General features: G+C 43.3%; 1 protein-coding gene across 1 annotated transcript; it reads left to right on the forward strand.

The window, feature by feature from the left end:
• Window positions 1–32,230: 32,230 nt before the first annotated feature.
• Window positions 32,231–59,237, forward strand: UGT8 (UDP glycosyltransferase 8). The gene is made up of 5 exons (XM_066632738.1): window positions 32,231–33,088; window positions 49,131–49,273; window positions 55,216–55,292; window positions 58,474–58,693; window positions 58,874–59,237. Exons 1-5 carry the CDS (start codon window positions 32,267–32,269, stop codon window positions 59,235–59,237), a joined length of 1,626 nt encoding a protein of 541 aa, XP_066488835.1. The 5' UTR covers window positions 32,231–32,266.
• The last annotated feature ends 12,852 nt before the right edge of the window (window positions 59,238–72,089 follow it).

Below are 72,089 nucleotides of genomic sequence, written 5' to 3' on the forward strand. Positions count from 1 at the left end.
GTGTGAAAGTGGAGTACTTCTGAAATAGGGCAGGACAAGGCAGAGCTGTTGTCTGGACCTTGTGAGAAGGTGGCTTAATACTGCTGGCAAGAGTTGAAAGTATTCCTGTGGGGAATTGTACGCCAGTGTCATTGAAAGGGACACATATACGGAAAGGGCATAGAAATATGATTGGTGGTAGATAACTTTGTTTGCTTGTGCAGATTAAGAAGAACAGAATGCAAAACTTACCTGAAATGTTTTAGGGATTGTAAACTCAGTGTTTTACTGGATACTCTTGGTTTGCGGAAAGAGGTGTTTCTTAATCTGATAGTCAATTTGGGGACCTTAGACACAATGCTGGTAAAAGTACATATATTGAGGCACCGACTGGGGCAATATTAATTTGGTAGAGGTGCCACTTAGTTTCATTCTATGACAGGGAATAGCAAGGCCTCATGCCTTAGCAAGAATAAAACCCCAGGTACAGTTTGACTTTGCTGATTCTCTTCTGCTGTACCACTGCAGTAAGTGCTTCCTTACCATCTGTTTTCTTTCAATGCTGCTGTTTCTTCAATTTTGTCCTTCTCAAGATTGCAGTACCACAATCCTGGCTAGTCATGTAAGCCATTTGGTATTTATGTATTGGAGCTGGGAGGTTGAAGTATACAAATGACAAAAAAAATCTTTTATAAGGTATACGTCTTTTTTCTTTTCATCATTTTAATAAAACCAATGTCATGTAAAGAGATGTTGGCAAAGTAATGATAATTTGTGACTGTGACATTGAACATGAAGTATTCAGACTTGGTTAACTATAATTAGGTTGCTAAAATAAGCATTGGTGTCAAAATTCTAATTGCAATATGAGCATTTAGTAGTTTTAGTCTTAAAACTTTATTTTTAAATTTTTTTTGCTGCTAAATTCTGCTTTTATCTAGCACCAAATTAAATTCAGTGAAAATATTGCATGAATAAAGCGAATTAGGTAAACTTTTTTACAGACTTGTAATTATTGTTAGAAATTATTGGATTATAATTTGAAAGGGTATTTGAATAGATATTATAGTTCCATTCTAATGAGCAGCCCAATACTACTGTCCCTTGCAGCGCTGAGTACTTTGACACTGAAATGGCTACTTTAACCTCCTTATCCTAATTAAAGCCCTGGCCACCACAGTGGGACTGCTCAAGGCACCAGGATGCAGGTTGTGTCTGTTGTCTTGTGTGCTCCCTGGGGCATTTGGTGGGCCACTGTGAGATACAGGACGGGCTTTTGGCCTGATCCAGAGGGGCTCTTCTCTTGTTCTTAAATCTGTACCAGCTTGACAGCCTCATGCGGGGCATAGAAACTGGTGGAGGAGGCCTCTGCTGATCCAACCACCCTCCCATGGCTGGTCCATTCTGCCCTCTCCCCACCCCAGAATGCCTCCCCCAGCCCTGAAAAGCTGCATCACTGCCTGGTGGTGCTACTTACTATTGGCATTTCTTAACTAGCATCCTCCTGGTGCTAAGGTCCAGCACCAACATTCCCTCTTCACGGGGTGCTGCAAACATGCTTTACAGCACATTTGTAACACCTACCACTGACAGAAAGATTTTAGGGTTCTTTTTACTGAATGCACTGCTAAAGCAGACAAAGGTCTTTAGGAGTAACCCAAAATAAACTCATCAATGTTGTTGTCCAACTTTTGTTTGTAATAATAATCATTCACTGGGACTTACTTTCTTCTTTTTGTTAACAGGGGTTTTTCCAACATTTTTAGGAAAATGTTTAGTTTTCCTTTTAGTTGAAAAGCAGTATATAAATACTGTTAATAATAATAATAATAATAATAATAATAGGAAATATTTACTTAGATTTTCTTGTTCTTGCATTGGCAAGTCACCTTCTCAATCAAGACGTATAACGAAATTATATATCTATTCGTGTATAGATATATATATATATAAAATTTCGTATATATATATATATATATATATATATATATATATATATATATATATACACACACATACGTACATATATCTATCCATCTATATCTATATCTTTATATATCTAGATATAGATATATCTATGTATCTTTATAGATATATATATGTACACATACACACATGCACATATCAACATATACAATTACAAAGGAAAAGGAAAATGAAAAGGAAAAGTTTTGATACAACAAAAAATGTATCAGCAACTATGGGCACAATCCTGCCCTTCACTTGGGCCAGTGCAAGTCCCCTGCACCAACCCAGGAGGGTTGCAAACGTGCCGTAAGGCATGTTTGTACCTCCTCTGGAGTAAGCCGTGTCAGCGCACAGAGGTGCGCTGACACATGGAGACTGAATCCAGCCTCCATGGTGGCTTCCTTGCCAAGGCCTGTGTCGACCCGGCTGGGCCAACGCAAGCCTCTGGGATGGGCAGGGAGGAAGTGGGAGGGAGGCGTTCATGGGCAGGGAGAGGGAAGGTGGTGGGTGGCCCTGGGGGCGGGTGGGTGAAGAACAAGAGGCGGGCTGGGATCCAGCAGTTATCCAGCATTCCTGGGGAGCTCAGAGCGATTTCAAGTCGTTCGGGTCACTTTGGATTTGTACCACCTCAGGTGGTGGTACAAGTCCAAGAAGACCCATGGGAGAAGGTGCCTTACCTGGAGGAAACATTTCCCCTTACCTCTGGCTGAGCCACCTTGGGCCCCAATCCTGCACTGGATACAGCACAAGCCTCTTGGCTTGCCTGTTCCTGTGCAGGGTAGGATTGCGCCCTTCATCTGTTAATCAACTCTGTTCTTTTTTTCTCTACAAAGCCTTTCTAGCATGTAAGGTTCAGTTACATCTGGCTGTTCAATCTTTTTATTAACTCTGTACAACCCCTCTCCTGCTGTATTGTTAATATTTTTAGTTGGTGTAGCTTCCCTTTTAGTAATAACAGCTTGTACTATTTCCACTCTTAATATCTGATGTGAACACAGCCTTAGGGTGCAATCTTTTCCAGCACTGACATAAGGGCAATGCAGCTCTGAGGTAAGGGAACAAACATTCCCTTACTTTGAGGAGGCCTCCGTGAGTGACACCCAACTGCAAGATGCAGCACACGTCCCACTGGCACCACTATGCCAGTGCTGGAAAGCACTGACATAAGGGGTTAGGATTGCACCCTTAATAGATAAGTATGACACTCCGTCTACAGTTAGTAATCCGTTTTCATAATCCACCTCCTTTATTCCATGCATGTATTCATACCTTCTTAGCAACACTGGAAGACAACATCCCATTTTGACAATATAAATCCTTTACTTACTACACTTTAAATGCTTACGAGAGGGAGGGAAAATCTAAGGAAAGTAGCTACTTCTGGTTTGTCTGGGGTCACTTAGTTGGCAACCTTCAGTCTCGAAAGACTATGGTATCGCGCTCTGAATGGTGGTTCTGGAACAGCGTCTAGTGTGGCTGAAAAGGCCGATTTAGGAGTGACAATCCCTTCCACACTGGGAGCAAGTGCAGTCTGTCCCTGGTCTGTCTCCCTGGCTATGGGCCTTCCTTCTTTGCCTCAGACTATTGGCCAAGTGTCTCTTCAAACTGGGAAAGGCCATGCTGCACAACCTGCCTCCAAGCAGGCTGCTCAGAGGCCAGGATTTCCCACCTGTTGAGGTCCAATCCTAAGGCCTTCAGATCCCTCTTGCAGATGTCCTTGTATCGTAGCTGTGGTCTACCTGTAGGGCGCTTTCCCTGCACGAGTTCTCCATAGAGGAGATCCTTTGGGATCCGGCCATCATCCATTCTCACGACATGACCGAGCCAACGCAGGCGTCTCTGTTTCAGCAGTGCATACGTGCTGGGGATTCCAGCTTGTTCCAGGACTGTGTTGTTGAAGCCAGGTGTCATTATCCGAATGTTCCAGGTGCATAACTTTAGTGCAGGAGTTTTCTGTTTTCTGTTGCATGGTGCAGAGTTGTCGATCCGCTTGTCGGTTTTCACCCTAAACCCCACGCATCCCATGTGGTTAACGGACCGTGGCAACACCTTACTGGCTGGGGACTGCCCAGCTTAAGGCGGACGGTAGCTGCCCAATGAGATGCAATGATCTCTCCCACTGTCGGAAGCAGCCCGTGGCGTCACGCTCTACGCCAACCGAGCAAAGACTTCTAACGGATAAACTGCTGCTTCCCGTGTTGTGCCGACGCCATATGGTGAAGCTGGAGTGTCCTCTCCAGTGCACGAAGCCTGGGTAAAGAAGGTATGGAGGATAGGCTGTTACCCATGCAACAAATCTCCCCTCTCCACGTTGCTGGAATGGTCCAATGGAAAGACAGAAGCCAATACAGTTGGTTCCAGTGGCGTCGCAGGAGTTGCCAGAGCGTGAGTGTGTACAGCCGTGAGTACAGCCGTGAACTGCCTAAGGGACTCCGGCTCCAGATTTTGCCTTGAGGTTGACTCCTGAAGCCTTTTCCACAACTGGATATAGCCACAAGGCAGTGGAGGTCTGGGATCAGAGTTTTCCTTCTCTTAGATGAACTGCCTTCCCAGACTGTTGAGTCCCATCTACCCGGTGGCTGTTTGGTCACCTCTTAGGACAAGTACAGCCAAACTGAGGGCCTGTTCTTATCCCCAGCCCCCCCCCCCCCGGGTGGGGGATAGGGGTCACTAAACTACAATATAATTTTAATGTACAGGTTGAGTCCCATTATTCCTGAGGGTTCTGTTCCCAGAACTCATGTGAATGAATGGCGAAAATCACACTATAGCAAATCAATTTCAAAAACAAAGGCCCTTTGCTCAGGTGATTTAAAAGCAGCCTTGCTGACCTTTGTGATGTTATGATAGAGTCATTAAGAGGACAAGCCAACAATCAGTCTCTCTCCAGACCTTAGAAAGGATTATCTTTCTTGCAGGTGTTCAGGGGGAAGGGAAGGGTTCACTTGGAGAGAGAATGATTGATGGATTGTCAGCTGGCTGCCCTCTAACTATTGTAAAGGAGTATTTTCCTTTAATTTAAAGGCCTTTCTCATCACCTTGAGATAAAAATCTCTACAACAGTAAGAAAAGCATTTTAAAGGGGTGCATTTTTCCCCTTCTCCAGGGATCAGCACAATCCTTCTCATTTGCAGTGGCCATTCCTGTTGAGTCAAATCCCCGTATAAAAAAAATCAGTGTATAACAAGGTTGTACCTGTATATATTTTTTAAATCTCTACCTATGACACGCTCTGATCTTTATTATTTGGTCAAACGTTTGCCAAGAACATCCAGTTGTTATGTTCTTAGGTTGACAACTTTCCCAATTTACTTTGCATAGCTTCTGGTATATTCCACTCTGGCTATTGTAGCAAAATGTTCAAAAAAATTTTCCCCCCTTTTCAGTCTATTTAACACCATTCCAACTTACTGGATTGAATACCCAGTGTTTCATCAATTCAAACATTTAAAATGAGTAAAGTTACTCTTAAGAACCAAACCTTTTATTCAACTTGCTTTAACTCTTCTCAAGTACACTATCCATTCCTTTTCATTCCAAGTCAATCCATTCCAAGTCAAACCATTTGGTTTCTGGCTCTAAATGATGAGGAAATGCTGCAGCATTCTCTTTATCATATTAAGGCAGTGTTATTCAAACTGTGCAGCACAACTCTTTAGGGCAGCACCAGGAACTGAAAGAGGAGGCCTGGGATGTCCTCTCCCAGGGATACAGTCACACCCCTGGGCAGAATAGGAGCCTTCTGCTTTTTTTTTTTTAAAAGCAGAAGGGAGTTGCTCAGCTATGAGTGGCTTGCAGTCCTTAACCCTCGCTGATCCTTGTCTGGTTGGTTCCTAGTTCCCAGTCTGGGATCGATTCTCATCAAAGTGAAATCTCTCTTTTCAACCCCCTCCCTCTTCCACTCCCCCCTTCTGATCGCCAAACCTTCCTGCTTTCCTCCCCCTCCCCAAATAAAATGATTCCTATGTCACCAGGGGTCTTAAAGTTGTTTCCATGCAGTTGGCAAAGGGGGAGGGGAGAGACAAGCACACACTTTACTTGGCCAGGAGCAGAAAAAGGGTACTGTTTTTAAAGTGATTTATTAATCTTGTTGTTTGACTGAAGAGGAGAGTGATAAATCTCTTTTTAAAGTGATAAATCCTGCTGTTTGAAGGGAATACTTATCAGCCATTGATGAAGTGATTGCCAGTCCAATCCCATCCACACTTTCCTGGGAGTAAGCCCCATTGACTCTAATGGGGCTTACTTCTGAGTAGACATGCATAGGCTTGAGCGGTGCATCTCCTAGTATAGGAGATAAATCAGCTTCCTAACCAAACCCATATCAGCTCTGATATATTTTCATGGTCTATTTTTGTTTTCCCCACCAGCTGCTGGAAAAATTTAATTTCATTAAATTAATAAAGGGTTCGATCCTATCCAAGGAGAATGGGAGAAATGACTAGTTGGATTGGGGTCCACAGGGGTGTGTGTGTGTGTGTGTGTGTGTGTGTGTGTGTGTGTGTGTGTGTGTGTGTGTGTAGTGTTGGTCAGACTGGTTGTTCACAAAGTTCATTTGATAAAACAATTCTATTGGTATGCTTACAAAGTTAAAAAAATGAGTCTTCCTGGACCAGACAGAATCTACCTACTCCAGCATGCTGTCTCCAACAGTGATCAGCAGCTGATCATTTATAAAGCATGTATATTTCAGTGTATTAATAATGTATTTTTAAGATCTGCATTTAATTAATGATATGATTAATATAATTAATATTAATATAGTTAATATATATTTAATATTTAATATTATAATAAATATAACATTATATTTAATATATTTAATATAGTTAATATTTTTGGCCACTTCCTGTTTAATGATGTCACTTCCAGCCCTCGGGAACATGATGGGGAGTCATGGCCAACAGCCACGGGGGTCAATGGAGCCACTGGCTGGAAAAGTTTGAGTACCACTGCATTAAGGGCTCAATCCTAACTATGAGTTAGGCTGCTGCAAGTCCCTTGTGCCAGCCTAGGAGGGTCGCAAATGTGCCATAAAGCACGTTTGCGTCTCCTTGGGAGCAAGCCACGCCAGCGCATGGAGGTGCCCTGGGTGGCTTGTGTGGCAAGCCTTGTGTTGGCTGAGCTCAGCCGACGCAAGGCTCTGGGGTGGGCGGGGAGGAGGCAGGAAGGAGTCATTCTGGGGCAGAGGGAGGGTGGTCCTGGGGGCGGGCTGTTAGGGAGCTGGACGAGGGGCTGGGATCCAGCTGTTATGCTGGATCCCAATCCCCATTCCTGAGCAGCGCGGAGCAGCTTCAAGTCGCTCCGCTCTCCTTGGACTTATGCCACCACCTGAGATGGCACAAATTCAAATCCTTCAAGTCACTTGAATGAAATTCAAGTCATCTTCAGCCAGAGACTGTCTTTGCCACATATGTGCTTTCACACTTCATACGTTTGTCCATGGAAATACCTCAAACACCTCTAGGTTAACAGTCAACTCAGCATTCATTCATATACTCATATACTTATAGTATACTATATATTCATATGCTTTTTACATTAAATATATTTTGATTTCACAGCTTAAATATGTCATTTTAAAACACATCACTTCTTACCTCAGATTTCCTTCCGTTATCATCCCTGGGATCATCCCTCCTTCAAGTATTACAAATAAGAGGTCTCAAACAAACTGGAAGCACATTTAGATTACAAAATCTTACTTGTCCTCTTTTCAGATGTCAAGGGAACATCAACGCTTTCTAGGTACTGACTTTTGTTTGATTTTATCAACCATGGACAAACTTTTTTCACATGCCCAAGTTGTCCACATGACCAAGACTTTTATGCCTGGCTGCAGGGCCTTTATCATTTCTCCTCATTTGATCCATCCCTCTTGAGAATATTGGATGTGACATCCCTGTAACCAGAATGATCAGGCATGCTCTAAGGGTGTCATTGGAGGGAATGCCCCATTCTGGGCGTGGGGTGTCAGGAGTGTTGCAGAATGCTGACACTCCAGTAGTCTGTCTTTGTTGGAACAATCTGTTCAAAATAGAATGTACATAAATTATGCATAAATAAAACGTACACAAATTATATTTCTTGCATTCGTGGTGATACTGCTCACAAGTATTTATTTATATATTTATTTATTGCTATGTATGTGCTGATTGAGGATAACTCATATAACCAAATCCTCTTGGGCTACCCCACTGGTACAATGTGTGATCTGCTGGTTGCTGTAAAACTGCTGTAAGGAGCAGTTGTAAGGAGCTGTAAAGCAGCCTAAAGCAACTGTAAGGAGCACTCCAGAAGCACTCCAGGGTGTAGTAGGACTGTGTCACTTATCCTCAGCCTTCAGCTGTCAGCCCTCATTATTGTCCAGTGGCAAGGTTTTTATGCCTGCCTGCTGGGCCTATATCATTTCTTTTCCCCATTTGTCCCACCCCTCTTGAGAATCTCAGTGATGTCTTTATCATCAGGATGATCAGGCATGCTCCAAGGGTGTCATTGGAGGAACTGTCCCATCCTGGGTGTGGTGGTGTCAGGAGTATAGACAGTGAGTGTGCCAGAATCATGGCAGGAGGCCACATTAGGGAAATGGACAGAAGCCATGCTGGACGCCATACAGAGTGCTGCAAAATGCTGATGAGCTCTAAAAGCATGACTTTGTTGGAACAGTCTGTTCCTCAACATAAATTATACTTCTTGCATTCATGGTCATGTTATTTATAATTTTCTTTAGAGCTATGTATGTGCTGATAGAAAATAACTCATATAGCCAATCCTATTGGGCTGTCCCATAGGCTGTCCTATTGGGCTGGCTCTGGCTACTATAAAGCAGCTGTGACGAGCACTCTGGCAGCACCACACAGAGCCTTCCCACTTGTGCTGGCAGCCTATGAAGACCTGTGGGAGTAAGTAAGTCTGCTCAGGGCATGGAATGGGGTTGGGGAGGGAGTGGATGGAATAGTGGGGTGATGGGGGTGGGTAGGAGGGTGGATCAGGCCCGGGAGGGGATTGGATTCGGTGGTGGTATATACAAAATTCTGACCACTTTCCCTGGCCTTATTCACCTTCATGAATCAGCTTGGAGTTGTGCCAGTTATTGAGCTGCTGCAGGTCCAAGTTGACCCATAGTGGCTGCTGGGCCTTACACTGGTGCAAGGGAACAAATATCCCCTTACCCCAAGGAGTCCTTCTCAGCAGCCAAAACTCCCATGTGGGATACACTGGAGGCTGCATGGGGAGTTAGGATTGGGCCTTATATGTGTCTGATGAAATGGGCCCATGAAAACTTGTCACAACAAATGCATTAACCTTTGCATTAGGTGCTCGAAGGCTCTTTACAAGTAATAAACACTTGAGAACTGAAATCTGAAATGGCACCTCTGAGGAAAGGGAAGTAATACTTGTATGGGTAAGAAATAAGAGAGGTGGAAAATGAAGGTTTGATCTAGATAATAGAAATGAGAGAAACAAAGAAAGGTGTAGGAATGGAAGTAGGTTTAATGTGAGGAGTCCCTGTCTTCACATCCATACAAAATGGTTGTGGGGAGATGTCAGGAAGGATGTAGGGAAACTGGAAAGAACCAAATAAATCACAAAGGTATGGGAGGCACTCTCAGGCACCTCATCTTTCTACCATGTGTTGCTTTGTTCATGTCAAGAATGATAATTCAGGCAGTATTGTTCATTCACTCACTCACTGGGTTCCCTGCTTTTCTCCCTTAAGGGCACCCAAAGCAGCTTACAGAGCCACACAATTATTTATTTTTATTTTATTTTTCACATTTTTATACTGCCCTTCCTCCAAATAGCTCAGGGCGCTGTACACAGCTGCTCCCCTCCTTCCTTTTGTCCTCACAACAACCCTGTGAGGTAGGTAAGGCTGAGAGAAGTGACTGGCCCAAGACCTTCATGGCTGAGGGGGGATTTGAACCTGGATCTTCCAGGTTTAAATCTACCTCCCAAACCACTACAGCACCCTGGCTCTCATACAATTATAAAAAAAAGTTCTAAAATAACAGTTTATAAAATGTTCCCCCTCGTTTTCTTTCCTGAACTGCAGCACATTCAGAAGTACAGGCACAGCTTTATTACTTAAAAATGTGCAAAATGTGCAAAAAATGTGTCATTGACATGTTTCTTATTTTAGAAAAGTATACTTAACTCAAAATTCTTTAAAATATTTCACCTTAGTAGGATCTTCAAAACTTGCTTGAAATTTTGTTGTAGGCAAAATGCAGTAGCATCGTTTGATAATGCAGTGAGATGTCACTAATTTCATATTATTTTAAATTTCCTTTGAAATTCCTCTAAAGAGCCCTCGAGGAAAAAAAAATCTTGAATTTCATTTTAAATAAAATTTTGTGTAGAGGTTGAAAAACTGTCTCTGAATAATTTTGCCTCATTTCCTCAGAAAATGTATGTACTGTATGGATAGTGTGGTGAATTTTGCTTTAGTTCGTTCTGCCATTTTTATGTATGTATGTAAACCACTTTGAATGAGTTGATTGAAAAATATACAGAGGGAATATTTATGTTTAACCCATTACTGTTTTGATTGTGGGTTAGTGGGATTTATAGATTGTTTCTGCTGCTGTTCCTTTGGTATGTTTTAGTGCTGCCCTTGATTGAAAAATATATAAACATTTTAAATAATAATTTAAATTTATCTGCTGAACTTGTAATGAAATATCCTTCCTAATGGTTTGATCATCTACATCAGTGGTTCCCAAACCTGTTAGCACTGGGACCCGGTTTTTAAAATGACACTCTATTGCAGGGGTGCCCAAACCCCGGCCCTGGGGCCACTTGCGGCCCTCAAGGCCTCTCAATGCGGCCCTTAGGGAGCCCCCAGTCTCCAATGAGCCTCTGGCCCTCCAGAGATTTGTTCAAGCCCACACTGGCCCAACACAACTTCTCTCAGCGTGAGGGCGACTGTTTGACCTCTTGTGTGAGCTGTGGGATGAGAGCTCCCTCCACTGCTTGCTGTTTCATGTCTGTGATGCAGCAGAGGCAGCAAAGGAAAGGCCAACCTTGCTTTGTGCAAGGCCTTTTATAGGCATTGAGCTATTGCAAGACCTTCATTCGTTCATTTAAGTTCATCTTTAATATATTCATTTATGTAAACTTATGTAAATTTTCTCCAGTGTCAGAGAGCTGATGTGGCCCTCCTGCCAAAAACTTTGGACACCTCTGCTCTATTGGAACCCACCTAGATTTATGAGACCTGTTTTTATCCTTTTTGTTATGAAGGGGAACCATCTTCTGGAGCATTTGTTGGACTCCACATTAATAGGATTGGGACAATTTTGCATTCCTCTTATCCTGGCCTTTGATATGAACGGAAGCCAATACGCCTACTCATGAGTAAATATGCACACGTGGCTCCGTTTTGCTTTCAATAAGTCTCAATACATTTTCCTTGTGAACTAGGGGGGACTTCCTTCTCAAGTGTTTTTGGGGGCCTGCATTCATTGGATTGGGACCGTTCTGTGGTGTTGCATTCCCCTCAGTCTGCCCTTCAAAGTGAACGGAGGCACAATCACCTACTCATGAGAAAACACGCATGTGCTGCTCTGTTTCAGTTTCTATAGGGCACAATACATTTTTTTTGTCAGCTTTGTGACCCACCAAAAATCAGATCCCACAGTTTGGAAACCACTGATCTACATAATCAAGGGTAGTATGCACTGAAATTGGGAGATATAGGAAATTTCAGTCACTTTCCTGTGCAATATTAAAATTCAGAGGCAAACAACTCATAGCACAATTCTAACCCTGTCCGGTATAGTCAGGCCACATGGCCTGAGCTGTATCCTATGCAGGGTAGGAGGCTGGTGGAGGTCAGCTTGGCGTTATATTTCCTTGTTTAATACTGCAACCATCCCTGTGAGGTTTCTTGGATCTGTGCCAACTATTTAGCTGGTGCAAATCCGAGAAGCCTGGTGTATGGCTGTGAGGAACTTATACTGGGCTTGCTGAAGGGGGCTTAGGATACAGGGTGTGCTACTACCACGGATCCCACCACCTCCTGGTCGTCCACCGTTACATCCTCTCCTGCCCCAAAACACCACCTCCCAACCTCCAAACCGCCCTCCTACCACCCTCTCCCACCCTTGTGCCATCTGACGCTGGTGCAGACCTCCGCGTCAGCCCAGCCAGCTCTCAAGTCAGCAGAAACGTGCCTTAGAGCATACTAGTGACACTTGGGGCTGGCACAGGACTGCTGTGCCATGTAAGTGGATGCTTATGTCATGCCATATAAGTGCATGCCTATGCTAATGGCTTACAGAAAATGAAAGACAATCATTTCCTTTCAAGATAATGTCCTTCCAACTCTTCCAAGTTAATTATAATAATTATAATTTTTTTATGTTAAAAGCCATCTTGTTAAGCTGATGAAGGTGGAACAGTGTGCCTTGCTGTGTGCAAAGGTGTGGAAGTATCAAGTGACATAGAACCTGTCCATGCATAACAGCTGAGTTATCAGAAGGATGATGAGTATTTCTTTAGCTACCTAAACCGTCTGCAGGAAAGACTCTCAGCACCAGTAAAAGAATGAAAACTTTATTTTAGGGCGCAGTCCTAACCCCTTATGTCAGTGCTTTCCAGCACTGACTTAAGGGCAATGCAGCTTGGAGGTAAGGGAACAAACATTCCCTTACTTTGAGGAGGCCTCCGTGAGTGACACCCAACTGCAGGATGCAGCACACGTCCCATTGGCACCGCTGGAAAGCACTGACATAAGGGGTTAGGATTGCGCCCTTCGTTTCCTTTTCCCAAAGCCAATGGAGTAAAATGAATTGCTATAAGAGGTTAGCACACAACTATGGTATTGTACCTTTGACAGATTTTATCTATAATGCACCCTACAAATTAATGTGTTTGTTACATACATATTGTGTGGAATTTTGTAAACTTAAATCTGTTCATCTTGTCATGGAAGACATTAGGCAGTGAAATTTAGTTCCACAGACAATCTTGATTGCTAGTTTTAAAATTTCCTCTAAGGCATTATCACCCAATTATGCAGTTTCTCTTTGCATGGTTTATGCTATATATTTATAGAGTGCTTTTATAGATGGAATCTATATAATTCATTTTTACTTGTTCTAGCTCTCCATGCACTTTAAAGTAATTAATTTACAGCATTTCTGCTCCCTCCCCCATTCTGCAACAGACCTTATAGCCCAACCTAACCTGTCTTGGAGCAGGCAGACTCTTGCTCCAAGTAATGCTGCAGCAGACCATATAGGGCTATTCAGATCTGTGCCACCTAAACAGATGGCACAGATCCAAGCAGCCTGGCATTAGGCGAGGCTGCCTGGGAGGGGGGTTAGGAACTGACCTAAGTGCTGGATCCTGGCACCACCTCCCTCCCAGGCCCAGTCCATCCACAGGTCCACCCACCACCTCCCCTGCACTGGAATACCCCCATTCCACCCTCCCCAAATCCCCGTGCCAGCCTGGCTGGCACGAACTTACCTGTTGCCTGCTCAGTGGAGGCTGGATTTGGCCTCTAGAGGCTGGCACACATCTGTGCGCCAGCCTTTGGACTCCCAAAGTGGTACAGAAGTGTCTTACGACATCCTCAGGCTGACTCAAGTGACTTGTGCTAGTCCAAGAGCACCTTTGGATTGCATTCTTAAAGTTGCTGCACCCAGGTAAAAAGTGCCAGAGAAAAAGTACAAACAATAATGTGAAGCCAAGTAACTTCAACCAGCCCTATGTGTGTGTGATTTTGGGAGGAGGCAGAAATTGTATGCCACGTTAGGCAGCAGGGGGTCTTGAACTGAGCTTGCTGGGGGGTAAGCTATGGGTGCTGACTTCTAGTCAATCATTGTTGCTCCCCAAGGGCCTTTTAGATGCAGTGGGTTCTTGGTTAGCTAGTTAGTTCCTTTGTGGGATGAAGATGTTAGGGGGTACATGATACTCATGCAGGCATTTCCTACTTCCATCCTTCCTGGCCAGTTATGCTTATTTCTAGGGATTGTCCGCATGCAGTGATTGATTACTATGTGAGGTATGGAAGCCTGTAAAAAATCTATAGGCATACTATAACTCTAGGTTTTAGCTGTATGTCCTGTTTGCTACTATGTGACCAGACTTTCTATAGGCTGCTGTGACTTGCATGGCAGCCAGTGATACAGTGAGGTGAATTGGCCAGAGTCTTTAGCATGTGTCTCAGTAGGTCTGGCCCCTAAAGTTGGTCTTGACATTCTCAGTCTCAAAGGCTGACCTTGTGCAAACATGTATGATTTTACAAAGATACACAAATGAAACTTGTTCAACTTCTTTATGATGCATTCCATTTCTTGTAGGTATGTAGCAGACGGTATATAGGATCTATTTTGTGAAGAGATATTTTTAGCCATTTTATTGCTCTAGTACAGGGGTGCCCAAACCCTGGCCCTGGGGCCACTTGTGGCCCTTGAGGCCTCTCAATGCGGCCCTCAGGGAGCCCCCAGTCTTCAATGAGCCTCTGGCCCTCCAGAGATTTGTTGGAGCCCACACTGGCCCGACGCAACTGCTCTCAAACATTACAAACATGCTGTAAGGCAACATTTGCAGTTACTAGTGAGCCTGGTGGGCTAGCACGAAGGCCCGGGCCAGCTCAGCTGCACTGCATTCAGACCCTGGTCCAGCTGGCACAGGTAAGTTCATGCCAGGTGGCATGGGGTCATGGGAACGGTAGCGGGAGGGTCTTTTAGAGCTGGGGAGGGGATGTTTTTTGGGCAAGGGAGGGCAGAACAGGAGTGGATCGGGATCGGGAGGGAGGGAGCGAGTCTGACTGAGCAGGCCTCTGCCATATCCTCACCCCCCTCCTGGCCCACCCAGCATTACACCGGACTTCCTGGGTTTGCATCAGCTACATAGTTGGCACAGATCCAAGAAGCCCCATGAGCTGGCTGGGGCTAGACAAGGGATAAGGGGGAAATTATCTCCTTACCCTGAGGAGAATTCCATCTGGCTCCTAATTGGATATAGCACAGGCCATGCGGAAACTCAGACTATGCAACATGCAGAATGAGGTGGTAAAATTCTAAATTGTTCTACTGCAGATTGTTGATGGGGAGCAAGTCATATCTTTGAATCCTCCTAACTCACAAAGTATCTTGCCTATAATAGACCAGCAAATCAGAGAACTGTTCTAAACTTTTCTTCCAGTGTGTCTTTTGACTACAGTGTACAGTACATGCAGTGAAAAGGTTTCTTTTTGGTATGGGAAAGGATTCTAAAATAGGGGGAGGATTCTAAAATATGACCCTACACCTGCATTCTGAAATGGAACTGTTCAGAATTCTACCACTTCAGTTTACCACCTCTCTATGTATATGGTGTCAGATGGGCCTTAAGTCACTTGTGATAGAATGAAGTCAGAAACAAAACAAAGAAATTCTTTATTCTTGCTGTAATGCTTTTAGATCCCTGGCTGCCATAGTCTGGTGTGATTCTGGGGTAGCTGGGCATAAAAGGAGAAATCCCCTTTGAAAAATTTCTCTTCCTGTGGAACTGCTTCTGGTTACTGTTATCCTACACATGCCCAATCTCGTCTGATCTTGGAAGCGAAGCAGGGTCAGGCCTGGTTAGTACTTGGATGGGAGACCGCCTGGGAATAGGCTTATACCATATTCTTTTGAGACTGAAGGTTGCCAGCCAACCATTTACAGGTCCAACTTTGTTATACATGGATTTTTTATACATGAATTTGACTCAACACGAATGGCCCCTGCAAATGAGAAGGAATGTGTTGATCCCTGGAGAAGGGGAAAAATGCACCCCTTTAAAATCAGTTTTTAAAACTGCTTTTCTTACTGTTGTAGAGAGACAGTCATGTAAGCAATTACAGGTATAACCTAATAATTCATGGATTTTTTACCTGTGGAAAAATCCATGGATTTTTCTATCTCCACACAATGAGGGCCTTTGGCCCTAAAGGGCCCTTTAAATTAAAGAAAAACAGTCCTTTAACAATAGCCTTGTTAATGCGAGAAAAGGCAGCTGCTGACAAACCATAAATCATTCTCTTTCCAGACACTTAGAACCTTCCCTTGCCCCTCAGCATGTGAAAGGAAGATAATCACTTTGCTCTGGGTGAAGGGTTGCTGGCTTGGAGTGAAACCTTTCTAAGTGCCTGGAGAGAGACTGAATGATGGATTGTCTGCCTAATGCAGTGGTTTTCAAACTCTTGGGAAAAGTTTGAGCCACTCTAGGTTCTTACAGCAGCGGGGGTGGGGAGGAAGCGGGGGCAGGGGGAAGGCAGCGGCGTGATCCTGAGGATCACACTGCTCAGGGGGGCTGCAGGGGTTTGGCTGCTCTTACCTGAGCCTCCTTCGGCCTCCCGGGGGTGTGGGGCGCCCTGTGCGACCTTCTGCAGGGCTCCCCGTAGCTTTCAAAGTAAAAGTGGAGTGATCGCGCCCCGCCTCTGCTAAAGCGGAAATGGAATGTGATCACTCCACTTTCACTTCTGAAGCGGCTTTCTTGTTTTCATTTGGATTGAAACAAATCTTTAAATAGAAGCAAGAATTTTCAAACAGTGTGCTGTGGCACATTGGTGTGCCCTGAATGGTCTACAGGTGTGCCACAGGAGTTTGGGGGAAGGTCATTTATAAGTAGGACTGAGGAAGGATGTGAGCTTCCTATAGGCAGTATGGCATGCCTTGTCAATTGTTAAAAAACTGATAGTGTGCCTTGACAATTTTTGCGCCTTGTTGGTGTGCCATGAGTTGAAAAAGGTGAAAATAACTGCATGTATTAATCTGACCATGAGTGATATGTATTATAATAAATAGTTAAAATTAACAGATGCCTTTGATTGCTGCCCTAAAAGATAATTGCAAAATGAACTGTTTCATTTGCTTCTCCAGTAGCTTGGTGTGCATGACCTCCTGTCCTCTAGAGGGTGATAAGACACAAATGCCTTATTTAGGGCTTTTCTATGTTTTATATGACAACCAGTTTTCTCTAGCTGAAGATCTGTAATATGTTAGGCCTTAGTTAGGCCTTGATCCCCCTGAGGTCTGGTGTGGGCTACTTACTAAGACATTACTCTGTCCCTCTACAATCCTCAGCACGTGTAGTTATTTGCAGCCTCTAGCATTTCAAGTTGCATATTGGCTAGCTGGGTAGATGTTCAATGGTCCCTTTGACTCCCTTTCCCCTTTCAGGTACTCTCTGAGTGTGATTTTTTTTGTGGCTAGAAATCTGTTCACCTAATGAGGCTGCATCGTCACATGCTGCAGGGCTTAGCAGGTAAAAGTCAGTTTTACTCTTATATGCTTGTGGTCCTCCCTTCTTAGATTATGCTTCTGCTCTTGACAAACAGTGAGTGGTTGTGAACTGAAGTCTGGGATCAATTTATCTCAGAAGTGGCTGAAACGCTTGGAAAGCAGCCATACATTTTTTAATATATAAATGTTATGTTTATATTTTAGGCAAACTGGGTATTACTAAAAAATAAATGTGTGGTCATATAAGCATTGACTTTTATGGAAGGGAAGGGGTTGGTTTGATCAAAAACTTGCCAATTATGCAGATCTTCTGAAATCATTTATAAAAGCCACATTAGTGATGGGGCTCTTTGACTTTAGAAAAATTCCATTTATAGATAGGGTTACCAGACACAAAGTGCGACAGAGTGCCTATACCTTAACCATTGTATAGAGGAGGGAATTTTGGCAGGTGCAGCTCAACATAGAAGGGTTTAAAAAGTTGCACCTGCCAAAATTTCTTCTACTATACAATGGTTAAAGATTCTTTGGTATATCTCATTTTGGTAGCCCAACCTTTGCACAGTTACAAAAAGAAAAAAAAAACACAGCCATTTAATGTGCTCCTGCTATGGTTTCTTTAGTTGCAGAAGTGCAGGACTTCTGCTTAGATTTAAAGGGACTAGACAAATGAAAGAGCTCCTTATAAATTGCAGAAGAAAAGCTATTTTAGGGTGAAAAAAATGAACTACTATGGCATTTTAAGGATTAATTGGTACATTGTGGCGTGAGTTTTAGTAATTGATTGCTTACTACATGGGGTGTAGATAGAAATATGTAATCTTTGTATGGTGTGGTTTACTCTTGAAAAACCAGGGAAATCAGGTTTGTAAGAGCACAAAGCATACAAGGTTTCCAACCCGAAATATGTTGCTTATTAGTAGAAGTGTTTGAAAATGGTGTTATTTATTTTACCCAGCACTGGGTTCAGTAAGACTTAAACTGTAATCCTATTTTATTAACTAGAAATAAACACCTCTCCTATTAACTATTTGATGGACAAAAGCTGCCATCCTATACATACAAATGGGGCCTATTTCTGAGTGTTTAAAACATGTGCTTTTCATTGATTAGAAGAACCCTTAAAGTGTTTTTCTCCCCAAGAGAAAAGGTTTTCAGAAAACCTTTTTTAACAGTTTTACCCCCCCCCTCCAGTTAATACAGCCATATAATCTGGTTTTATGGCTTCCTTACTTGGTACTTGTGAATTGCTGACTTAAGGAGCTTGTCCCACCATTTGGAAATCCTAATTTGTAATATTCTTAATATTTTACCTGCTTTAAGTTAGACATTCTTTGTTTGATTTGTTTCCTTCTGTATTTTTACTGTAAAACTTTTCAGTAACAAAACAGAAAATTCAATCACAATCTTATCCTTATTACTGTTCTCCAGGATTGTGCTTTGTAGTGAGATCAGGTCATGGTATAGGCTGGTATGATTCTTTCAAGTAAATTGTGTGGCATCAGAATAAAATTTAATAGTCTTAGGGCGCAATCCTAACCAACTTTCCAGCACTGACATAGCTGTGCCAGTGGGGCATGTGTTGCATCTTGCAGTTGGTGGGGAGTCAATGGAGGCTTCCTCAAGATAAGGCAGTGTTTGTTCCCTTACCTTGCATTGCTTTTACCTTGGTGCTGGAAAGTTGGTTAGAATGTGTTTAAAATACAACTTGACATGTGACTGTTGCGTGTATTCTGTAGACCAGTGTTTCTCACACTGGTCTGGAATTGCAACTGGAATTGCAACAACATGGGAGTGGGCAGACAGGGACTTTGGTGTCAACTTTCTGTCCTTGGTAGAGGTGATCTGAATCTGGAACATGGTAAAGCAGTGGTTCTCACACATTTAGTACTGGGACCCACTTTTTAGAATGAGAATCTATCAGGACCCACCAGAAGTGGTGTCATGACTGGAAATGACGCCATCAAGCAGGAACATTTTTAACAATCTTAGGCTGAAATCCTACCACGCTTACCCAGGAATAAGTCCCATTGACTATCATTGTTAAAATCATATATATAGTAGCCAGTTAAAAGTACAGTCTGTAACATTTCCCCAAATGTAGTCACATACCATGGGAGCATCAAGTCTAATATATTAAAAATAAAATTTTGAAATGAATGGGGACCCACCTGAAATTGGCTCGCAACCCACCTAGTGGGTCCTTACTCACAGTTTGAGAAACACTACTGTAGACTGTTGGGCACTGAGGTTTAATCTTTGCAGATATGTAAAGAATAGGAATGAATTGACACTGCAGAGACTGAACATTACTTTTTTATTCAAATCATTTTGCATTAGCTAGCCAAAATTCCTTTTGAAGTTATGACACTTTATTCTTGAGTAGGGTATGCAGAATGAAATGTTGCATAAAATGTGTGACATTGATATCTTTGAGTTCTCTTTCTGTTTAAGACCTGTCACATTATCATGCTTTTCTTCCTCTATAATTTTATAATGCTATGGTTGAATGTGACTTTTTTTTATTGATTTCTGAATTCTTATGAGTCATCCTGTATTAGTGCAGTGGTTGACTGGGGACTTTCCTATATATTCACTGCATTTCTTCATTGATGATTTTATCTATTAACTTACTACATAGCATATGACATAGCTTAACAGGCTTTCCAATAGTTAAGGTGCAGCATTGCTTAAGACATTGTTTTTTTCTGTCATAAAAGGGTGACCTTCAGTGTCCTCAGTAGCATAGATTCATTTACTGATTTACGGTTGACTCTGACTGCCCTTGGATAAAACAGATTGGCTTGCAATACCCTTGTTATTCCAGTCTTATACAGTACTTATTTTGCACAAATAGTGTGCAGCAAAATTAACTGAGTGATGACCATTTATACAATGTACAGAAATTGTACCTGTGTGCCAATGTTGTATCACAATGTTACACTGGTTTATAGACTACTGTGAATATCATGTAGGCTGCAGTCCTAGACACACTTACCTGAGAGTAAGTCCTGTTGAACATATTGGGACATACTTCCAAATAAACATGTGTAGGATTGTGTTGTTACTAGTATAACTTCTGTATCATCAAAGTATCATCAAAGTGAGAAAGACTTCACATAACAAACATTTCTAAAGTAGAACCTCTACTGTGTGGTTGAGGCTGCTGATGTTGCAGGTGCATTCATACTTTTATTTCATAAGATAATATTTTTAAATCAGTTGAACTTCCAGTGGTAGCATATAGCAGTGATAGCAATATAATTCTTTATATTGAATCTACTATTAGTTGTGAAAGTACATGGGCAGTCCAATGTTATTCCTTGCCAGTGCTTAGCATGTAGTGCTGCTGATGTAATGCACGCTTCTTGCTATGATGGGAGGGGCAACCAGACAGCCTTGGAGAGGTAAATAAAAACATTTTATACTTACCTCTCTGTAGACCACCTAGTTGTCAGTGGGTCTCCTCAGACCCACACCAGCAATTTTGCTGCTGTAAGTTTGAGGAGAGTCAGGGGGTGGACCCAGGCTGAGAAAGCGGGATATGAACTGGTGTGCGCTGCTGCTGAGATCCACCCCCTCACACTCCCAAGCTGCCCCCGGTTCCTTCCTCAAACAACCCTTGACCTGCCTCTGTCACCACCTTATTCTTGCTGGCCCAGAGCTATTGCACCTGCATGAAAGCGCAATTGAAAGATGTTCTGCCCCTGTGCAAAGTTCCAATGCAACTGTCCGTAACTCAGAGATCTGTAACTCTGTAAGCCAGTGAAATTCCAAAGATATGACTGTGGGCAAAAGTACAATTTGTGGGTGTCCACTGGGCAATTACAATACAGATAGGTGCTGTGATAAAAATGTTCTTAATTTTTAGTCACATTAATCATAGTTAAGTTATAAAATTAGGAGCCCAATCCTATTCTTCTGCTTAATGTAGTGGTGCCAAAATGGTTATCACTGCATCCTTTGGGGATGGTCTTCTGGGTAAGGGAATAATAGTTCACCTCTGCGGTGTGTGTGTGTGTGTGGGGGGGAACTGCTTAGACTGATGCTAGCAAAATAACTGGTGCAGGTCTACGTGGACCGGTGCCATGCAGTCGGGTGCAGGAAGGGGGTTAGAATTTTGTGGCTGCTGCCCAACCTGCTCCGTTCCCAGACCCTAACTGCTCCAGGGCCAAGTCCTATCCAATTTTCCAGTGCCGTTGCAGCTATGCCAATGGGGCGTGCACTGAATCTTGTGGTGGGGAGGCAGTCACAGAGGCCTCCTCAAGGTATGGGAACATTTGTTCCCTTACCTCAGTGCTGCATTGTGGCTACACTGGAGCTGGAAAGTTAGATAGGATTGGGCCCCTGTTGCGGTATGCTTGACACCGTTAGCCATTTTATGGCACTGGAAAGCCTTTCCATTACTCTGCCCACTGGCTCTGTCCACTGGTCCAATCTTAGTCAGGATTGGGCCATAAGTCACCATCTTTCTAGTAGTTCGTGTACTTTTAATCTGTATTTCTAACTCTGTGACCTGGAATAAATGACTCTTAAATTCGACCTTATTAAAAGGAGTAGTTCAGAATCCTTCAGCTCCAAATGGTTTGCTAAAACATTGTGTCTTACCTATTTTGAGGGCAAACATGGCAACAGCAAGAGCTTCATGCAGGGCAACTTGAAATTCCTTCCTGAGATCACAAAGGCCCTTGAGCATCACAAGTGACAAATTTGTATTAGCCCCTTTCCCTTTCTTTGACCTGCTTGCATAACTGAAGCCTATTGGCTGGAACTATTCAGAAAGGACTATCCTGATTTCAAACTACCACATTCTAACTGAAATTCCAACACAAACAGGGGGATTAATCTGTTGACTGAAGGAACTTGATAATTTAGCAGACCACCAAGTCAAAAAAGTGTCTTCCTGAAGAAATATCAAGCTTAGGAGCTTTACTTGGCAAGGGGAAAGGAAAGTAAAAACAGTAGAAGAGAAAGTTCCTGCTCTGTGTTGGGGTGTAGTACCTGCAATGCTGTATATCTTATTGTCTCCAATAGGTCATTTGCTTCTGGGATGATTCTGTAGCACAGCCTTCACTGCTTGATCATGAATCTAAGGTGACTAATTTAATTACTTGCTAATTAGGATGTGAATATAGGTTTCCGGAGGTGAAAGTCATAGTAATTAAGTAGGTAAAGTCCTGAGATTACTGCCCTGCTTTGCTATTTCTTATGGTGTAACAAGTAACTCAAAACCTCTTGGTAACTTGATGAGAGAGGTTGAGGCTGTAAAGGTTGCTGGGTTGCTGCCACCGAAATGCTACTGGCTGCTTTGAAGAGCCTCTCTTTATGACTTTTTGAAGAGACTTAAAAACTGCTCAGGAAATGAATTAAACAAAGAAATGAGAATACGTAAAATAATACCAATACATTTAACAGTGTTTTCCCTATTTCTGTATTTACCACATTCAATTTTAGCTTCTGAGGGCCCAATCCTATTCAGCTTTCCAGTGCCGATGCAGCTGTGCCAATGGAATGTATGCTGCATTTGGGGGTGGGGGGCAGAAGAGTCACTGAGACCTTCTCAAAGTAAGGGAATGTTTGTTCCATTGCCTCTGGGCTGCATTGCGACTTCATCGGTGCTGGAAAGTTGGGTAGGATTGGACCCTAGGAGAGATGAACGTCTTCACTAGTTGCGATAATATACATCCAAGTTGCAATGCTATACATTGGGAGTAAACTTCATAGAACACAGTGAGACTTACTTCTGAGTAAACATATAGGATTGCGCTCCTTCTGTGGAGATAAGAACATAAGAACAGCCCCAATGGATCAGGCCATAGGCCCATCTAGTCCAGCTTCCTGTATCTCACAGCAGCCCACCAAATGTCCCAGGGAGCCCACCAGATAACAAGAGACCACATCTTGGTGCCCTCCCTTGCATCTGGCATTCTGACACAACCCATTTCTAAAATCAGGAGGTTGCAGATACACATCATGGCTTGTAACCCGTAATGGATTTTTCCTCCAGAAACTTGTCCAATCCCCTTTTAAAGGCGTCCAGGCCAGACGCCATCACCATATCCTGTGGCAAGGAGTTCCACAGACCAACCACACGCTGAGTAAAGAAGCATTTTCATTTGTCTGTTCTAACTCTCCCAACACTCAATTTTAGTGGATGTCCCCTGGTTCTGGTGTTATGTGAGAGTGTAAAGAGCATCTCTCTATCCACTCTGTCCATTCCCTGCATAATTTTGTATGTCTCAATCATGTCCCAGCCTCAGGTGCCTCTTTTCTAGGCTGAAGAGGCCCAAACGCTGTAGCCTTTCCTCATAAGGAAGGTGCCCCAGCCCAGTAATCATCTTAGTCGCTCTCTTTTGCACCTTTTCCATTTCCACTATGTCTTTTTTTGATATGTGGCGACCAGAACTGGACACAATACTCCAGGTGTAGCCTTACCATTGACAGCATTATAATATTAGCTGTTTTGTTCTCAATAAGAGATGAGTATTTAGTGATTAGTAGAATGGTTCAGAGCCTTCTGAGCTCAGGAAGAGATTTTCTAATACTTTACTTCATCCAAATTGTTCCAAACAAAATATATTCTGAGCAGATGTATAGTAAGTAAGGTTAAATATGTTTTAATTTACTGACTTCTGCTGGTGTGAGAATTGATCTTGTGTAGGTAAAAAAATAACAGATTATAAAGTTGCGTTTATGTACATTGGATGTTACTTGTTCAGTTAAGGGCTAAACTAGAGTGGACAGTGGATGTTCTGGGTGTTTAAATGTGGAACTAACCCAATCTAACCCAAAAAGGAGAGGGGAATCCAGTTTTAAAACCAAAAGAGGTGTAGGGGTCTGAACAGCAGAATCTGCTCTCTGCTTATAGTTTATCTTCCAGCAGCTCCTCTTCCCAAGTGCTTTTCTCCTTAATTTAACTTAAGTTCTGAAAGAATTGGCAGTGAGATAAAAGTGCTGGGAGGAGGATGGAGAGCCTCTGGAGAGAGGAGCCATGAGGGAGGCAGCATTTGCACTCCTCACCTGCATTCCCCTGTTGCTTTTAGAGTACATAGTTCTATCGTACAGCTTTGAATGACTAAGCATGTTTGGTATTTCAGCATGTAGTTGGTCTGTGGAACTCCTTGCCACAGGTTGTGGTGATCGGGCCTAGATGCCTTTAAAAGGGGATTGGACAATTTTTTGGAAGAAAAATCCATTATTGGTTACAAGCCATGATGTATAACTGCCTGATTTTAGAAATGGGCTAAATCAGATTGCCAGATGCAAGGGAGGGCACCAGGATGCAGGTCTCTTGTTGTCTTTTGTGCTCCCTGGGGCATTTGGTGGCCACTGTGAGATATAAGAAACTGGACTAGATGGGGCTATGGCAGTGGTATTCAGACTGGGGCGTTGCGACGCCCCAGCCTGAGGGCCCTGGCCTCTGCCCCCTTAAGGGATGGGGGCAGGGGGAAGGCAGTGTCACGATCCCCAGCTAACGGGGCTGCAGGGACTGGGATGTACTCACCAGTCCCTGCAGCAGCGTCCTGGGGGTGCGGGGAGCCCTGCAGTGCTCTCCAGCATGCATAAAGTGAAAGTGGAGTGATTGCGCTCCACTTGCACAAAATCGGAAGTGGAGCGCGCTCGCTCCGCTTTCTCTTTATTCATGCTGGGGAGCCCTGCAGACTTTCGCACAGGCCTTCTGTACCCCCAGTTTGCTGCTGCAGGGACTGGTGAGTACATCCCACTCCCTGCAGCCCCCCTGAGCGATGCGATCCTGGGAATTGTGTCGCTGCCTCCCCCCACCCCCGCAAGGACTTGCAGCGGTTTTCAAACTCCCTGAGAGTTTGAAAACTGCTGGCCTATGGCCTGATCCAGCGAGGGTGTTCTTATGTTCTCAATAAGTTTCATAGATTGTACTGTTAAAGATATGTGCTCTTATGTTAATGTGATGGAGGAGTTGCTTAGAATTATGACTGCAATATAGCTCACAAATGTAGTGTGCTGAACTGACTGAGGGCCCAATCCTGTCCAACTTTCTAGCACTTGTGCAACCACAATGCAGCCCTGAGGTAAGGGATCAAATGTTCCCATACCTTGAGGAGGTCTCTGAGACTGTTTCTTCACCACAGGATGCAGTGCATGCCGCATTGGCATAGCTGCATCTGCACTGGAAAATTGGATAGGATTGGGCCCCCAGTCTAGTGCTACCACAAGTGGCTTAGAACCATTGTGATGCTGCTGTGGCTGGTCATAGTCCATACTGACCCTGGCCAAGAACTATTTGCCTGCAGTGTCCCAGGGCCCAATCCTATCCAACTTTCCAGCTGTGGTGTATCCAAAATGCAGTCCCGTGGCAAGGGAACACATATTCCCCTACCTTGAGAAGGCCCGAGTGACTGGATTTATCTCTCATACTTTACAGAGTGCTGGAATCTTGCCTTCGAGTTTTTTTTCCCCTTCACTGTAAATCTTGCTGTAATTCAATTCAATATTCTCATAGGACTTGCTTACGTTAATAGTTGACCTGAAGTTATTTTAACAACACATGATCTGCAGTGTTTATACTAAAAATACCTGTGAAATATGTGTCCTTGGTTATTGTGTTTGCATGAACCTTGTTGTACTAGTTTGATCAGTCAGAGTTCATAGCATAACTTAAAGTACAAACACTTATGAATGTGAACTATCAAATTAACCCAGAGCCCAATCACTGTGGTTGTATACTGACTGAGGGCCCAATCCTATCCAATTTTCCAGTCACAATGCAGCCCCAGGGTAAGGGAACAAATGTTCCCATGCCTTAAGGAGGCCTCCTACCCCACCACAAGATGCAGTGCATGCACCATTGGCACTGCTGCACCGGCCCTTGAAAATTGGATAGGATTGGGCCTTGAGGCTGCAATCTGATACACACTTTCATAGCAGTAAGCCCCATTTCGAATAATGGGAGTTGCCATTGAGTGTTAGTAGAAACCACCGGAAGTGGTTTCTGTTTTCTATTTTTAGTTGATCGCAGGCTTGGGGAGCCCTGCGGAGGCTTCCGCTGGGTTCCTTGCATCCCCCCCCCCCGAGGCTGGCACTACCTAAGGTAAGTGAAGGAAAAACCCACTTCTGTCCAGGCAGCAGCATGATCCTGGAGATTGCATTACTGCTGCAGCCCCTCCCATGGAGGACTTTGGGAACCATTGATCTAGACCAGGGGTGTCCAAAAGTTTTGGCAGGAGGGCCACATCATCTCTCTGATACTGTGTTGGGGGCCGGGAAAAAAATTAATTAATTTGCATTTAAAATTTGAATAAATTTACATAAATGAATTTATTAGAGATTTATTTATACAGGTATTTATACAGAGATGGAACTTATACGAATGAATGAAGGTCTTGCAATAGCTCATGGCCTACAAAAGGCCTTGCACAAAGCAAGGCTAGCCTTTCCTTCACTGCCACTGCTGCATCACAGAAGTGAAACAGCAAGTAGTGGAGGTGAGAGGTCAATCTGTCATCCTCAAGCTGAGAGCAGTTGCATTGAGCCAGCATGAGCTCCAGCAAGTCTTCGGAGGGCCACAGGCTCATTGGAGACTGGGAGTTCCCCGAGGGCCGGATTGGACACCCCCAAGGGCCACAAGTGGCCCCCGGGCCGGGATTTGGGCACCCCTGATCTAGACATTTTGTATACTTTTATTTAATATGTACACTTTAATATGTTTTCACAGGTTGTTAAGGTTTACCAGACTTCCCTGCAAGGTTCAAAGATAGTAGTCTTAGCCTTTTAGTTGATGATAGTGATGGATTCAATATTATGCCACTTTTTAAAGCGATTAGACTTTTTCCTTGGTGAAAAATATAAAATATAAAAATATATATATATTTTTAATTTTCTAAATCAGGCTCCATAGAAAACACTGCAGAAAAATGGTGCATATATCACACAATTTAAAAATTTGTGCATTTTTCATGAGAACAAACTTTGTTAATTGTTGCTACAAAAGATAATTATTAAAAATTGCACAAATAAAATCCATCTCTCCCTTCCTCCTTTCCTTCATTTAGATGTCCCCCCTTTCCCCTCTCTCTATAGCAACTATATAGATTAACAAATATTTTTTCCAATTACGCAGAAGCAAATATAGCCGACATTTGAACGATCTTTTTAATGTTTGTAAGCAAACATTCTGATTTCTGCTTACTTCACCAGTTTGCTCGCACAGCCAGTAACGTACCAAGAAATATATCCCACACCCTTTATATTCCATACACTTTCAATAATGGTGCAATAAAACGTGTAGTGTCAAATTTAGCAAGCGAAAAACCTAGAAACCTATGCTAGACCAGGGATGTTAAACATAAGGCCCACAGGCTGGGTACAGCCTGCAGAAGCTCTTTTCCAGTCCCTAGCGTAATTGGGCTCTCCCACTGCTACCTTTTCAGCAGTGCCACTTTGCTGAAGCTCTGGGGGGGGGGGAGAGAGAGAGAGAGAGAGAGTGATGGAAGGAGGCCTCAAAAGGCAAGGTACACTAAGGGGGAAGGGGCAGGCCACGAGGAGTGAGAGAGGGAGTCACCGCCAAGGCACTGGGATTCCTTTCAGCAGCATGGGTTTAGCTGAGATGCAGAGCACCTCTCAGCTGCTGAGCTGCAAAGTGACACCTCAGCAAAAGTGGCACTGCTGAAAGGATGGCTGGTGTGATACCTGGGTGCTCTCTAATTAATAATTGGGTTCCCTTATATCTTGAAAATTTGATTAAGATCTGCATATTTCCTCTTTGTCATTTGCAGCTAATGAGTTCCTTCATGAGAACAAAGTGCTTATTTATGGCCACCATCTGCTTAATGTTGTCAGTTCCTGCTTAATGATGTCACTCAGCAGATGCCATGGATGCTATTCAGCCTGCTGTATGGAACGGGTTTGACACATCTGTGCTAGACCATCTTCAGATTTTCATTTGCTGGACAACAGGATAGCTGTTTAGCTTAGGGCAGCAGTCTCCAAATCACAGGCCACTGTGTTTAACCTCCAAAGTTAACCTTCTGGGCATGGCGAACCTGTACTATTCCACGCCGCAGCCCCTGTTCATCACCCCCACCCCAATCTTCACACAGATTCGTGCCAGGCAGCTGCCTGTCACCCCAGAAGGCTCTGTGTCTGGCTTTATGGGTGGAAGTGCCTGCTTGGTGTGAGTCTGTGTGAAGATCAGGGGCAACAAATGGACTGTGGCGTGAAATGGTAAGGCTTCACCACCGCTGCGCCCAGAAGGTTAATTTTGGAGCAACAGATCTGGCCCATGGGCCAGGCTTTGGCACCTCCTGATTTAGGGAATCTTTGCAAGGTTAGTAACTGCAAGTCCAGTTAGAAAGACTGATCAAATATTTCCTGGAAAAACCAGTACCAGATGCTGGGCAGTTATTGAAAGAAATATTCTAGCATTACTTTGCAATGGAATAATCAGGCTTCCACTGTGAAAAGACATGTAGAATGTTTATCTATATCAGGGATCTCCAAACCCTAGTCCTGGGGGCCAGATGCAGCCCACGGCGAGCCTCTATCTGGCCCAGGGGTGCCCAAACCCTGGCCCGGGGGCCACTTGCGGGACTCACAATCCGGCCCGCAGGGAGCCCCCAGTCTCCAGTGAGCAACTACGCTCATTGTGAAGATGACTGTTTTACCTCTTGCATGAGCTGTGGGACAAGTGTTCCCTCCACTGCTTGCTGTTTCAGGTCTGTGATGCAGCAATGGCAGTGAAGGAAAGGCTAGCCTTGCTTTGTGCAAGGACTTTCATAGGCCTTGAGCTATTGCAAGACCTTCATTCATTCATACAAGTTCCATCTCTAATATATTCATTTATGTAAATTTATTCACATTTGAAATGTAAATTAATTCGGCCCCTGACACAGTGTCAGAAAGATGATGTGGCCCTCCTGCCAAAAAGTTTGGACACCCCTGATCTGGCCTATGGCCAGCCTTGGGGCCCCTGAGAGCCTCTGGCCCACGCGACCAAACATGACTGAAGCTGTGTTCAGGTCGTGTCCAGAGGGTGTTCTGGGGGCACCCTTTGAGTATGGTTCCAACAGATCAAGGCGCTGCGGGAACACCTGAACATCCCCACGTACTTGGGGGGTCTCTTGCAGCCTCCCAGGGGTCCTGGAGGCTTGTAGCCGCCTCCACGACCCTCCGCACTACTACAACGAGCTCTGTTCTGTTCTTAGATCTCGGTTCTGTTCACTGCGGTACAGTCGGGGACCCATTCCTGGGATACTCCCTTAAAGGGGAATGGCCCAGGTTTTGTTCCCAGTAGTGGGTCACGACTCATACCGTGGGAACACTGCTCTAAACCTTGGAAGTTCTTTATAACCATCATGACTAATAGTCCTTCATGAATTTTTATAATTCCCCTTTAAAGCCATCTAAGCTCTTGGACATCACCACATCTTGTGGCATGAATTCCATAAATTATGCATTATTTGAAGAAATGCTCTTGTTTTTCTGAATCTACTGCCAATTAAACTTTACTGAATTTATTTTGGTTGCTCTTTTCTGCACTTTTTCCAGGTCTAGGATGTTCTTTTTGGAATGGAGCAACCAGGACTAGGTACAGGTTGAGCCTCATTATTCCCCTGGGTTCAGTTCCAAGCACTCACATGGATGGCAAAAAACGCACTATAGCAAATCAATTTAAAAAACAAAGTTTCTTTGCTCCCCTGATATAAAAACAGCCTTGCTGACCTTTGTGATGTTAAGATAGAGCCATTAAGACAATCCAACAATCAATCTCTCTCAGGGTGCTTAGAAATGCTTCACTCTGACCCCTCCCTTCACCAATGCAAAGTATCTTGCTTTCACCTGCTCAGGGAGAAGGGAGGGGTCGCCTGGAGAGAGAAGAACTGATGGATTGTCAGCCAGCTGCCCCCCCCTCTCAGTAAGGAGGCTATTGTTAAAGGACTGTTCAGTTTTTTAAACTGATTTTAAAGGGATGCGTTTTTCCCCTTCTCCAGGGATCAGCACGTTCCTTCTCATTTGCAGGGGCCATTCTTGTTGAGTCAAATCCATGCATAGAAAATTCGTGTATAAATAGGCTGGACCTGTATAGTATTCCAAATGCAGCCTTAGCATATAATTATGCCAAAATGGCATAAACCGCGGTTTTATTTTCTGGTCCTTCCTTAACAATCCCTAGCATGGAGTTATCTTATTTGCAGCTGCCTTTCACTGAGTTATCCACCAGGCTCCAAGACTCCAAGACTCCAAGAAAGTTAATTCTTTCCCATTCAGATCTCATGTGTTAAGATTTTTTTTTGGCCTATGCATGCATCACTTTACTTATATTTAACTTCAGTGCCCTCAATCTCAAATGATTTGATTAGACTAATTATATAAATAGGTGTAGACAAAATGACATATTTTGTAGTGACCGGGTGTGTATATATCGTAAATGTAGTATTTGCCTTTTGAAATAATTTAATTTTGATGTGTTGTTGATTTTGACTATTGCAAAATCCAGAAAGGTGGCAGTGAAGAGTGGAATGAATCAATTACATGCAACCAAAACTCCAGAATAGAGTAAGGCATCCAGAATAGATTCTACAAGCTACTCTAGGCATGTGGCAAGTGGCCTAGCAGAGCTCATGAGCCTAAAGTGTAGTGAGACAGTAGTGATGTGGCCACCTGCTCAGAACACTACAGGCCTTGAGGCAGACAAGAGGAGTCCTCATGGTGCCCACTGCTTTTGGCATGTGGTGGTTTTGATGGCATGAGAGGACAAACTGAAGCCTGGTGCAGTCCAGTGGTGTCCCCAGGAGGCTTTTGGCATCATCTCAGCTGCTCTGAGGCCTCACACCTGCCAAGGAAGCTGCAGCAGTGCTGCCCTGTCAGCATTCACATGTAAAGTGTATGTGACATGACAGAGGTACATCCTACATTATGTTACATCCACCACTTACACATTTGCTGAATGGGCTTGGGACTTGTCAGAAAGCAGAAGGTGCTGAGTATTTTTTGGAAATGCTTCCATCCAAGCTGGCCTTATTCTGTCAGAGGAGAACCCATCCCTTGTCCAGGATACATTGTAAAAGTGACAAAATTGGTATTGCCAGCTGACCACCTCAACTCTTCCGCAGAGTAGCCTGTCCTACTTGTCTGCCTTTAACAATAGTTACAAATAGCTTTGGAAAATGGCAGGCAGCTTTTTCATACCTCAGAGATTAACAGTATCATCCACTAATGTATGCAATTGAATTGTGTTTAAAGGCACACCTGAAAAGTTGGCAACCTTAGGCAAAATGGCTTGTATTTTGAAACATAATTTTATTTTATCAGGGCACACTACTGCTAGTTAAAGGTAATTTTAAGTCATAAGGGGGACTGAAGCACATTTACCTTATGTTTGATTGCTTCTTAATGAGGGACAAACCTTTCTGTGCATTAAAAAAAAAATAGTAGTAGCAGGGATGAGTTGACTACGGTCTTTTCCTAGCCTGCTTCTTTTGTTCAGTGTGGTGAGGGTGTGTCAAGCATATAACCTTGCATCTGCAGCAGAGTGCTTAGTCCAGGAAGGCTTGTTTCTGCTCATTGTGTAAACTGGACTTTAGTCACTGATTGCAGAGAAATAAAGAATATCGTACCTTGGAGAAGGGTACAAAGTACCTTTGTACCTGGTTTTTTTAATCATATATTAAGCTTCCTCTGAAGTTTATTAGTACTGTAGTAAGTCATTTGCGCTGTCCTGAGGTCAACAAGTGAGCAGGAGAAGGGGTTAGAAATGCAGTTCACTGGCTATGTAACAGACCAAACCTAACCAACTTTCCAGCACCGATGAGGCCACAATGCCACCCCAAGGTAAGGAAACAAATTTTCCCTCACCATGATAAGGCCTCTGTGACTGCCCCTCCCTCCACTTCAAGATGCAGCACATGCTCTGTTGGCATGGCTGCATTGGCTCTGGAAAGTTAGTTTGGATTGGGCTGTAAGGTTTTTGTAGCTTCTTATTTATGCATTGCCTTTACAGCCATTTTGGACATGAAGTTGGAGTTGAGTATACTGGGCATATCACATTGTTAAGTACTTTTTAAATGTTCTGAGTGATTTTGAGGATGTGCTGAAGCAATTTTTTGTTTGTCGTTTCAGCTATGAAGTCTTACGTTCCAGTTTTCATTCTTCTGTGGAGTGCTGTCGGAATTTCAAGGGCTGCCAAAATTGTTATTGTGCCGCCACTTATGTTTGAAAGCCATCTGTATATTTTCAAGACCCTGGCCTCAGCCCTGCACGAACACGGGCATCAGACAGTTTTCCTTCTGTCTGAGGGAAGAGAAGTGCCTCCATCCAATCACTATAAATTGCAGCGTTACCCAGGAATATTTAATACAACCACCTCAGATGAATTTCTTCAGTCCAAAATGAGGAATATCTTTTCTGGGAGGCTTACAGCCCTGGAACTGTTTGACATTGTGGATCACTATTCCAAGAACTGTGACATGATTGTAGGCAATAAGAAGCTCCTACTTGCCCTAAAACAGGAAAAATTTGACCTCCTGCTAGTAGATCCTAATGAGATGTGTGGATTCGTTATTGCTCATCTTTTAGGGATTAAATATGCTGTTTTTTCCACTGGCCTTTGGTACCCAGCAGAAGTAGGTGCTCCCGCACCTTTATCATATGTTCCAGAATTTAATTCGCTTCTCACAGACCATATGAACTTGTTTGAGAGGTTTAAGAACACTGTTGTTTATCTGGTCTCAAGACTGGGAGTCAGCTTTCTAGTTCTGCCAAAATATGAAAGGATAATGCAGAAACACAATGTACAGCCGACAAGGTCCATGCTTGAATTGGTTCATGAAAGCAGCCTGTGGATGCTGTGTACAGATGTAGCACTAGAGTTTCCAAGACCGACATTACCGCATGTTGTTTATGTGGGAGGAATCCTCACCAAGCCAGCCAGTCCTCTGCCAGAAGTAAGGTTTGCTGAGTTTTACTTTTATGTAATATTTTATTTGGAATTTATCCTAAAGTGATTAATTTTCTTGTGATGAAACTAACACTGAATTATTCTCAACATGATGGCACTGGTGTATTTCATGTTATGGTTTTTTATCTTCTGCCACTTACAGCAGGGGTCTCCAAACGTTTTGGCCAGAGGGCCGTATCAAATATCTGGTGTGGTGTGAAGGCCAGAAAAAAAATTAAATATAAAATTGAAATAAATAAATTAGAGATGGAACTTAGATGAGTGAATAAATGAATGCATGGGCTCATTCTTTCAACCTCTCTGGCCCTCAGAACATCCTCCAGACACAATCAGAGCACAGTTCTGGTCATGTTCAGTTGCGTGGGCCAACTGGGATGCTTTCAGGGGACAAGAGGTTGGCTGCAAGCCAGAAAGAGGCTTGCTGTGGGCCACATCTGGCCCCCGGGCCAGGGTTTGGAGACCCCTGACTTAAAGGATTAGATTCATATTTACGTATTTAAAAAGTGATTTTGAGCTTAGCACAGGAGCTTATAACTAGACAGAACTATTAATTCAGGGATGAACCATGGTTGTCTGTATTAAATTTAATATTCTAATCCTGAAAACAAAATAAGAAACAATAGTAAGTCTAGCTCTAGCAATATCGTATCTTCTGTAAAGAGCAAAGCATCAGTAGAAAGATACAAACTAAAGTCCTTTCCCCTTAATTGTCTTTTAGATCTAAGTGAGCATAAAAGACAAGTCTTTTGACAAGACATTCAAAGACAAGTCTGTAGGATCCCCAGAAGAGAGAGCCAATAATTCACATATTTGCAAAAAACATTTTTGAGGGGTCACCTCCACTCTGTTCCTTGTACATGCTCTTTTCACCTTCCCCCACCATCCGTGATTCTCTTTATCATCTTCCCACCAATGCTATGTGAATGATAGCTGTTGTTCTACCCACTCATTCTTCATGTGTTAAGTAGTAGAGATGAGCCATGCTCACTAGTGGAGCGCATGATTTATGTGCAGAAGAGCTCAGGTTCAATCTCTGGCATCTCCATGCATTACTGGGCAAAATCTCAAAACCTCAAGAGCCGCTGCCAATCAGTGTTCTAGACCATGGGTCTCCAAACTATGGCCCAGAGGCTAGATCTGACCCGCGGAGACCCCATGGTCCAAAGAGACCCTCTGGCCAGCGGACACTTCAACCCAAGCTCTGAAGAGCCACTGCAGGAGCTTCCGGCCTCCTTCGCAACCGGCAGGACTCTGCTGAACTCGTGTGAGAGCTTCCAAGCTTCCTCATGAGCTCTGCAGATCGCATATGAGCTTCTGCAGAAGTCCTTGCAGGTCGGGTGAAGGCCTTGAAACTCGTGCACAATCTGCAGGAATCTGGAGGTTGCACGTGAGCTTAGCAGTGCCTTACAGGTTGGGTGAAAGCCCTGAGGTTCGCATGTGAGCTCTGGAGAGCCTGTGGACCACTGGACTTAAAAGATATCTGCCCAGCCCCGCACAAGAAGAAGGAGCATGAGCTCTGCAGAAGTCCTTGCAGGTCGGGTGAAGGCCTTGAAACTCGTGCACAATCTGCAGGAATCTGGAGGTTGCACGTGAGCTTAGCAGTGCCTTACAGGTTGGGTGAAAGCCCTGAGGTTCGCATGTGAGCTCTGGAGAGCCTGTGTGACCACTGGACTTAAAAGATATCTGCCCAGCCCCGCACAAGAAGAAGGAGCATGTTGAAAGGCTGCTGATGGGAAGCATGCACTGCTGGTGAAGAAACCAATGTCCCTTTGCTGGGTAATATAAAAACAGCCTTGCTGACCTTTATGTTGTAAAACAGAGTCATTAAGAAGACAATCCATCAATCAGTCTCTCTCCAGACACTTAGAAAGGGTTAGAAAGGCTTCACTCAGACCCCTCCCATCACCAATGCAAAGTGATGGTCTTTCTTTCAAGTGGAGAAGGGAGGGGTTGCTGGCTCAGAGGCAAGCTTAGAGAGAGACTGATTGATGGATTGTCAGCCAGCCACTATCTCTCTCTTTTTAAACTGTGATTTTAAAGGGATGCATTTTTCCCCTCCTCCTGAGATCAGCACATTCCTTCAAATTTACAAAAAAATCCGTGTATAACCAGGTTGAACCTGTATTAGCAGTTGTGTCTCAAGACTGACTCTGGGTCAAGGACCAAGTCCTTCTCAAGAAAGATCCTTGGGCTGGTCTGGACTAGCCACAGCAGTTCTACTGTGGCAACATGGACTGAGAAGAATAATTTTTGGAAATGTCACGGTATACCATAGTGCTTGCAGGGGTGAGGGGAAGGCAGGGGAAAATCCATCTGTCTAGTCTCTTCCCTTACAATGCATACATCTCTGAACACACAGAGCTGGCTTATACCAACTCAGATCACAGTGGAGCTTACTTCCAAATAAAGATGCATAGAATTTTTCTGTAATTCTGTTAATTACCCAATTATTCTGTTGTCACTGGAACTCTACACCAGACATACACCAGTATACAACTTAGGGTGGGCAATCTCAATTGCGGCTGATTTTCTGAAGGTTGGAGTTCATATGTGTGCTGCCATTTCCTCTGAATCAGGCATCTTCTTTCTTTATGTGTACTAGTGACAACATTGGGAAGACAAGTAGTTGTCACAATATAGCCTTGGACTTTTCTGGTAGGCAAAATGTACTGCTGTGCTATGAAAACATGATGGAAGAAGAGGGGATGTGTGAGGAAGAGGAAGCATCACTTGCTTTGTTTTTGGAAGTAAATTTTACTTAGGTGACCCAGCTACTGCTGAAACTGAATTAATTACAACTCATAGCTTTCATGTAAACAAGAACTGTATAGGGGGGCCCCTTATATGCATATCCTGTATCCACGAATCGGGTCCGTGGCCCCCCCATACGCACCCCCCTGGTGCATGCCCCCTCCAGAGACGAGACAACTCTGCTAACCTCTGGAGGGTCTTCTGAGCCCAGCAGAAGCCGCAGTCATCCATCCGCGGCCACTGCCAGGTCAGATTGAGCTATAGAGGTGAAAGAATGTCACTTCTATTTTTTATCTTTTCCCCCATTCTCTTCCCCCCACCTCCTAATGCCTTATAAGGCACTAAAAACATCACTTCTGGTTTTATGGAAAAAATGGAAGTGACTTTTTTGCCTCTAAGGCTCAGTCTGCTAAGCTCAGAGGGTGCTTCGCAGGCAAGGGGAGTGGAGCGAAGCGAAGGGAGTGCTCCCTTGTATCTGCAGATTCAGATATCCGCTGCCGTTTCCAGATTGGAACCCCTGCAGATATGGGGACATGCCTGTACTCTTGGAAAAGCTATGAGCTTTTCCACACTGACATAAGCCGCACTGAATCCAGTCTGATGCATCGTGCGCAGGATTGGGCCACATGGCTGTTGTGGCAGAGAACTGGGGCATTGTGACATGGACTGACTTTCAATGCTGAGAACTGTTGCTGTAAAAGTTTCCAGTAATAACAAGTCAGAGAGGATACAGTTGTGCAAATGTTAGGATGACTTGGTGTTTATTTGAATTTTATTGTTGTGATGCCTGGATTGTACAAGTGATAATGTGGAAATGTGGTTTGAAATCTCCAGGTACAGTGAACTGTCATAAATAGTTTGTATTCTTGGTCCCATCCTGCTTAGGGTATTAGGCTGCTGCCTGAAGGCAGCAGATTTTAATTTTGAGGAAAACTGAGCAGAGAGAGAGAGAGAGCCTTGCTAGAATCCTCTCAGGTGATGAAAATTATCTGTGATGGATTTAACCTCCCTCTGCTGGCTTTTTCATAGAGGAAAGTAGCTTTGAAATCAGCTCACTCAATTTTTAATATTTAGTGCATCATATTTTGACAAGATTCTATATAAAGCATTTTGCATGCATAAAATGCTGTTTTATGCAATATTTTACATGCATAAAATGTTCCAAGTATGTTCTGTTTGTAGTTCAGCATTAAAACAAATATCAGACCCAAGTGGGATTCCTCTGAAGGTCAAACATGTTGTACCTATCGCACACTATTCTGTCGCTAAATATTATGATCTAAATCCATGCTAAGAAGGATGCTCAGTTGAATAAAAGGTTTTCTTTTTTCATGCAGTGAAGTTAAGGTGAACTTTGGGATACAGAAGAGTCAAGTAGAAACTGAAGTGTCTGTGGAAATAGTGAGCCAAATGACAAAGGCTTTAATCTTACACACAGAGACAGCAGCACTGCGTCCCACAGGGGAACACAAGCTGTGCTACGTCCCACAGGGGAATTTATCCCCTTGTCTTGGGGTCAGCAGCCACAATGGATCATCCTGAACCTGCACTGTCAGTATTGCTGATGCAAGTCTGCATTGATCCATGCAGATAGATCAGGCCTAGGAAGGGGGATGGGGGACTGTGCATGCTGGTGCTGCTGATCTCTTCCGATTCCAGGACAAATCTGCCCACCCTGTTAACACCTCTTCCCTGCCCTTCCCCCCATTTCCCTTCCCCCCCCCCCCGCTGGTGCTAGCAGAAAGGCTTTGGCCTTCCTGCTGGCGTGCCTAAAGTTTGTGCTATCACAAAGCACTTTACGGTGGTTTTGTGACGGCTCTGAGGCCTGGTACACTGGCAAAGTGTGCATTCTGCCAGCACACCTCTCTGTTAGGAATGGGAGCCTTAGCTGAGAGTAAATCCCATTGAACTCAATGGAACATTTCTGAGTAGACATGCATAGGCATGGGATTGTTCTGTAATAAAGTTTGTCTGTACTTGCTCATATTTTCTAGGGATAAGCAATGTCCCCTGTTCCATTGTTGTCTTTTTTTGCCTTGTGTTTTAATCAGTCTGTCTCCAAGCTAAAGTTGGAGAATTTTTAAAATTAATTTTAAAACTGGTGTATGTGTACTTTGCATGGTTTTCAGTTCATGTCTTTTTTTTAAAAAAAAAATTTGTTTACAGTTGCTGAAGGGAACATGTGCGCCTTGATTAAATGCTGTGCTGAATCCCAGTGCGTCCCTTTGTCCACTTTCAATGGCAAAATGGGCACAATCGCTGCCACCAGTATTGAGGGTTCAGAGGGAAACCTGGCCAGGTGAGCCCCCCTGATGAATGTGGGCCCTCCACCAACGCCCAACCTGGCTGACTCCTATTAGCACCCTTGAAGCTTCTTCATAAGGTAGCAATGACAAGGTGCTACTTTTGTCTTCTGCAAAAACCCAGTACAAGTACAAGGCCAAATACCCTTCCATGTCTCAACTTCTCTGCATGTACCACAATACTTGGGGAAGGTGGTGGTTGGTGATGACACCAAAACAATGCGTTATACCAGGGGTGTCAAACATAAGGTCTGGGTGCCAGTTGCGGCCCCCAGAAGCTTTTTGTCCAGCCCTCAGGCTCTCAGCTACTGAGCAGTGCTGAGGTGTTACCACTGAAATGGCAGCCCACGTGAAAATTGAGCTTTCCCATATCTTGAAATATGATCAAAATTGGTGTATTTTCTCTTCTATCATTTGCAGTTAGTGAGTTTCTATGTGAGAACAAGGTGCTGATTTCTAGCCATGATCTACTTAATGATATCACTTTCTGCTTAATGACATCACTTCTGACCCTCAGCAGGAACCCTGAATGCTAACTGCGGCCCTCTGTATGAAATGTTTTTACACCCCTGGGTTATACTGTAAGCCAAATCAGAATGGATTATAGGAATTGCTAATTCATTACTAACATCTGCAGACAGCATCTGCAAACCTCAGTTTTCTAGAGAAATTCATATGGAGAGAATCCCATAAGCATTCCTAAATGCTTAGTAATAAGAACCTTGTCTGGTAAGTTCTGAATGCAGGAGGAGGGTGGGGAGGAGGTGGAATGGAGAGAAGATAGGGCAGAGGATTGGTGGATCGGGCCTGGGAGGGAGGCAGGATCAGTAATGCTGGCACGCACTGTATTCAAACCCTCTTCCTGGCCCTGATCCACCTGCACAGGTCAACGTGGACATGCGCTAGCAATATTGCTGGCACAGGTCTAGGTTGACGCATTGCGGATGCTGGTGTCGGGCTGTCCACCCAACACAGAGGCTCTAAATTCTGTGCTGACCCTATGGTCATCGTTGATTTGAGTGGCCCCATTGTGGGGCCACTTGCTTTACCCAGGGGAAGGGGATGAAAGTCCCCTTCTTCTGAGGAGGTGGCAGCAACTGCCTGGGGTGTGCTGGATGCTGCAGCAGCCGTTTTCAGCGCCACTGGAGCCCCACACGCTGGGCAGCTCAGGATTGGGCTGCCCGATAGGATTGGACTATTCACATTATTTGAGGTCAGAACAGTTTTGAGAAACAAAATGGTATAGCAGAAGCAGGTCTCTGTTTGACTTACATACAGGAATTTAGATTTCATTTAGGGCCCAATCCTATCCAATTTTCCAGGGCCGGTGCAACCACACCAAAGGGGCATGTGCTGCATCCTTTGGCGGGGAGGTAGTCACAGAGGCCTCTTCAGGGTAAGGGAACAAATGTTCCCTTACCTCCAGGCTGCATTGTGGCTACACCAGTGCTGGAAAGTTGGATAGGATTGGGCCCTTAGTCTATCATATATAGACAAATGTGTTTCAGAGTTGCAGAGGCTGTGCTTGCCCCAGGCCCAACTGGTGCCTCAAGGTGAATCCAATATGCTTCTGTTCTGTTCCCCATTGCTTGATCTGGCTTCCTTCACAGTGTCAGGCCCCACCAGAGAAGGGACTTGGGGGAGGGGGGAGGACTAAGTAATTCACCCAGACCCCAGCACCACTTTCTCTGAGCTGGCCAGATACCCTGCCCCCCTCCCAGATGAGGCAGTGGTGGTGCCCCTGCCCCCCTCCCAGATAGTGGCAGTTATTGGGGCAGTGGTGGTGACAGCCTCCTCTAGGGCCACTGCTGCAATATCTGGCAGCAGCACTGGAGACAAGTCCCCCAGCTCACCTGTCCCTTCTTATTGTTCCTCTTTCACTTTCACACTGCCACCGTGTTTTCAAATACAACAGTAGAGTCATTTAGAAGGAGGCTATTCCAAAGAAGGAAGGTATTTTTTTTTTTTTTGGTGAGGTGGTGTTTGTTCTAATTGTTTTGTTCTGGCCCACTTTTTTGCTTGAAAACAGAGTGGCCGAGCAGACGGGACGTAAGTGGGGAGGAGGTGAGGCAGCTGCAGTAGTACCCAGGGGCATAAGATATTGCTTGTGTTCATCTGCAGCTTGTTGCAGTCTGTTTCACCTCGCCCTATGGATGGGTTGATGCTGCCTGTGAGGAGTTTTCATGTTTCATTGGTCATTTTATGGAACCATGCAAATGTATATTATCTGCAGTTAACTTTGGCCAATATTGTTCTTCTGATTAAGCAATGATTATGTTAAACTCTGTATATATTTCTTAAAGAGAAATCAGAAAAGCTGCGTAATGAAATGCATCCTTTCAAAAAAGACACACTGTTAGGGCCAAATCCTATGCTTCCCCACTGCCTCACTATACAGCAGTGCCGAAATGACTTCTGCTGTATCTTGCGGAGCCAGGGAAGCAGCTGGAGTTCTCCTCGGGGAAAGGAAATTTCAGATCCCTTATCCCGTGTAGAGCGCTGGTGGCCCCAATGGGTCTACTTGAATCTGCACCAGCTATTTAGCTTACTCAGAACTGAGGGTGTTCATGGCTCAGGAGGGGGTATTGGATTCAGCAGCAACCTCTGCCACCATTCCTGCCCCCTCCCTGGTCTGATCTGTCTTCTGGCCTACCCTCACTCTGCCCAGTTCCTCCCCGTTCCCCCAAGTGGGAACGTTCGTTCCAAGTGGGAACGTTCCACCAAGTGGTGGGGAAACTCACTGCTTCGTGGTTCTGCCAATCTTCCATCCTGTGCAGAGACCCAGCATCAATTAGCACTGGCAGTCAGTGCTGCATGTCTCCCACCAGCAACAAAGTGCCATATGGCATTTTTGTGACACCCATCTCTGGGACTGCAGCACCAGCCTATTAGGATCAGACTGTGCCCAGATCTGTGATTTTGAATAAACTAAGAAAGCCCCATGCATCTCACATATATTGAGAAAAAATTATTTTGAAGTTCAGCCATAGATACCCTTCTTAAAGAAAGCTCTGGAAAAATACATAATCTTAATGGCACCCTGAAGCATAGTGCTTACAGTTTATTTTCCAGTTTATTAAATTACATATGCATGACATTTTTTAATGCAGTAAAATCATCAGTATCTCTTTCTGTGATTGAGGTGAACCCGCAAACGTATTGGGGGAATGGCTATTGATACTTTTGCACATTTGATTTTCACTTATTCTAACAGCTGAACAGGGAGTGCTTCAGACACTGATACTCCGTTATGCTTGTATTTGTGTGCTTTGTTTATCTGAAACAAAGCTCAGTATTAGGCACCGCTGGTTACTGCCAGCTGGGACCTCACACTGTAGTCACAGCTGTCCATTTAGCATTTAAGTCTGTGAAGAATAGCTAATTAGAAAAATCAAAGAGAACAAAGATCGCACAGTAGTACAAGTACAATGCCATTTCTGTCTGATATAATTTATTTTTATAAATTCTAAAATGGCTCGAGCACTAACAATAATTCTGAATGTCCAGCTACAGGGAGAACGTCACTATAGCATATTAACACACTGATATCCTTATTTCTACACTGTATAAACTTGCATAGTATTATTTCATTTGATTTGATTTGTCTTCATTTATGATATTCATTTTTGATGATATTTAAATTTTTTTCATGAATTAAAGGTGTAAAAGTATAGTTTAAAACATAGCTACTAGTTCTTCAGAATTATTTCGGAAGGAAGGTCTATGTATTGAATGGTATTTCCTTATAGGAATTGTTTAGTTTTGTTAATGAAATGTTCTGAAGACTAAGGGCCCAATCCTGAACAGTGCGCGCCGACTTACCACAGACACGTACTGTCGCAAACGTGCCATAAGGAACGTTTGTGGGCCCTAGCGCTGGGCGAGCGCTGGTGCTAGCCCAGTGCTGGCTGGCACTTGGGGTACCACTGAGCAGTGAAGAGGTAAGTGGAGGTGTGGGGGGAGGAGGCAAAGGGTGGGGAAAGGGCGGGGAGGAGGTGTGCCGAGGGAGGGAGTAGGCAGGGAGAGAGATGGGACGGGAGGGACCCGGAGCCTCCATGTCGGACTCACCACCTAACATGGAGGCTCTTGATTCACTGCCAACCTTTTGGTTGGCGGTGAATCGAGTAGCTCCATTTCGGGGCTACTTGCTTTATCCAGGGGAAGGGGACAAAAGTCCCTTTCTCCTGAAGAGCCGGCGGTGGCTGTCCGGAGCATGCAGGATGAGGCAGCAGGCATTTTTGGCACTGCTGCAGCCCCCCACCCTGGGCAGTGCAGGATTGGGCTGTAAATGGCATGTCTTCTAATTAGCTAACCTAGTTAATATTATTTATTAACATTCATCATTTTTAGGGGTAATTTCTTATCCCGGCAACACTGTTTTTTTGCAAAAACTCAAAGGTTTGTAACTGTACTTTTAGGACATAAGGAGCTGCCAGACCATCCAGCTTAGTCTTGGTGATACAAACTGAAGGTGGCTTTCAGACGCAAATTTTGCTCTGCTGTACCTAAAGATACAAGAGATTTATGACCCAGTTGTATGGGCGGTGACTGGCAGCGGAACCTGCATCCCAATGCTGGAGACTGTCATGAGGCGCCCCCTTTCTCTCCTTGAATGTGCACTAGCAAAAATCACTAGCACAGGTTCAAGGAGATCCATCGTGGAGTGTGAGGCTTTCGGCAATGTAAGGGGATTTAAATTCCCTTTTGTCTCCAGAGCTTTCAGATACCCCTCTCCCGCTGGTACAGCACACCCATTTTTGGCATGGCTGCACCAGCAGGGAGGAAGGGGACGATAAGATTGGGCTGTATATCTGAGACTTCTGCATGCAGGCTAGGTGCTCTTTCACTGAGCCACGAACACTGTCACTGGTGCTAACCTCACTGGAAAATGAATTACCATTAATCATTTCCTCTTTCTGAGCCAAAAAAAAAAAAAAAAAAGGTGTCTGGAGTACAGCATTAACCCATAAATGAATTTGCCTTCCAGTTGAGATAATGTACCCTTGCTGAGTTTCATTAGTCTACCCCTGCTAACTTTAATGTCGCTAGCTAGTTTTTCCAGCTCAGCTACACCATTTTTTTTAATGCTAGAATGTGTTCAGGGGAACGCCTGTTTATCCTTCTTTCAAATGCAAACTGTGAATAGTTGACTCAAAGTGAGCTGCATACAGAGTGGGAATAGCTCCAATTTTTAGACTTTACTGACCCTGGATCTTATTTAATTTTCTACACACTTAGCTGAGACTTAGTGCCACTGAAATCAATTGGACTTATTTTTAGTAGATATGCATAGGACTGCACAGTGAATGTGAATATGAAGTGCAGATATATATGCATATTTATATATGTATATGTAATGTATATATATAAACATTACAGATATTTGACTCTCTGGGGTAGTCAGCCCTCTAAACAAACAAACAACAACAAAACCCTTGTTTTTCCTGTTTCTGAATAAAGGATCCCAGTTAGTTTGGTCTAATCTAGTCCAGTGGTCTCCAAACCATAGCATGCTGCGCTCCAAGATTACCCAACACAGCAGTGGCAAAGCCTTACTGTTCCACTCCACAGTCAACATTCGTTGCCCCTGATGTTCACACAGACTCATGCCAGGCTGTCACTTCCACTGCTGGTTGCCATACAAGGCTCTGCGTGGAAGCCCAGTACAAGTTCTTCTGAAAATTGGTGGCCGATGAACGTTGGCTGCGGTGTGGAACGCTGAGGCTTCACCACTGTTGCACCATGCCTGGACAGATAAACTTGGAGCACCGGATCCGGCCCATAGGCCGGGGTTTGGCAGCTCCAGGCGTAATCCATACTTTAGAGTGATTTATGGGCTTTGATTAAAACAGATAAGAACAAACTAATTTTGAATGCTTCAACCCTTCAAGCATAACACTTCTATGTATGTCTGCTCAGGATCATTGATTCCATGTTACCAAATTATTAGCTGGAAATCATTGTCGGTGTCCTAAGATTCTCTGTGTTTATCCAGAATTCTGGTGAAGGCAGGCTCTAATCTTGGGCTTCTTCTTTAGTATCCTCCTCTAACAGCACCTTAAGCCACTTGAGGAAAGTACCTGGGAGCAGCATGACTGGAAGGCTACTCAGTGATTGCCAGAAGCATAACTACTCGCATGACATTGTGATGTCACTTCCTGATTTCCCTGGAGGAGGAGGTGCTGGTGGTTTCACGCCTCTTTCTTTCTCCTGTGGAGGCTTCTCTTGGTGCCTCCATGGGAGAATGGGGGCGCCAAGCTGCTGCAACAAGTACCCTTGCTTCTGGGAGAATTATAAGTGGTGCAAGGCAGTCACTTCCAGGTTCTCTTCAGAGGACGAGGTGGTGGCGGCATACTGCCCGGGGCAGGTGACCCTCAGGCTCTGCTGTAGTTATGCCTCTGGTGATTGCCTCTTTTTTTAACTCCAACAAGTAGCCACTCCAGACATACTAGTTCCCCCTTCTTACCTAACCTGATTTAAAAGGATATGGGATTCCTCTTGTCTCTGTGCTGTTCTGCCTCCAACACCATTTGCTCCAGAAATCTTAATTTTTTCAACTCCTGGGAAGGTGTGTACATTTTAGCCCAGGAGGCTCAAGCTTCCCAGCTCAGGATTGTCCCCACTGGAGCAACAGCTTCTACTGCTGTGCTGGATCGGTTTACTTGTCCTAGCAGCAGTAGACATTGATAGGCCAAGTAGATCCGCTCCTTAGGTACCATGGTACATACACTATTGGCTGCAAAATTTTACCGCCACAAGTGCAGTACAATATAAATACATGCACCTGTGCCTTTACAAAGAATATATAACCTGGAATGTTCAGGGCTATCTCGTCCATAATGGTGGGTGAAGTGGTTGCTTTGAGCAATGGGTGGGGGAAGGTGATAAACTGGGAGGCGGTGCCTTTACACGCACATCTGTGGGTGCTCCAATTTTCTTTTTGCTCATTCAAGTGAGAAAAAGATTGAGATAGCAGTGGCGGCATTCCTACTCCTCCGGCAATGCTGCTATGATCATGTCAGCAGTGCTGGAGAAGTTGGTAGAAGAGTGCTGCAGTCCTGATCTGTTCAGTCTCCTAGAACTATTAAAAGAAGATCATATCCTCCCTTGTAACCACTGTACCAGTAGGATGGATAGAAGGATGTTGGGAGTGGAAGAGTCTCTGTTTCCCATATCTTCCTGCATCTGTCTGTTTTGAAGGACTGGACAGTGGACTCCAACTGAAGGCCTTCCTGCGCCACCATATCATTGTTGGCGCGCAGAACATGGCCATGCCATTGAAGACCACCATCTTTGTCTCTTTGGGTGTATGTTATTTTTAAAAAAGGCAAAATTTGGGCATTGATTCACATGCCAGTCCAGCTTCTGCTGTGCCTGGGAATCCTATCTTTAAGTTATTAAAGTTAACTTTAATAAAAAGGTAAAAGATAACTTTAAGATGTGGCCCTTTACTAAAGGAGTGATTGGGAGAATGTCAGCAGCTCAAAAAAGGTTGTCTCAGACAAAGTTTCTATACAAGGTTAAAAAATGAAGAGCATTCACTGACATTAACTTGCTTGACTTCCTTTTTGAGTACAGTATTTGATTTTCACCCAGGGGTTTTTTCCTTTTGTGATGAGTTTATCTTTCCCATATATACTGGTAAATACCGCCTGCATTCTACAAACATACGTTTGTTGCTAACAGAAATACTCCCAAGGCTCGCTGAGGTGTGTTGCAGTATCAGAGTTTGTCTCATGTGTAACTTGGCTTGCTCTGTGCTGGAGTGTATAAGGTAAACTTTATGACTGAGAGTTTTCCTATTGGATGTGAAAACTTCAAATTTTCAAACCTTTCTTGTAGTTGTGGCATCTTGCTGCCTGTGTGCTAGATTTCAACTTTCTAGCTAGTCCTGAAAATACAAGAAAAGTAAAAATATTTAGGAACAACTCCCTAAGGAAAAACAGTATTATTATCTCCACATTTCAGATTACTGATGAAAGGCTCAGAGAAAACCTAGACACCCAACTGAGTTCATTGCTAAGCCATCAGATTCTGGCCTTCTAAGTCATAGCTCTTGGGCTTAATTGATCTATATCAGCTTACAAGGATGTCTATCATTCTAAAACTTAAGAACAGTAGACTTTCTAAAATCTAAAACTTCCGTGCAGCCATGAGCTGCAACCCCTGCTCCATCTCCCTCCCGACAGCTTCGGTACTCTGTCTTTCATCTCTAACCCTGCTTCTTCCAAACAGATCCAGCTCCTTTCCCTGACAAGGTTCCTATTTCTTTCCTTCTTTTCTCTAAAGGAGGGAAAGTGTTATGTATTTTGAATCACCTGGAATTTGGCCACCCCATACAGCTAACACATTCTTTGATACAGGTTAGGTCCCCTTTTTAAAAATATTTGAAGTTTGTCCCCAACTCCTACTGGGGAGAAGGGGGGCTTAAGCTTCACCTCCAGAAAGTTTGTGAAGCCAGTTAACATACCATACTGGACACAGGGGAGTTACTTTCACAGTCTTTGTGTTTATTCAACCACTGGACAGGAAGCAGAGATAATGGGGGGGGGGGATAAAGTTTGCCCTTCCTTCCTGGGTTATATTCATCCCAGTGTTTTCCTCTTCTTCAAGACTCGCTGGGTTGCCTACTTGGAAGCTTGTCTTCTATACTGCAGCCCAGGATAGAGCCATTGGGGGGGGTGCCTTAGAGAAGGCACAGGGGGACAGGGAGGAGAGCCAGTCGGGTCTGGAAAGGGGTCGGGTTTGGCAGCAGCAGCCAAATACAAACCCCCTTTCCATCCAGACCCAATGCATGGGCCCAGGTTCACATGAACCTGTGCCTTTCCTGGTGCAGGTGCAAGGAAACTCCTCTGTGCATCAGAGGCTTACTCCTAGGTAAGGGAACAAATGTTCCCTTACCCAAAGGAAAGCGCTGGGACTTGTCCCCCACAGGATGCAACACATGTTTTGTCATCACTGGGGGGGGGGGCATAGGATTGGACTATATGAGACTGAGATTGTGGCTAAGGGTGCAGCGGTGGGTGCCAAAAGGGCTACTGCTGCATCCAGCAGCACCACTGAGGCCACTGGAGATCTCCTCAGGGGAAGGGGACTTCCGTCCCTCCCGCCCTGGTTCCTTTCTGCCCCGCTCTCCCCCTCCCCATAATGCCTTCCCCGCCTCCAAAGCCCTCACCGCTGTGCTGCCCAGCGCTTCAAGTGGTGTCCAGCCAGCTCAGGGCTCAGCACCAACTGTTGCACGCGCTGACTCCGTGCAGGGTGTCATGGACGTGCCTTACGTCATGTTTGTGACACCCATCCCCTACATACATTCTCGGCACCGGTGCTGGCCTAGTTTAGGATTGGGCCCTTAGCCAGAAGGCCTACTTACTTCTCATTGGCTTCCTCCTGGTTCCCCCCACCACAACAATTGTATGCAGCATGCAGTCTTTTGGTACAGCTGCCTGCTGTAGCATAGTGGGGGAAAGGATTGGGCTGTAACTTTATTAATAGATTTTAAAATATTAAAAATAATCTTTGGATTGCCATTTGCTTGATAGATTTTTATTTCAAGACTTTCAGTAAAAAGCCATTATTTTTTGTGTTGACTATTAAAACTTAGGCTAACAGCCTGGTTTTTTTATTATTATTATTATTATTATTATTAACAGTATTTATATACCACTTTTCAACGAAAAGTTCAGAAAGCAGTTTACAGAGAAAATCAAACAACTAATGGCTCCCTGTCCCAAAAGGGCTCACAATCTAAAATGATGCAAAAGAACACCAGCAGACAGCCACTAGAAAAGACACCGCTGGGGTGAGGAGGGCCAATTGCTCTACCCCTGCTAAAAAGAGGAGCACCCTCTGGAAAATAGTGCCTCTTACCCAGTTAGCAGGGGTTAACTGATGGTTTCAGTGTACCGTATTAGAAAAGTATATATATATCGTTTATATTATGTACTTTTGACACAGTCCACACCCTTCTTTGCATACAGCACATAGTGGGCAGGGTGTGTTACCTTGTGTACTTCTCAGTTCAGAGGGACTATCAGGGGCCAGGTATATATGCTTCATGAACCTGTGAGCTCTTGGAGCCTGTGCGTGCACAAAATGTATGCACAAAATTGCTACCCTAGGTACATTATGCTACTGTACAGCAGGCCATGGAGCAGCAGTCAAAGTTCTGTACAAGTCATCCAGCAGTTTGTGTATTTTGTTCATGGCCTCATTACATAGAGCCCCATCATTGCACAGTACACCCTTATGGGACTGAGAAGAAAGAGGACAGGTCCAACTAGGGGAACACATTGGGATCCCATTCTTCCCTTTTTCTATCACCCATCCTCTACATCAGGGGTGCTCACACTTTTTTGGCTCGAGAGCTACTTTGAAACCCAGCAAGGCCCGGAGATCTACCAGAGTTTTTTTTACAATGTTCGCGCCATCATAACATATAACATTTATGTGTACAATGTATGTTGGTGTACCTTGAGCCCCACTGAGTATAACAGGACTTACTCCTGAGTAGACATGCCTAGGATTAGGCTGTGAGGCTGCAATCCTAGCCACACTTACCTGGGATTAAGCCCCATTGAGTACAATGGGCCTTACTCCTGGCGTTTCCTCCCAGAGGCACCTGAAGGGGGGGGTTGGCACTCCGTGATCTACTCATTTTGCCTCGCGATCTACCGGTAGATCGCGATTCACCTATTGAGCACCCCTGCTCTACATACAGGTCACCCTGTAGGGGCTAACAGAAAGTTAATTACCTATGTATTATACAAGCTAGGATGGGACATATAAGGGCTGGATTGTGCCGATACATTTTATAAATGATATAGATTAAAATCTGTTGGCATAGCTTCAGCCAAAACCAAGCCTTTATTAGCATGTAAATTATTCATTGTTTACTAAGGGTGTATTTTCAGTAATGAGATTGTGTTTGATGACTTTGACAGCAAAGTTTTTTTTATTATTATTATTTTTTCTCAGGATCTCCAGGCATGGGTAGATGGTGCTCATGAAAACGGCTTTGTCCTTGTGTCATTTGGAGCAGGAGTGAAATATTTGTCAGAAGAAATAGCAAAGAAACTAGCACATGCTCTGGCAAAACTTCCTCAAAGAGTTGTTTGGAGGTAAATATAATAGCACAATAGATATTTGCAAAGGGATTTAAACGTACCTAGCAATATTCAGAGGTACTGACCAGGTGTGTTAAGAGTACTAGCAAGAAACTATGCATCAGTGACATCATCTGACTGGAGCAGTTTGTCCTCTCTTACGTAGTAGTTTTCTTCTGTTATCTGCCTTATTGTAAAGCAACTTCATGTTTTCATCACTGTGCTACACTATGCAATTCACTATGAATTGAGAGCTACCTAGTCCAATATATTATTTGTTGAGTTTTGACTTCTAGCCTGTTTGTGAAATTATACCCTTTGCAGTCCATTATGGTTTGCTGCTCATTTTGATTTACGGTCTTCTGACTTATTTTGAATACACCAATATCCTTCATATGGGGAACAAATAGAATGAACTTTAAATCTTAATACAGGAAGACAAATATGTTCTAATACGCTTCATGGAAACTCATGTATGAGACCTATGAATGGAATGTAGGACTTGAAGGGTGTAATTTCTTCCCAAGAAACAGATCCAACAGAAAGGGAGGGGGAGTTTTATTGCCTGTAATGAATGTTTACACCTACACAGAAGGAGTCTGAGCATGAGGCCCAGTCCTAAGGGTCTAGGTAAGAATAAAAGGAGAGAGGAACAAGAGCGATACTATTCTGGGAGTCTGCTATAGACCACCAAGCAGAAAGTCATGAACAGTACTTTCCTCAAATGGATTATCAAGCTTTATAAGAGGCACACCATAATGATAACGGGAAACTTCAGCTATCCTGACATTTGAAGCTTGGCTAAGAATGAGAAGTCCAATAAATTCTTGCCTTGCCTTGTTGAGAACTTCAGGCCTGATCCCTTCCAATTTTCCAGTGCTGGTGCCGTTGTGCCAGTGGGGTGTGTGCTGCATCCTGTGGTGGAGGGGCAGTAACTGGGGCCTTCTTAAGTAACTGGCGGCATGGTGGCTACACTGGAGGTGGAAAGTTGGATAGACTGGCCCCTTCATCATTAGAAGGTGGCAGAAGGAACAAGGGTGTTGCCCATTCTGGACTTCAGAACTACCAACAGGGAATATTTGGTTGAGGAAGTGAAAATGGCACAGCCTTTGGGCAAAAGCGATTATGTCATCTTGGAATTCTTAATATCAAGGCAAAGGGAAGTTAATGGTAATCAGAAGCATATCCTGGATTTTGGGAAAGCTGTTTTTAATGAGTTCAGAGGACAATTAACAATCCAGTACTATCCCCTGCCACACTATAACATGCAGCCATGCAAAAGGAGTTCATGCTGCTTGCTATGGTGGGGAGGGGGTGATCAGAAGGCCAGCCGGAGGTAAGTAAAACACTTATCTGGGTAAGCCTTCTTGCCGTCTCCTCAGACCCACTCCAGCTATTTTGCTGGCATATGTTTGAGGAGAGGAAGGGCATGGGCCAGGGTAGAAAATTGGGGAAAAGTTTCATCATGTGCCGTTACCGCAGAGCTTCACTCCCTCCAGCTCTCTCTCTGACTTCTCTGCACCCCTGCTGCCAACATACTGAAATTAGTGCAGCTTCAAGGGGTTGCTGCTGAGCCTCACTCCATATCTCTGGCCATTAGCGCCAGCAGCTCAGAAGTGCTCATTGGCATCCCGGCTTTTGTGCTGCAGCAAAGGGCCTTGTGCTGCTGTAGTGTGAATTCCAGCAGCTCAAGGCCCAGTTAGCACTGGGCCATTATTCCATGGCTAGAACTGCTATAGGATCAAACAATCCAAGAAGGGTGGATGTTAGGAAAAGCGAGATATTGCAAACAGTTCCTAAGCAAAGAAAACATGGGAGACATTAAGGAAACCAATATGGCTAAACAAAGAGCTTTCTCAAAAGTTGAGAAGAACAAGTATAAGAAATAGAAGAAGGAACAATTAACAAAGGAACTGTATCCAAGCGTAGCGTGCATCTGCAAGGATGATGTCAGGAAGGCTAAAGCCCAGAATCAGCTGAGGCTGGTGAGAGACCACAAACGACAATAAGGGTTTTTTAAAAAAAAACTATATCCAAAAGAAGAGACTGTCAAGGAAGCAACAGGTCTGTTGCATGAAGAAGATGAAGAAGTGGTGACTGGTGATGGAGATAAGGCACTATTACTTAACTCTTATTTTGCTCCTGTCTTCTCCCACAAGGGGATAGCATTGCAACCTCACAGTTGCACTAATGAGAAACTGGAGTTGCCACGCTCAAGGTAGGTACAGGACTAGTAAGGGAAGATGTAGTCTGCAGTTCTGTACTCATTAACCTGGCAGTAAGTCTCATTGAACTTAATGGGTCTTACTTCATGAGCAGGCACATGTAGAATTGCTCTATAACAGCCTTATCCTATCCATGGGCTGCTATGTCAGAATTTGTATTCCAGCAGCACAGCCAGTGGAGCGCCACAGGTCTATATCTGAATATGATAGAGGTGACCAAACCACAGCTCATGAGCCTCACGCTGCTCTTTGGCTAAAATCTTGTGCACACTTTCTTGGGAGTAGGTCTGATTGAATACAGTGGGACTTAATTTTGAGCAGACCTGTGTAGGATTGGGTTCTATGACATGTAATGTGTGGCTCTCAGAAACATGTTGGCTGAGCTCCCTCTTGCATCACAATTAATTTAAAAGGTAAATAAGAAATTTTCAATTATATTTATAATTATTTATTGGGCATGAACTGAGAGTCCACTGGATTAAAACATAAGTTTAATGTTCATGGGATATAAATATACTTAAGAATTCAAATGCTTCTTAAATATTACGACTCTGAAACATCTTGTGGCTTTCAAACATCTTAAGTTTATCAGATGTGGCTCTTACATTTGGGCACCCCTGAAATATGACATGAAATTGTTGGAATAGCTAACACCCTGGAAGACCAAATCAGGATTCCAAATGATCTTTTTTTTCCTTTTTTTATTTTCCAAAAACAAATATAAACTAACACATAACACAAAAAACATAATACCACTACACACACACACACAAAAAGGGGTGCAGGAAATCATATATCATTATCATAGATCATTACAACTAATAAATCATTACATATCTTAATCAATTTCCTCTTCTAAATTTACCTCTTAATATCATTTTTCATTCATCCTTTGTCTGTTATATCATATCAAATATAATATATAAGTAATACAATCATCTAAATGCCCTATCATATATTTCTAAAATTTCATTTTCAACCAATCATAAAAAGATTTTCATTGCTCAATTTGTGTTGGTTTTCATTATTAATCCAAAATTTCTGAACTCCTGTCCATTGCCTCAGTATTTTCTCTATTAATTCATCTTTCATTAATATTCTAAAATCCTTCCAATATCTAACATATAAAATCCTCACTAAAATTAAAATCATAACTAAATACACATTGTTTTCTTTATCTATAACATCTAAAATAATATTAAGCAAAAATAAAGGTTTCAGCGATATCATAAATTCAACAATCTTTTGTATTACATTTCTTACCATTCTCCAATAGATTTGCATTTTTTTACATACCCACCACATGTTCCTTCCACACATTTACACTTCCAACAACTATTTGATATATTCTGTTTCATTTTTACCAGTTTTTTGGTGTCATGTACCATCTATAAAACATTTTAAATATCTTTTCTTTAAAATTTGTTGCTCTAATAAGTTTTATGTCATGCTTCTAGATCTGTTCTATTGATCTATTGTGATGTTATGGTCTATATTTTATGCCCATTTTATCATACATTATTTTTTCTTATGTCTCAAAATCCAATAAAAACCTATACATTTTTTATATATTTTTTCTTTTGTTTCTAGCAATAGTCTATCAAATGGTATCTATTCCATATAGAAACCTTCTTATTTGTCTCTCCCAAATCTTTAATTATAGACGCATCCACCAGCCGGTCTCCACACCTTGCCTTGACAATTCTTCTTTTTTCTCTTCTTCCTCACTCTCCATGGAACATGTCTTAGAATTCTAGCTTTATTGTCATCCACTGTCCATTTCTTTTCCTGTGAAGCCTTCAGTAATTTATCTCTGTAAAAGGTTCTGATGAATTTCACATGAATTTCTCTTGGTAATTCGTGTTTTCTCAGATAAAAAGTACTCACTCTTCTCGCTGAATCAAATTCTTTAGGTATCGCCTTCTTCGGGATATCAGTCCATTCTGATATTAATCTAACAATTCATCGTGATGTATCTTCTTCTTTCTCTTCTGGTATATTTTGCATGCTCACCACTCGAGCTTCACTATCCATTTGAATTTCCATTAACATTGTCTCTGCATCATGCTGATTTTCTTCTATCTCTGATATTTTAGCTTGGTCTTTTCTTATCGTGTCCCGATCTCTCAATCTCTTGTTTATCTTCTTCTGGTATAATTTTCACATCCATCAGCTGTCCACTCAGTTCATCTGATTGTTTAGTTAAAACATCCACACTGGTTTGAATCTGTGCAGATTGATTTATTTGTTGCTGTACCATTACCAACAGTTTTTTCTATGTTGTCTTACATAATCTGTTTCCAGTCTTTCCTTTTTGCTTCCTCTTGTACTAATTTTCCAAATCCTGTCTCCGATGCTGGCAAACTTTGGACTTCCTTACCCGCCACTTCATTCTTCCTTCCTGTGGAACTCAAATATCTTTTGCTTGCAATGCTCTTTAAGACCACTAGATGTCCTCAGCGTATTATCTTCCTTGCTTCACTTATAAACACAAATCCAATTCTTGCAATGCCTTTTTAAATCCACTAGACATCACTGGTGCACTGTTCTTGTTTTGTTTCTGTTCTTTTACCTCTTATTTATACTGGTAGCCTTGGCAACCGACAGTCCTCAGTCCGCAAGAATGTCAAAACATCCAGCCGTTTTCAGGCAATCCTGAACGAAAGTATCAAATCAAGGCAATGAGCGCTCCAATACACAAACTTTATTCAAGGACAGTTAATTTCTAGTCCACCGAAATTCAAAGTTATAAAGTTGTAATTATATTTTCAGATAACCCTAACAAGCTTGGTAAATCTCTTCTACGATTTTCCTCACACAGATAAACAGCTGAGGGGGCGGGAACCACCCCCCCCTTCTTCTCAAGACAAAAAAACCCAAATCAGGCAATTAATTACTCAATCCATGCCAGGCATACGCAAACTTAAGTCTTTCAAAGTCTTTCCCTGCTGGGGCCTTCAGCTTGATTCAACATGAGTTCTTCACCACTACTGCCAAGACTTGGCAGAATCTCCTGGGAAAGCCCCTTGGCCAGGCTTTATCTCCTCAGGGATCAGCCATCACATGGAGGAGTTTGTCTCTCCTGACAAACAATCCCCGGGTCTCCTCAGAACTGCAGTTTTTGGGAAAAACAGAGTGCCCTTCAAGAGCTCGAGAAAGGCACATCTGCTCACTGCTGGCTGGACCCTCCCTCTCCAGGATTCCAAATGATCTTGATGTACTTGATAAGTGAGTCTGTGCCAACAATATGAAGGGCTGCCTTTCATATTGAAAGAGAATATTCACAGAGAATATTCATATTCACAGAGAAGGGGAGCTCTCTCTGGTTCCTGAGCGTGGGACTAGAACCTCTCTTTTGCCACTACAGGGAAGTAGATTAAGGCTAGACAAGGAAGAATTTCTTAACTGTAAGAGGGGGGAAGGGGGAAGAGGGCAGAACAGGGGAGGATCAGTCCTAGAGGGGGTTGGGATCAGTGACAGCAGCACATGCTGTGTCCTAAACCCCACTCCTGGGCCAGGCAGCCCTACACAAACTTCTTGGATGTGCACCAGCTCACTGGCGTTGCTAGGAATTTCTTAACCTGCTTACAGTTACTGAAAGCTTACAGCTTACAGAGTGCACTGAAACACTCTGCTTCATGCAGTTGTGGGCTGCTCTTTCATGCAATTCATTTATATATAAATCTTCCTATGAAAATGTATTTTAAAATTGCTTTCTCTTGTATTTCTTAGATTTTCAGGAAACAAGCCTAGGAACTTGGGTAACAATACAAAACTCATGGAATGGTTACCACAGAATGACTTGCTAGGTAAGTAGTATGGGAAGTGGCATTTATTTCCACTAGACTTGCTCATGCTGCCTGATAGGTAGTAGTATCTGGACAACCGGGTATCTTCAGATCTGATGCTGACTCTACAGAAAAATTTGAATATAGTTAGCTATTTGCAGGGCCAAAAATTTGATTTTTGGTATCTACCATTGTCGAATGTTTTTTTCTACCCTAAACACAAAATCTCAGCCTGTATGGAGCAAATGTAATTAATAGGATCGGGGTGGATTGGGGGACCAGAAGCTTGTTAGAGGTGGGAGGGGGTGGCACCTGGCACGAGTGACTTGCACCAGATGCTATCCCTTCTGAGCCAGCTGATACTCCCTCTTTGTCTTCTCGGACTTCCGCCAGCTGGCACAGGTCCAAGGAGACCCATTGGCAATCATGGGGTTTACAGAGGTAAAGGGATATTTCCCCCTACCTATCCCAATCACACACACCCCGGACAGCATGCAGAGCAGCCTGTTTTGCCAGCATGCTATGACTATATACCTTCCTCCCCTCTGTGCCCCGTTACATGCCCAGCACCCAGCGCCACCCCCCCCACGTCAGCTCACCTCTTCCAGCAGTTCCTGGATGCTCTGGTGGTGCGTGTATGAGGCCACCAGACTTTGGCACTAGCAGCCCCATTGCGTGCATTTCTGCTGCACCTGCAGTACTGATGGAGTGGACCTTCCACTGACAAAACGCTTGTTCCATCAGTGAGAAGCCTGCATAGCATTGGGCCATAAACCAGGGACTGATAACACAGGACAACACACATTTTGCTTCCTTAAACATTACACCAATTCCCGGGTCTATTTGAGGTGCTGATTCCAAATATGACATTCTTTTTGCCCTATCACGTCTAGTTTTGGAGACATGGCATAGCCTCTTTAGTGAATGGTTCAAGCAGCTTCCTCATGAGGAAGCCTACACCATGGCTTCCTCATGAGGAAGCTGCTTGGACTATTCACTAATTAGGCTATACTATAGCTCCAAAACTAGATGTGATAGGGCAAAACGGATGCCATTTTTGGAATCAGCACCCCAAATTCATATTAAACCACCATAAAGTTTGAGAAAAACTTTTCTGAACCTCAATTTTGTAGGCCTGTGTAACAGAAATGCTAGTCCTGCTTGGGCATGCCAAAGATTGAGGCTGGGAGTGGGACTTTATCCTTATTAAACTTTCTTAAGATATTGCATCTTTCTGGATAGTACTAATAAAAGTATTACTATGAGTATTACTTTTATTTTAAGTATTTTAAGTATTACTACGAGTATTAAAATACTTAAATATTTTAAGTATTTTAAGTATTACTACGAGTATTACTCGTATTTTGTGACTTTTTGATATTCTTTTTTTCTGCTTCCCATTCCAAATCATATCTAATTTTCATAAACCTCTATCTTCTTCTCCACTCCACCCCACCTTCCTCACTTTTTTCCCCAAACTAAAAAGCCCCTGATCATTTTAGTAGCCCTTTGCACCTTTGTTCTTTGTACAAGGTAAGGGGTTCTTTGTACCTTTCCCCACTATATCCCCACTATATCTGCAGATGCCAAGCCCGTACCTCATGGGACTTCCAGGATACGACTGGAAGCCACTTTCAGTGCATCCAGGAGCTGTTCTGAGTCACAGGGAGGTCTGTGGCCTACTCCATGGGCCTCCCTGTCTCAGAACACTTCCTGGACATGACCAGAAGTCAAGGATGTGAATCAGAAGTGGCTACCAGTTACATTCTGGAGGCCTTCTGAGGACGTGGGGAGACCTGTGGAGTAGGCTGCAGTTGTCCCAGTGCAGCATCTGAAATAGTTTGGGGGGGAAAAAAAAAAATTGTTTTTCTGTCCAAACCCTTTTAACCACACAGGACAGCAAACCAAGATCCTGGTTTGGTATCCTGGCTTGTTAAATGATGGTTAGGGGAAAAAAGTCCTTGCTCTGCTGGGTTGATACAACAAAAACTTATGGTTTGTTCTAAACTGAGGCATTACAGCCTGGGGTGTGTCTGGGTTTTTGTTTTGTTTTGTTTTTTGGTGGAAATATCACTTCCTCCAGGGTCAGTTGCTAACTGGGAATGGTCAGATTCCTACATGGTCATTCATGCAGCAAGGAAGAGGCTTATTTAGTTCCTTTTCCCTCTAAGTCTCTTCCATTCTGTGTCATTCTTGTTCAGCTCTGTCTCTTTTGAAAGACAGAGCCCAGGCTGCAACACCAACCTTAATGCCAGCACATTGCTGTCCAGACCTCTCCACAGTTCCCTTTGGTCCCCATGACATTGATAGTGCTTCACCCACACAGTTATAGTTTAGTTTTATGTCTGAACCCATCAATTTTGTCATTTATTCCTGGCAACAGCAGGAAGGGCTTGTTGATCCCGCGTGTGATGTAAAAGTAAGATGGTATAGAGACTTGGGGATCAATTCCCTGGTCCCCAGCTATGGCAGCAGCAGTGAAAACTTTCCTCATTTGCAAAGAAACATTAATAGGAGCCCAAGAGAGGGGTGGAAGTTCTGTATACAGCTTGAAAATAAAATACCTGAAAGATAGCCTCCCCTTAATAGAACCAACCTGTTTCCCGAGATCTACTGGGAAGACCCTCGTGCACATCCCTTGACTGTTGAAGGCACATTCAGAGGGGATTCATTACAGGGTCATCTTGGTGGTAGCCCCCTCCCTATGAAATTTCCTCCCTTTTCTCCTTTAGGAAACATTTCAAGACCCCTTGTTTCACCAAGCCTTCCTTGATTTTGGGCGCAATCCTAACCCCTTATGTCAGTGCTTTCCAGCACTGACATAAGGGCAGTGCAGGTCTGAGGTAAGGAAACAAACATTCCCTTACTTTGAGGAGGCCTCTGTGAGTGACACCCAACTGCAGGATGTAGCACATGTCCCATTGGTACCACTATGCCAGTGCTGGAAAGCACTGACGTAAGGCCCTTAGTTAATTACATTAACTTTTGAATCTGCTAATTTTTTTTTAATCTTGGTTGTTGTATTTTTATTATGTTGCTAGCTGCTTCAGGTACTTCGGGAAAGAGATGGGATACAACTCTCCTAAAATACGTAAATTAATAAGTATTCCAGTAGTTTTATTTCTGTCCAGATACATGCATCTCTCTTGTACTTTTTGATAACATCACATATTTTTTTCCCCCTGTGCCTCACTTCTTTAAGGTCATCCTAACATTAAGGCTTTCCTTAGTCATGGTGGGCTGAACAGCATTTTTGAAACCATGTACCATGGTGTGCCGGTGGTGGGAATTCCTCTTTTTGGAGACCATTATGACACTATGACCCGAGTGCAAGCCAAAGGCATGGGGATTTTACTAAACTGGAAGACGGTTACTGGAGATGAATTATGTGATGCACTGGTGAAAGTGATTAATGAACCAAGGTAAGATTTTCATTTTCTTTTGTTAAATTTTTGGCTGACATAGAAATAGAGGTTTCTTAATTAGGCATAGCAATGTGTTTAATGGCCTTACCTCCATAAAATTACAGGAGTAGATGATAAAGCTATTGTGGAAATGGCACAACCCAATATTCTGAATTTATCTTGTTCTTGATTCCATAGCTATAGACAACGGGCCAAGAAGCTGTCTGAAATTCATAGAGATCAACCTGGTCATCCTGTTAATAGAACAGTCTACTGGATTAATTATATCCTTCGTCACAATGGAGCACACCATCTGCGTGCCACTGTTTACGCCGTCTCTTTATATCAGTATTTCTTATTGGATGTTGCCGTCATCATACTGTTTGGTACTGCCTTCTTCAGCTACATTTTGACCAGGATAGCAAAATTTATCTGCAAGCAACGCAAGCAGCTTTGGTCCACTGATGAACATACTACCATTAATGGACATTACCAAAATGGGATACCAAATGGCAAGTATAGAAGAAATGGCCACATTAAACATGAGAAAAAGGTGAAATGAGCCAACTACCCAATGTATATTATCAGTGAATCAGTTCTATAATTGAATTTGATAGCTGTAACTTAGGCTAACACCTCCTTAAAGTAAAACCTCAATAAACAGTTCTAACACTTCCCTACACTATGTAATTGTATGCGATTAAATTCTACAGAACTAAGGAAAATCTTTAGGAAAATGAAGCACAACCTAAAATGCAAACTGTATTTTATTCTTAATACTGATGCAGAAAGGTTATTCTGGCACTGAAGTTTTTTAGAGGCCTTAATTCTCTGAAGTAATTCAATAAGTCTATTTATGAATTCTTCATTTGTGAATCTAAACGTGTGCGTCCCAGATAAGGAAAAGTTTCCCTCTGTTTGCAAACGTTCTTCCCTTTTTTCATACACTCATTCTATTTTAGAAAAGCAATCTTTGTTCTAGTTATGTGAGAATGTTAATTAAAGTCATCTTTCCAGGTGTCTGGTACCTGGCAGTAGACAAACTGCAGAATCATAAGGCAGCCATAAAAACCATATTCATATATTGAAATATAACAATATACCACACTTTTGATAGACTACTTAACTCTTCCTTTCTATTCCATTAGAGAAAAGGAAATTGCACAAGAGTATAGTAAGCTGTAATTTTGTATTTATGTATATTTTAGTTTCATTCCTTGCCTTTCCCTATTTCCATAATTTATGCCATTGTAAGGATGTTTTATTCCAGTAAATAAAAGGGCTATGTGGATAGAGTAGATACGAAAAATAAATGAAGCAGGATAGAAAGAAGATTCCCCGGGCTCTTTGGAAAAGGTTTTACCATGTCCTTTGAGCAATGCAGAATCAAACCACTCTAGGGTTTGTTGTAAAGTTCAGTGTCTTTCCTATTAACTATTACATTATTGCTATTGTATTATTACAATTAATTTTTTTTTTCTAAGTCACAGTGGTTCAGAGGTTCACTTTCAAATGTTCTGTTTGTGTTCCTTATACTGGTCTGGGCCACACGATCCATGTTACATAGTTGCCAACAACAATTCTCTAATTAAAATGGAGGCTTTCCATTTGGTCAGTTACTGCTATCTTCGTAGTGGTTTGATATCATGCATGACATTAAACCTAGAAAACCAGTTAGATAGTTTGCCTTTGTCCATGTCCACTGCAGCCCTTTCTGCACCACATTGTCTCAATCACTGTAGCCAATACAGGACTTTTCTGGTTCTAAACAGAGAATGGGAACAGAGGACACTGAACATAAAATCAGAACTGTCCTGCTAAACCAATGTTGGCAACTGTGAGTTTCTTAATTTCCATGTCATTCTGTTTACTTGAACCTTGCACTACACATGTTGTGAGTGTACACTTTATTTATTTCCAGTTTGAAATCCCATGTCTGAAGGTAGTAGGGAAAAAATACCATTTATTGAGTGGTGTTTACTAATATGGGAAGAATTCCAAAGACATGCACAATGCATGTCTGTTTCATGCAGAATGCTAAGATCATCTTCATACACAATGACATGATATTTCATTATCTTCCCATCAGGAGCCTCTCTTATAGCAATAAAGTAGCATTGCAGATATGTTTCTAATATTCAATACAGGTACTTGTATTGCTTTCCACATACTTGAAGAAAATGGTATTATCAATAAGCCTATAAGCTTTATCTTTTTACAATCCTATCAATATGTGGCAACTTAAAGGAACTTAAAGAGGCAGTGAACGGTGGGAGAGTGACAGGACCTAGAGTGTATGAATAAGTTGGTTTTAATGTTTTTCGTATTGAAGAAGGTACACAAGCACTGACCGGATGATTAAGAATAATTTAATCTCCACTGTGATAAAACTTAAGCAATAAACATGGATTTAATATAGAAACAAGGTGTTGGAAGCACATCTTTATTCAAACCCATGTATTCATTTGACTGAATATACACAGTTACAATTTGTGTGTGTGTGTGTGTGTGTGTGTGTGTGTGTGTGTGTGTGTGTGTTTTGTATATACATTCAATCACCTGTTACAGAACACCAGAAATACTTGATCAAACAATAATTCTGTTTCCTCTTGGGAAAAGGATTCTGGCAAAATGTTCACCTTTGGTCTTTTCCCTGTTTAATAAAATATAATTGAAGAATTTGCAATGTTTTGTTCTAAATCCTCCAGTAAGGTGTAGCTTTGCAGTAAGTGGCTTTTGTTTCCACAGAACAATCTGACCTATACAAATACCAGTTTTTATTTCGTTTTCTTAATACTGTAACTCCAGTAAAGTCTCAAAATGTATCTATTTATACCAGGTTAATTGTTTTAAGTCAAAGGGCGCAATCCTAACCAACTTTCCAGCATTGGCATAGCTATGTCAGTGGGGCATGTACTGCATCCTGCAGTCCGGGGGCAGTCATGGAGGGCTCCTCAAGATAAGGCAATGTTTGTTCCCTTACCTGGGAGTTGCATTGCTTTTATGTCAGTGCTAAAAAGTTGGTTAGGATTGCAGCCAAAGTGATTTAAATCACTAACATCCCATGTCCTAATGCCTGATGGTCTGCCGGCACTGCCTGCCGTAAATCCAATTTTTATTTTTTTAGTTCATTTTTATCTACACTGAATTGTATGGTCTTCAGACATGGGCTTATGCAATTAATAGATGATAGAGCTGTTTGGAGGATCTGATTTACCAAATCTTTCCAGCATGAATTAGATGTGCCTATGGGGAAACTACCATAGATACTCGCATATAAGATGAGAAGTTTCTGCCAATAAATCAAGTGTAAATCATCTCCTCGCCTTATCTGCAGGTCACTCAGGGGTCAGAGCTGTTCAGGCACATCATGGCAGCCAGAAAAAGCCCAGAGGAGAGCAAGAGGACAATGCAGAGATAGAGGACAATTAGTTGTAGCTAATTGTCGAAGCTGCACGCTGCAGCCAAAGTAAATCTTTTCACTCCTCCTGAGGCAAAAGTAAGCCAGGGGCCAGCACTTCCATTTAAATCAAGCAAGTCTCATTCTTTCTGGCAGGAATATACTCAACCGTTCTGCACCCTCGTTCCATTTTGCAAATCTTTGGCAGAGGTCTGGTTTTTAAAACACCAGGATGTAATCTTCATTTCCATCCAAAACAAAGTCCCAACCTACGATTCAGCACACCATTATTTAAGAAAAAAACCCATGGAAAGCAAAGTGCCTACTTCTGAGTAAATCAGGTTGCAACTATGCACTCAGTCCTTGTTGCTTGTCTCTCCACTGTGAATTGAATTGCACATTCCCAGTTCTGTGTTATAAGTTGTATGTTACATACTAAGTGTTGAGCTTCACATACCAGGCATATTAAATAAGGATTTGATTAATGGTTTTACTGGTATGTTGTTCACAGTGCACTTACTCCGATAGTGTTTACAAAAAGGTTGTAAAGACCTGAATTAAAAAAGCTAATGAATAAAAATGTATCTTATGATCTTTTACTATATTTTTAATAAATTAGAGACTGTACAGTTCTTAGGTAACAATTACTCGTAGGTTATTTTTCAGGATCTGAGCTTGGGTAAAATCAGGCATAACTATAGTCAGACACCCCCCTAAGTTTAAACCCCACCCCCGACTTATCCAAGGGTCATAGAAAATTCCATGATTTTTGGCTCAAAACCTGCTGTTGACTTATCTGTGAAATCAACTTAGCTCGAATGTCAGTGGTTGCTGGATGTCGCCAGAAAGTGCCCAATGACTTCTGAGTTTTATCAGAAAATTAACATAACTTTTAGTATGATTTGTGCTTTTTATAATCAGATGTCACAATCATTTTGCCAAAAAACTATTCAAATAACCTTTTTTAGGGCATGATCCTAACCTTTTTAGGGCCCGATCCTGGCCCAGCACCAGTGCACAGTGTTGTAAATGTGCCATAAGCTATGCCTGCAGCACTTACCACTGGGTCAGTGCTGGCTCAGTGCAAGCCTGCACTGTGCCAGCACTGGGTGGAGGATGGACGAACACTGCCCAGAGCTTTGGGTGAGCACCCAATATCTAACATGACTTTACTCAGATACTGTGCCGTTATGAATTCTGTGGCACAAGATCACCACTAGCTTCATCCACACATTCTCATCTTTTTAAGAAGCCTTAAGATACCTGCTCCTGATATTAGAACTTTCTACAGAATTGAATCAATGCGGCAAACTGCTGAGTCGTACTGCCTAACTTGGAAAGATGTGTCCTCCCTAGCAGGATAGGTGGCATGTAGACAAACTCTGTGGGCATGGACTGTTTCTCTCTATTGGTGACTCTCAAATCATTCAACTACTTGCTCCTCTCAAGATAATAGCACTAGGTATAATTTTTTAAAATACTTCCATTGATTGCAAGCACTTTTAAAAAGCCTCTCCGTATACAAGTTCTCACCTTTTTCTTTATGAATGTTCTGCCTATATTATGATTCTCATTCATGATTTCAGTTCTGTGATTTCTGCCTTTTCTAAGAGAGAGAGTGGAATACTGGAACCTTGTTTTGTGCTGAAACAAACGAAAAAACCCACATCCAGACAGACTTTTTTGCTAGAAGTCTTGTGCAGGAGGATTGTATTTTGCACGCTCCGGCTTTCTCTTTGAGATGGGAAGGGAAAGGATTCATAAATTGTTTGATGGAGTGACTCATTGTGAACTTTGGTACAATAAATGTATTATTAACAGTATTTTTATACCGCTTTTCAACTAAAAGTTCACAAAGCGGTTTACAGAGAAAATCAAATAACTAAATGGCTCCCTGTCCCAAAAGAGCTCACAATCTAAAAAGATGCAAAATGAATACCAGCAGACAGCCACTAGAACAGACAGTGCTGGGGTAAGGTGGGCCAGTTACTCTCCCCTTGCTAAAAAAAAGGAGCACCCACTTGAAAAAGTGCCTCTTACCCAATTAGTAGGGGTTAATACATTGACCACTTGGTATTGACCAAGATTCAAATACTGAACATGTTATGTGTCCAAGGGCACTTTGCATATTGTGTTTCTTGAACATTAGACTCTTCAATCAGCCTAAATGACAAACCACTTTTAAAACTGAGTGGACTTTAGTTGGGGGGGGGGGAAGTAAAAACAAAAGTCACTGGGTTTGCTCATGTTGTGTAACCTGTGATGAATGCCCTGTCTCTCCCCCCCCCCGCCTATTTTTTTTTCTTATTTCTGGGCACTTCTAACTCTTAGAAGTTCCTGTGTAGGGTCAGTCACTTAAAAAGCTCCTGGCAAGCAACCTTTGTCCTTTGTCTGTTTGAAACTACATTGCTAATAAGCACATAGTTTTTTTGGATCCAGAAAATTCCTGAATGCTTAGAGTAACTTTTCTGCTTAGCAATGAGCCTGCCTTGCTAATTGGACAGCAATCCTGCGCATCTAGGTAAAGGGGGTGGGATAGAGAAGCCAGGTGTGTTCCAGTCACATAACTTGAACACATCTGACTTCTCTGTTCCATGAAGTAGAACCCCAATGTATGAACCCTAATGTATGTACTGGTTCCGTTTCAGCAGTCTATCCAGAAGTCGAAAAGTACATAGAAGCAGCTGAGTCCTGCTGGCGCAGTGCTATCCACCACAATGGATGAACTGCAGCTGTACAAAAGTGCCAGCAGCTGTCTATAATAGATATTGGGTCTATTGGATGTTTTATGGGTCTATTGGATGTTGGATATCCATAACTCAGGGAGTAATTCATCCAATATATTTTGCATACTGCTGCCAGTTATGGGCGCAAGGCTACCCCAAAAGAATTAACACCAGTGGCCTACTGACTGTGGTGTAACTAATGTTAAAATAGCCAATTGACACAGGTCTCAAAAAGAGATAAAAACAGAACACAGATGTCCTTCTTGTATCTTCTTTTGTATGTTGCCTTTTGTATGGGTCTGCAGGATGCTGAAACAATGGGTAATAGAAGTGGGAACTGTGGCTTATGTTCAAGAGATTACAAAGACAGTGATTATGAAGCCTGTCAAGTGACCTCACGGAGGTGTTTATAAAGGACACAGTGAAAGCTGAGCTGCATCTCCATTTTCCCTATTGCATAATACAAGGAAGAAGGCATCTTTTGATGGACATGCAAAGGGAAGAAGGCTAATAATAATAATAATAATAATAATAATAATAATTAATAATGCAGTCTTCACTTAACAGACCACCCTCACTTAAAACATAATAGTGGAAAGAATTATAGACGGGTTTTGGAGTAATGGAAACAAACATGTACGACTATAGGAATTAGCATTGTGATAGCAGAATGGAGTCACAAAATGGCCACCAGCAACGTGCAGATTGTGCTGTTGGCGGCCACGTTGGGAATGCTGCTGCCTCTTGCGGCGGTGCTTCCCATCCATCTCTGGAGCCTACTGCGGCCACTGGAGCAGGTAAGGTAGGGGCAGGGAGGGGGAGGAATGGGGTGGGGAGGCTGCATGAGGGGGGATCTGGCGGTGTCCACTTCTCTCTGTTGTACTTGCGCTAACATGAATTGGCCTTAAAAGACTATTAAAAAGAAGTTTTGCCTGTCTTTCCAAAAATAAATTGGAGTTAAATACTCAGAATACTAAGATATTAGTGTTCTCAAAATCCTGGAACCCGCTTACCTGGAATATATATGGTGATAAAATCGAACAGGTCAAGAGCTTTAAATATCTAGGAGCACACTTCCAACACAATTTATCTTGGTGCACTCATTGTAAGTTGGCAGTTAACTTAGCCCATGCTACCTCCCAAACTATCCTTAGGTTTTTCCACAGGAAGGGTAATTGCTTTATTCCTGCGGCAGTTAAGATCTTCAATGTCGAGTCAGTTGTGCAATTACTATATGGCATTCCAATTTGGATCAGGGCAGCAAACCATGAGCTGGAGCAAGTCCAGGCAAAATTTCTTAGGGCAATTCTGCAGTTACCTAGGTGTGCCCCCTGTGCTGCCACATGCTTAGAAACAGGGCAAAAACTCTTGTCAACCAGAGCCTGGCTTTTGTCCATCCGATATTGGTTGCACATTCATTACAATTTGCCTCCAGGCAGTCTGCTATATTTGATGCTCAGGGAGCTTGATCTTTCTTCATGGTCCAACTATATAAGGAAGAAAATTGAGACAATAGGGATCTCAATGGACCATCTGAACACGTGCTTATATTCTGAGGCCTATTGGAGCATCACAGTCAGACTGTTGGTTATTGAATTTCAAAATCTTAGTGAACAGGCAACAAAGGTTTGCTCGCCCTCATATCATTCCATCCCATACCAGTTTGGGAAAATGGCAATTTATCTTTTTTCACTGACAGACCCCAGAGAACATCGTGCCATAACCCTGGCAAGGTTCAACATTATTCCATCACGGGTGACAGCTGGGAGATAGAATAAGATTCCCTATCAAGACCGTCTTTGCCCTTGTAACATGGGGCCGGTTGAATCTCTTCCACATATATTTTTCTACTGCCCTCGGCATAATAGTGCCCGCTCCAGCTACCTAATGCCCATCCTGGTTAATAGGGTGGATCTTCCAGTTATGGTAAAAATTAAGCTATTATTAAATGATTGCCCACCCTCAGAGTTGAAAACGGTTTCAAAATTCTTGATGGCAGTGATAAGCCATAATGACTGAATGATATCTTCAGACCAAAAACCGAGAGGGTGGTAGTCTATTTGTAGCTGATGGTGGCAAGTAGACCCTTGAGAGGCTATCCAGTATATTCTATATACTGTATAGGCCTGTATATTCTACATGGGACAAATATACCTGATTTATTCAGATGCTATGTATCCTTATATATCATAGGCTTATACTCACTACTGTTGTTCTCTTTGTTGTGTGGTTGTGTTTGTGTTTGTCATGTATACCAATAAAGATCTATCTATCTATCTATCTATCTATCTATCTATCTATCTATCTATCTATCTATCTATCTATCTATCTTCACTCGTGCTTAGGAAGGTTCTGCACCCTTTAGTCAGATGAATGCCAACAGTAACTAAGGCCCTCCTTTCATTCTTCCAGTAGTAAAGGTAGGCCCACGATGACTGCTAGAAGAGTGCTTTGAGTTTTTTGACAAGTGGGGAAGGGATAAGTTTATTGGATAAATGGGAAGTTTTACCTTAATTACAGAGAGACAAGGGCATTGGGACTTTAATTTATAGAGCAGCATGAGCTGTAAAATGAATTGCAATTGATGCTTACTATTTATTCTGGATTTCTTTCCCACACATATGTGCCACCATTCTTCCATAGGACCCAGGTGGTTTGCAATAAAAGAGACCAACAACAAATAACAGCAATAGGAAGATCATTATAAAAACATCAGAACAAATGCAAAACAAATTCAAAGCAGCAACCAAATTAGGAAGTGGAATATCAGACAAGAGTAACACAGTAATCTTGTTATAACTGATGTCAGCTAATGCCAAAAACCTGTAATGCTGGTGCCTCAGTGACCTGTAAAGGAAGGGCATTCAAAAGAGCCAGTACTGTTACAAAGAAGGCCTTACCTCTTGTGGATTCCCATCAAACTTCTGACACTCTGGACAAAGCAAAGCCTAGGCCTACAATCTGAGTATATGTGTGTTCCCCCATATCTGCAGGGGTTCTGTTCCTAGCGATGCATTCTGGGCCAAGCCTGGGTAAAGAGAAGGGCTACATTGCAACCCAGAAGATGCTTCAGAGAGCTCATAAGACTACCTGGAGCCCTCAAAATGCAATGATTTCACTGTGCAGTAGTAGGGGAAGATTTTTTGGGCTTTTTATTTTCTACATGTTTTTTAAGCGGACCCCTGGTATTGGCGGAAACCGTGGATGCTGAATCAGTGGGGATGACTGTACAAAAGAGCACATATGGGAAAAGGTGGTCCTTAAAATACCCTAAAACCAAGCCATTCAGCCATTTAGGGTTTTAATGGTAAGAACCAGCACGTAGAATTCAACTTGGAAACATACAGGAAGCCTGTGCAACCAATACAGCACAGGTGTACTGTGCTCCCAGCAAACTCCTGGTTAACAGCCAGGAATTGCATTTTGCATGAGCTGAAGGTTTTGAGTTGTCTCAAGGTGGCCCCCTGTAGAGTATGTGACAGTAGTATAGATTAGACGTGAACAGAACATGGATTATTATGGTCTGATTTCACCAGGAACATCTGTAGTAATGATGCACCATTTGAAGCTGGGAGAATGCATTCCTTTACACAGTTGGTCCTCCATAAGGAGGAATCAGGCCTCCTTAGAGCCACCACTTTCTAAGGAACGGTTGAAAATAAGAAGTAGAGCTAGGTGTCATCAACACACTGATGACATCTTAGTCCAAACTTCTGGATGACATGACTCAGAAGTTTCATATAGATAGTAGTTTCATAGCACTTTTTATATAGTTCATGCAGATAGCACATTCCCGGATCTACCTTACAGGAAAGAGTGGAGCCACCTATGTCCAAATGTTTCCCCTCACCCCCATTCCTTTCTGGTATCCCAGAAAGCTATGATGGTTGATGGTACTGAAGACAGCTATAAGAATCTATAGTGTTACCTACCTCTGTCCACCGTCAGTTGCAAGACATTCACTAGCATGACCAAGGCGTTTCCATCCTGATACCACACAAAAGCCAAACTGGAAAGGCTCCAGATAATCAGGGTCACAAAATACAATGGAGGGCAGAGTGCCTATACTTTTGAACATTGTGTAGAAGTGGGAATTTTGGCAGGTGCAGCTTTTTAAACCATTCAATGTTGAGTTGCACCTGTAAAAATTCCCTCTTTTATCCAGCCAATGGCGTCACTAGGATTCGCGTCACCCAGTGCGGGAGACCTGTGCATCACCCCATGCAGTGGGGGGGAAACGCCCCAGGTGGTGGCCGTGGTGATGTACCATCGTCCCACCCCCACTGGTTTTTTGGCAGTACTTTTTGATAGAACACAGATATTTCAACGTGGTTTGTTTCATTGCATTCTGCATGAGATTACTCATTGATTGATATATAACATGATGGTATTAGTCCTCCAAACTCTGATTTTAGTGATTTTGAAAACTTATAGAGTCTCTCTCTCTCTCTCTCTCTCTCTCTCTCTCTCTCTCTCTCTCTCTCTCTCTCACACACACACACACACACACACACACACACACACACACACCGTGTCAACTTACTAACACCTTATTGCAGCACTTCTCAAACTTTTAGCACCGGGACCCACTTTTTAGAATGACAATCTGTCCAGGACCCATTGGAAGTGATGTCATGGCCAGAAGTGATATCATCAAGCAAATTAAAATAAATAGTTGTAAATAATTAAATTAGAATAAAAGAAATAATTAAATAAGGGGGAGCCAGTCCTATTCCACCAAGAGAATTTTCTCTGTAGTCTGCCTGCAATAACACCCCCCCCACACACAAAAGAATCAGTGAGACTTTCAGCCCTCCCCAGTGCCCAGTTTAAAGTTCTTCTATCAAGCATATCAGGATAAAGACCCACCCACCTGGCTTGACAAATGCAAAACATAAAACATTCCCCTTACCAGTTGAAGCCTCTTTTTTATGTCCTTTTTAGTGGGGGGGGGGGGGGGGAAGGCTGCCTTCTGGAGCATTTGTTGTGCTCCAGTTCCATCAGATTGGGACCATTCTGGTGTCCTCACATTCCCCTTTGCCTGGCCTGATCACAAGCCAAGGCATGTCTACCTACTCGCGAGTAAACTCGTGAGTGTGGCTTAATTTTTTTTTTTCCATAGGGCTCAATACATTTGCAGCTGGGAGGGAAGGACCTCCTTCTTGGGTGTTTTTGAGGGCTGCATTCATTGGATAGGGACCATTCTGGGGCTGTTGGATGCCTCTCAGCCTGCCCTTTCTGATGGACTATGGCACATTCACCTACTCACGAGTAAACACACAATATGGCTCGGTTTCACTTTCCACAGGGCTCCATGCATTTTTTGGTTTCTGGTTTTTTGGCCATAACCTTTGAAGGAAAGGAGCTATTTCACTCTGGTTTTTTGCATTGCATTCCTCTGGAACTTCCACATCCAACAGTATATGGCATGACAGGGTTACTCCTAGAACTGCAATTTTAGCGCGTCATTCCCCCAGTGCACGTCACTCTCCCTTGCGTATCACCTGGTGTGGCCCGCACCCCCCTAGTGACACCACTGTATACAGTGACTGAAAGGTACAGGCACTCTGTCCTTCATTGTATCTGGTCACCCTGCAGATAATCAGTCTTATCCAGGGACACTAGGAGAAGGGACACCACCCATATCCAAGTAGCTTGCTTAAGAATTTACTGTAAGGCAACAGACATAATCAGAGAGAGGGGCATAGAAGACCTTTTCTATAGCATGTTTATAGGTATAGATACCCTTAGCTGTGAAACAGAACATAAGAAGAGCCCTGCTGGATAGGCCCATCTAGTCCAGCTTCCTGTATGTCACAGTGGTCCACCAAATGCCCCAGGGAGCACACAAGACAACAAGAGACCTACATCCTGGTGCCCTCCCTTACATCTGGCATTCTGACATAGCCCATTTCTAAAATCAGGAGGTTGCACATACACATCATGGCTTGTAACCCATAATGGCTTTTTCCTCCAGAAACTTGTCCAATCCCCTTTGAAAGGCATCCAGGCCAGATGCCATCACCACATGCTGTGGCAAGGAGTTCCACAGACCAACCACACGCTGAGTAAAGAAATATTTTCTTTTGTCTGTCCTAACTCTCCCAACACTCGGTTTTAGTGGCTGTCCCCTGGTTCTGGTGTTGTGCGAGAGGGTAAAGAGCACCTCTGTATTCCCTGCATAATTTGTATGTCTCAATCATGTCCCCCCTCAGGCACCTCTTTTCTAGGCTGAAGAGGCCCAAACGCTGTAGCCTTTCCTAATAAGGAAGGTGCTCCAGCCCAGTAATCATCTTAGTTGCTCTTGTTTGCATCTACCATAGGCTCCGTTCATAGCGTATGCCATTGACTTAACACATTTATCTGGGGGAGACTATTTTGCAGTTTGGCTAGACCAGTGGTTCCCAAACTGTGGGTTGGGCCCAACTGGTGAATTCCAACCTGATTTTTGGTGGGTCCACAAAGGGTGATGGAAAGATCAGATAACTAACTGCCTCAAGTTCTGAGGCTATTCAAAACTCAGATACTGTAGCTCAGAGGTTTTCAGACTGGGCAATCGTGATGCCCCAGCCTGAGGGCCCTGGCCTCTTTGTCCTGAAGGGGCGGGGACAGCCAGGAGGCAGGGAGGAGGCAGCAGCGCGATTCCCAGGATCACACTGCTCAGGGGGCTGCAGGGGCTTGGCTGCACTTACCACAGCCTCCTGCAGCCTCCCGGGGGTGCGGGGAGCCCTGTGCGAGCATCTGCAGGGCTCCCCGAGGCTTCCAAAGTGAAAGTGGGGCAATCATGCCCTGCCTCCGCTAAACTGGAAGCAGAGTGCGATCGCTTCACTTTCACTTCTGACGGGGCTGCAGGGACTGGGGTGCACTCACCATTCCCTGCAGCAGCATCCTGGGGGGTGCGGGGAGCCCTGCGGGAGCCTCTGCAGGACTCCCCTGGTCAGCAGCAGTGAAAGTGGAGTGATTGCGCTCCACTTCCAGTATTGCGGAGGCAGAGCGCGAACGCTCACTTTCACTGCTGCTGACCTGGGGAGCCCTGCAGGTGCTCGCGCAGGGCTTCCCGCACTCAGGGATGGCTGCTGCAGAGAATGGTGAGTGCACCCCAGTCCCTGCAGTCCCCCTGAGCAGCGTGATCCTGGGGATCGCATCGCTGCCTTCTTCCCACCCCTACTGCCTCCCCCCGCCCCCACAAGGACTTACTGCGGGTTTCAAACTCCGGGAGAGTTTGAAAACCACAGCTGTAGCTGCTAATTACCCTGCAAAGAGTTCTGGTCCTGCGGTTTGCAAGCAT

This window comes from Tiliqua scincoides, chromosome 6, assembly GCF_035046505.1.
Source record: "Tiliqua scincoides isolate rTilSci1 chromosome 6, rTilSci1.hap2, whole genome shotgun sequence".
NCBI lineage: Eukaryota > Metazoa > Chordata > Lepidosauria > Squamata > Scincidae > Tiliqua > Tiliqua scincoides.

Excerpts from the sequence above, each read along its gene's own strand:
- UGT8 (XM_066632738.1), top strand. The coding sequence starts at position 32,267 with ATGAAGTCTTACGTTCCAGTTTTCATTCTTCTGTGGAGTGCTGTCGGA. Across the intron at positions 49,274-55,215 it reads CCTCAAAGAGTTGTTTGGAG|ATTTTCAGGAAACAAGCCTA; the intron begins GTAAATATAATA and ends TGTATTTCTTAG. Across the intron at positions 55,293-58,473 it reads ACCACAGAATGACTTGCTAG|GTCATCCTAACATTAAGGCT; the intron begins GTAAGTAGTATG and ends CACTTCTTTAAG.